Source organism: Monopterus albus, unplaced genomic scaffold (assembly GCF_001952655.1).
Source record: "Monopterus albus unplaced genomic scaffold, M_albus_1.0 scaffold62.1, whole genome shotgun sequence".
NCBI classification, from domain to species: domain Eukaryota; kingdom Metazoa; phylum Chordata; class Actinopteri; order Synbranchiformes; family Synbranchidae; genus Monopterus; species Monopterus albus.
In genome coordinates, this window is record NW_018127942.1 from 1939836 (window position 1) to 1990655 (window position 50820).

At 39.6% G+C, this 50820-nt stretch overlaps 4 protein-coding genes, 1 long non-coding RNA gene and 1 pseudogene across 10 annotated transcripts in view; 4 read left to right on the forward strand and 2 right to left on the reverse strand.

The window, feature by feature from the left end:
• Positions 1-1109: 1109 nt before the first annotated feature.
• Positions 1110-6057, reverse strand: LOC109962144 (uncharacterized). Its single transcript, XR_002275216.1, has 4 exons — positions 5989-6057; positions 4839-4893; positions 3663-3704; positions 1110-1308 (listed from the first exon to the last, which is right to left on the reverse strand). It is a non-coding gene; the product is annotated as an uncharacterized LOC109962144 (long non-coding RNA).
• fermt1 (FERM domain containing kindlin 1) lies at positions 5872-16683 on the forward strand. 3 transcript variants are annotated; one of them, XM_020603591.1, is made up of 17 exons: positions 6146-6163; positions 7670-7751; positions 7851-8005; positions 8807-8904; positions 9926-10061; positions 10203-10340; positions 10962-11145; positions 11253-11355; positions 11473-11580; positions 12834-12965; positions 14079-14128; positions 14590-14714; positions 15109-15215; positions 15343-15567; positions 15680-15804; positions 15901-16042; positions 16167-16683. In XM_020603591.1, the coding sequence occupies exons 3-17, from the start codon at positions 7855-7857 to the stop codon at positions 16338-16340; spliced, it is 1998 nt and encodes a 665-aa protein (XP_020459247.1). In that variant the 5' UTR covers positions 6146-6163; positions 7670-7751; positions 7851-7854; the 3' UTR covers positions 16341-16683. The 3 variants fall into 3 exon arrangements, with proteins under 3 accessions (XP_020459245.1, XP_020459247.1, XP_020459246.1); XM_020603589.1 differs by lacking the exon at positions 7670-7751 and having other exon boundaries at positions 5872-6163; XM_020603590.1 differs by lacking the exons at positions 6146-6163; positions 7670-7751 and adding an exon at positions 6248-6329.
• Positions 16684-17967: 1284 nt separating this feature from the next.
• On the forward strand, positions 17968-24528 carry trmt6 (tRNA methyltransferase 6 non-catalytic subunit). Its single transcript, XM_020603765.1, has 12 exons — positions 17968-18231; positions 18545-18675; positions 18866-18975; positions 20874-20965; positions 21070-21153; positions 21241-21365; positions 21513-21683; positions 21886-22040; positions 22249-22334; positions 23017-23119; positions 23428-23514; positions 24065-24528. Exons 1-12 carry the CDS (start codon positions 18113-18115, stop codon positions 24224-24226), a joined length of 1425 nt encoding a protein of 474 aa, XP_020459421.1. The 5' UTR covers positions 17968-18112; the 3' UTR covers positions 24227-24528.
• Positions 24529-24753: 225 nt separating this feature from the next.
• chgb (chromogranin B) lies at positions 24754-29172 on the reverse strand. Its single transcript, XM_020603764.1, has 7 exons — positions 29014-29172; positions 28802-28848; positions 28617-28707; positions 26762-28241; positions 26437-26536; positions 26153-26263; positions 24754-25132 (listed from the first exon to the last, which is right to left on the reverse strand). Exons 1-7 carry the CDS (start codon positions 29051-29053, stop codon positions 25052-25054), a joined length of 1950 nt encoding a protein of 649 aa, XP_020459420.1. The 5' UTR covers positions 29054-29172; the 3' UTR covers positions 24754-25051.
• Positions 29173-39517: 10345 nt separating this feature from the next.
• Positions 39518-43332, forward strand: LOC109962184 (solute carrier family 23 member 1-like; annotated as a pseudogene).
• Positions 43333-48447: 5115 nt separating this feature from the next.
• gpcpd1 (glycerophosphocholine phosphodiesterase 1) overlaps positions 48448-50820 on the forward strand; it is a 15821-nt gene continuing 13448 nt past the window's right edge. Inside the window, exons 1-4 of one of the 4 annotated variants that reach the window (XM_020603730.1) lie at positions 48448-48468; positions 49994-50082; positions 50239-50329; positions 50460-50544. In XM_020603730.1, the coding sequence (XP_020459386.1) occupies positions 50019-50082; positions 50239-50329; positions 50460-50544 (240 nt within the window). In that variant the 5' untranslated portion in view covers positions 48448-48468; positions 49994-50018. Of the gene's footprint in view, positions 48469-49019; positions 49116-49335; positions 49727-49993; positions 50083-50238; positions 50330-50459; positions 50545-50820 lie in introns of those variants that run through there. The other 3 variants (XM_020603728.1, XM_020603727.1, XM_020603731.1) reach the window with 3 other exon arrangements.

Consider the following 50820-nt stretch of genomic DNA (forward strand, 5'->3'; position numbering starts at 1 on the left):
GAGGTGTCTGTGCCAGAAGAAATGGGTTGCATATTTATGGATCCAAGCTGCAAGGTTTACCAAAGCATATTTTTATCAGGAAAAGCCAACATGGAATGGGACGGCCATGCGCAGCTGCTGGTCTAATTTGCACTAAGCATGTACAAATAGGACGGCCCACACAGACCATAAAAGTGGAGTGGAGGTTTTGCTCTATGCGGCACTTTTGTCTGACCAGAGGCACAGGGATGTCTTCCAAAGAACAAACGGATCACAAAAGAAAAGAGAAGAAAAACACAACCACACTTAAATGAGTTTAAAATCCAGTACAATAACTCTGAGGAAGATGTACTGCTGATGTTTCACTGTTACTCCACAAGTAAACTGTTTTTCAAGTTGTGTCTAATAAGACTATGTCCATACTGAATAACTAAAATTATGTAATATAACCTTTGTTCGTTTTTCAGGCAGAGTTCCTCCTTAAAACTATAATAATGTAATACAAATGTACTTTGGTTAACATTTCTAGCTTCCCATGCTAGTGAGTGTCTTTGCTATTTTTTTATTTACAGAATCAAGGTCAGTGTCCATCAGAAAATGTATATGTCTGCTTTAGAGCTGTACCAATGTCCCTCCTGTTCATTTACCATACATTTTATTGCACCATGGAAATTTTTATTTGCCCTTGAAAATTCTTCTCTGGAAACCCCCTGTAGATCCTATGAGTACTGTATGTTTGTACAAGTACACATTACACACCCACGCACGGATACACACGCATGCACACACACTTACATATGTCTGAACGGGGTTTCCCTTTAGACACCGGATAAATAACTAACTTCAAACAGTAAACTAGGTGCTAATGAACTGGATCCTGACAGGGTTTGCTTTCCGAGAGCTGAGACCCACCCCACAATGGATCCATTCACAGGATCTCAGCCATGGAAAGTGTTAGTAAAGTTATCCTGTTAGAGTTTATGTGACCTTTTCTAACTCTCAGTACGTCTTTCTCCCTTCAGGCCTTTAAGGCCTAGCCAAAAACAACAGCGACCTGCATCAGCTGATACAGGCAGAGGCTACCTACATTTACATGTTTCAAAATGGCACCCATTCACAACCTGCTGGCAAATTGATGTAGGGAGGAAAGGAACACAACGCCCAGCTTCCTCTTACGCTTTACCTGTGAGATCAGTCATGGCAACTTCAAGGCCAGTGTCAAGGGTTGTTTCTTCCATGCCACTCTGCAGCACAGGACATGGCTGGATGGCATCTAAATGCTCATGTGCTCATGTGGCCAGGTCACCCCTCCTCCTCTGTATACATGACCTGCAAGGAAAGGTGTTATTTTATCTTTAAAAGAATACTGGCAGTCCCCTGCAGTGTTTCTGTTTGCTCTGACAAACCTAATAAAAGTCACATGGCTTTTTTCAACACCTTTGATATTCACACAGGAACAGAAACAACAGCTGCTTCAAACTTTTATGCCCATTTGCTGAAACTTACAATGACAGAGTGAGACAACTAGATGTGAGTGACAGCATTTCATCATAAATTCTAGAAACAAAAAGGGCCTGAACTCTCAAGGCTTAATATCTGAAAAAGGCCATCTATCTGTCTGTCTTTCATCAAGTTCTAGACTAACAGACTATCTGCCTGAGGTGAATGATTACCGTCCACCCATACGGCTGTGCTCATCAATATCTTTTATGTTTCTGGGCAAGAAGGGATGAAATACTGCCAGTGACAGGTAAAGTGATACTCTGCAAGTTGTTTTACAGAAGCCACTTTTCAGAAAGAAGCGCAATATTTAAACATGCAATATCCTGTTCCAAACAATGGTGTAGAACAGCCTGTCCTCAGATGTGAGGGTCACACTGGGCTGACAACCTGTGTTTATGGCTACCTGACCTGACACCATGAAAAGTTTTATTTGGATCAGATGTTACCACACAAGAAACGGCGAAGAGAAAAAGGGAATATCAGTCTTGGCTGTGTCATAGGTTCAAATGCAACTGAAAATGCAAGAACGTCTTCACTTTTTAAAAACTCTTCTTGTATGTAAAATTTGTATAGCTTTGGCCCTGGCTCAGTGACATTTTTATTAGCTTCAGTGGAAACGTCCACAAGCAAGGACGCAAGATGCCATTTACTGAAGCATCTATGGTTCCACCAATCTAAATAAACAATTAATTTTAGAAATAGAAGCGCCTTTATACTGAACCTTGACAAATATAGGCACTTTTATCAACACATCAACACACAGTCTATATTTAGTCAATCATTCTGCTCTAAGACAGATCCTCTCTTTACCATCACACCTGAGTCTGCTGGACTCTCATGATGACAGAATTTCACATTATACTGACATTTCTAAAACAAACAGCTTTCCAGGTGCAATTTCTCCCTTCTAGAGTTTTATTATTTTATTGGAATGGGTACTCAAATGGAATTTTATGACAGCTACAGAGATCAGTGGCTTAAGAATAAACCTATTGACATTAAAAAAGAAAGTGAGAAACAAAACAAAGACATGATTTTGACAGCCTGAGGTGAGAAAATTAATAAGAACTGTAACACTTTGCAGGCCATAAGGCAGCGAATAGCCTTTATTCCCCAGGGCCCCATGCTGTAGAGAGACACTCCTCCAGTGTTGCCTCTCAGGACTCCTGAAACCATCAAGCCCAGTCCCACAGGATAAGACCCGTGGTTGTGCTGGGTTGTAAAGCTGGGACAGTCCAAGAGGATGTAGGAGCTGGGGCGAAGGGGATGTGGAAGGCAGAGTTGAGCAGTAGTCGGTAACTTTATGAAAACAACACCTTCAACCACTGTTTACCTCCAAGCCTGTATTAAGTCATGAATAAGACCTCCATCAACACGTTAAAGAAGGTGGTGAGGCCAGTTAGTTCCTTGGTGCATTCATCTCTCACCCTAGAAGAACAAACCCCCCACCTCACCCCAAAAGCAATGGGGCTCGGCAGCATGAATGGGGCATTGTGATGCGCCTCCGTCACAGCAGTGAATGTTTTCACTTCCATTTGATCCGTCGGCAAGGCTGCTAATTGGGTAAGCGTGTTCCCAGGTCACCGGGAGGTTTCTCTTTCCATAAATACAGAAAGCCGGCGAAAGCTTCTACAGATGTCGTTTCCCACCCGCTTCCAAGTAGGTTCAGACCAGCTTCAGGCAGTAGATGTAATTTATTGTGTCTAAAACCACAGTCCAAAATTTTTCCTTCTCTCTCTCTCCTCATCACTCTAAAGATTGCATTTCATCATTCTCACAGGCACTGTAGTAAAGTTGACATTTGTACTTTCCTTTAGCTTGGACTGTGTGTACTATGCTGCTATTAGGACCACAGGTGTCATTATGACATGACATGGTGTTACTTTGTATGTGCTACATCCAGGCCTGACAGGCCCATGTTATTTTCCACGCATGTATCCACAAGTGGCACAGTTTATGAGACTCAGGGTTTATTGGTTTGTTTTTGTCATGGAATTTACATTTCCTGTCTTGCACATGGGCTCAAGCTAGAACAGAAAGCTTAGACAGACCCACAGACACATTTGCTACACTTAACCTATAGGGTGTGGTCAAAGAAACTGTCCTGCAAGTGGAGCACCAAGGTCTAAGGCCTTGTGTTGGCAAGCACCCTCCATGCTGAAGTGTCTTTGAATACTTACCAGTTCTTCTGCAGCTGCAGCTGACTCTGACATCTGCCTCCCCTAGATGGAGAAAATAAGGTCGAAGTATAACATCATCCTGTCAAAAAAGAGACACCACTCTTCCTCTAAGATGGTTTATGATGCTTTCACTGGAGAGCTGTTATAATAATGAATGAGATATCTAGTTTAGCTACATGTACTACACTAATTGAGAGTAGCTCTAAAATATTCCATATTTGTAATAATAATTGTAAAGTCATGCTCATTTCATATAATGTATTTCATTATCATCATTTTGAAGTTTTTAATTGCAGTATTTTCTGTGTATTTGTGTTTATTGACTTCTGTCTACAAGCCAAATTGCCCACTTTGAGAACATTAAAGCTCTACTCTACTCTAATGTGTTTCACTATTGTGATGTGACTTGTACAATATAAAATGGAGATTTGATATTGTGATATAAGTAACAGCTGTCAGCATCCAGATCCTAGAAGATCCAGCTGTTTTCCAGTCATAAAACTACTATGACACGAAGGGGACGACAAGTGTCTGCAGGGTTAATACAGAATGGAATTTGTCAAAGTTTCATCCTCTACGGTTTGGTCCATACCAAAAAACACACACTCAGTTGTAGCAAACAGTGGTCCATTACTGAGCTGAACACACACCTTTCTCTCAAAACTGATTTACAAACTCTTTTAGATCCTTCTCTCCTCCAACTCTGCTATGGTCTGATGGCGCCACTGTGTGGGAGAAACTGGAAATCTCAATCCACTAATGTCCAAAGGACCTCTTCCACTAACCTAATTATTTGATTCATACAAAGGAATACATAAAATATTACAACAAGCCATGTGAATGTTACTGGGATAAATGCCTAATGCACACCTGGTAGACAGGTGAAACTAATTTGTGTAATTTAGGCATCAGTACTGTTGCATTTTCAATAAATTCAGTGCTAACAATGTGCAGAAATTAATTACATTCTTTTAAAATTTGAAGATTGTCATTTATTCAAAACACAAACATTCATCTTAAAATATAACTCCACCTTCAGCTTCAGCCTAGGCACAAATTGCCTGATTACCTCAAGGTGCATACTCTCTTTTTTCCATTTGAAAATGCAACATGAGTTAAATATCCCTGTTGAGCTGTAGTGTGCATTTTGCTCAAGGCAAAAAGATGTGATCTTACCAACAGAAACCAGTGAGTGGCAGGCTTCACACATGGGATCACCTCATGACCATGTCTGTAACAGAAAGGGAGTCCACAACATGAACAAGCTGCTAAAAAAAAATACCCTACATAAAAGCTACATAATTAAAGCTACATATCTGGCTGTAACTCAGTGTAGTTGGCTGGTTATAAGTAACACACCATTTGTGACAAATGACTAAAATGTTAGCCATCAATTTTACTGATATGCTGGTATTATGTGGAAAAGACACACTTGTGATTCATCTTGATTAACACATTGGGCAGGATGTGGGCATCTAGGAAGGGAGGCTGATTCATCTGAGGTAAAGCATTATTCATCATGTTGTGGGCCCATCTCTAAAGTTTAATCCAGTTTAACCTTCCAGGAGCAACAACCCTGATTTTTATAGTTTAACCATGCCTACTTTGAAAGTATCCAAGCTCGGTCCCTTCAGATTTAATTTTTGCTTATAGTTTGTGTAAACAGGTCAACATTAGATGGAAAAACTTTTTTGAAAAACCTTCTTAAAGTGTTAATAGTTACACACTGTATTGACATACAGGACAACCATTTGTTAATATAAAACAGTTGTTTGCTTAATGTATAATTAAATACAGTTCATTTCTACATTAGCAGTCCTATCCAGTCTGCCTAACCACACTAAATAGATTATTTCTCATTTTCCTAAGTGGAGCTACTAGCTAATTATTGCTCCTGTATCCAACAATAAAAGAGCCAAGTTATAATTCTTCTTTATAAAAATATAAAAGCTAACGTGGGCTGCTGTGTATGTTCCTCCCTTTGCTTAAAATTCTGGTTAATTTATAGCTAATGTTTACAAACGCCAAACTTTAACGTTAGCTATGGTCAACACTAATGTTTTCCCTGGTTTATTATTATTATTTGGCTGTATGTTTATTATCACGACAAACGGTAATTAGTAGCAATTAGCATTAACGTGGATTATATTCATACTAGTCCATTTGGGGACACTTCTGTGACTGCTGGCTACGGACATGCTCTATGTAATATAGCTACGTAGTAGTTTGCATTGCTAAATAATTTACACTTTCTAGCCTGAACTTAGGTAACTTACACCCCTAAAAACTAGAAGTCGTATTTTTCCAGTGCTGCTGCCAAACTCACCTTTGGCACCGTACGTCACGAGCCCACTTCCTCTCACGATGCCCCCTGCCCGTACCTGCCTGAACGGGGCGTGTCCTCTACTCGCAGAGGACACCTCTTCCTTGGTCCAGTCCACTGCACGAGAAAGTTGTTGGAATAGATTTCCTGAAAAAAATAGAACAAATACTGAATTAAGGTAAGAAGAGGTTTAGATTATTGGTTTCCACGTGACCGCAGTAAAAACAAATGTTACCGTTTGTTATATGTATCATTAATGTTGATTAAAGCAGCCCTGATAAAATAAGAACCATTATGATTAGGAATGGTCCAGTGGGGTCTGTTGTCGACATAGACAGAAGAAAGTAAGAAAGTTAATGGTGATTTTACAGAATTTCTCTCTATAGTTGAACTATTATAGATAAGGCCTGGCTGACAGTTTATTCTGTAGCTAGAATTTAATAGTGATGTTACTTATGGCTCAAAACAAAACAAACTAAACAGTAAGAAAATATGTATGGTATTATGTTTGCAGTTCTGCTGTAAAGAAGAGGTTGTTAGTGTTCATGTCTTTCCATTGATGTGTCTTTGTTGATATCCTTTAGCTGTTCCAATATGAAGACCACTTTCAATGCAGTTTTGGTTGGAAATGAAACACTAAGTGTTTACCTTTAAATCATAAATAGTAGATTACAACATGGGATAAAACATTCTTAATACAGCAACACTGGCTCTTTTCAGGTTATAGAATATGTCAACACTTTAAAATATTTTGTGTGAAAAATACATTTGAGTTCCTGTCGTTTGCCTTTTGATGAGCCCCAGCTTACGTCATTGTACCTTTCATCACTTTTTTGTCTGTTGTGCAGTTTAGTGTAATATTTTGGGAGTCAATTCATCACACTCGAACACATCTCAGCAAGTCTTCCCTCAGCCAACATACAAGCTCAAACGTTTAACTGTACCCTGCAGCTGCACAGGGAGGGAGCAGCACAAAGAAAGCAGAGCATGTTCATTAAACCTAGCCTCCCGGCAACACAGTTTCACACAGTATACACTACCCAGGACTAATGAAACAGGTATTTCTGTTGATAGCCCCCGTGTAAATGAGCGTGTGTGTTTGCATCATTTTATTCGCTAGATTCTCAGAATTCAGATATGAGATGAAGGGAGATTGGCGCAGTGTGTGGAAACTGCTGTTTTGAATGGTCTCTCCTAATTTTCCAGATTCGTGTCTGTGCTCGTCACACATTCCACAGCTGTACCCTCCCTGCTCCTCCTCCTCACTTGCCTGAGGTCTTTCATCCACTTACTCATTCTCAAAATTAAAATAAAACAATCATCCAGCATATTTGTGCCTTTATGTGCAAAGCTGTTCAGTCAGGGTGAGTCTGCTGTGTGCTGTGTTTTGTAGTCTCAGCTTTCTTTTTTCCTTGTTGGCACCAGCCAGTACATCTATCATTCTGTGTGCTCACTGATATTTAAAAATGTATCAGCTGACAGGAGTTCTTCAGGGGTTGCAGCAAGCTTGCAGAGATACTGCAGGAGAAGCAGAGACAAAAACTCTGTTCCAAATCTGTCCCACTGTTGGCCACTTCAAACAGAAGAACTGGGAGATCTGTGTTAACTGCTGCCCAAGTTAATTTGGACATTCCAGCTGGATGTTGAGAAAGACTGAGTGCTCTGACTCGTGTTTTCATCCCAGATGTTTCCTAATCTTCAAAACAGAAGAGATCAAGAAAAGAATCAGCCCAATTCCCCCACTATGTATCCAATTAGAGATGGCGGTAGGCTGTTCCTTCCAATATCCCCTGTTGTGATGTCTAAACCTAGGAGTATCCTGTCTATAATCTATGCACTATCTCATCTCTGTCTTTCCAAAACAGGGCCATGATCAAAGCGGCAGGGATTGGAGAAACATCATGGGAGCTGTCCATTCAGGTGGATCAAAGAGAAGGAGCAGAGTCCATGAAAGTTAAGCTGAGGGTGAAGGGAGACTTGCACATTGGAGGCCTAATGCTTAAGTTGGTGGAAAAAATCAGTAAGTTTCTTTGAAGGGTAAAAAAAAATCCACCACAGTGCATTCTTTTGTTTCCTCAGTCACATTGTATTTACAATATGCATCATTTCATTTAAATATTCTTGAGGAAGGCACTGAATGTTGCTCTACAAACACTGGAAAAGACATTTCAGTTGCTTCTGCACATTGGGAATGAGATTGTCTTCTTGTGATTCCTTGCATTTAAAGTAGACATTGTTGGTTACCTGGTGAAAAGCCTAACTCAAATCTACCTTGTTTTAAGCGCAGTGCTCCAGTCTCCCCCCTGCTGCCACAGTAGGTCTGTTTAGTTAAGCCACACCCTTGTTTGCCCTGAATTTTTCTACACTGCAGTGCTGTTGTTTTGCCACAATACATTGGCTTGTGTAGCCTTAAAGGGCAAAGTTCAGCCAGGATATAACATCTCTGTTCATGAGTTCTCATAAACACTGCTGAGTTCATATACATTGTAGTATGATGGCGACTTTAATAAGGTGGTTTATTGGGCATGAGATATAAAAGATGACTAAGTAGCTTGTCATCAGCGGATGGATTTCAGCCCAAGCACCATAACATGATATCAGGTAGACTCATAAAACCACACTTGAATCATGCCTAACCACCTACACAGCAGTGTGCTCAGAAAGCAGAAGTGCTTGGTGAAAGATTTTAGCACTGAAGCCCAGTGCTCCACGTCATTTAAATGTGTGCAATAACTTTATGTGTGAATCCCCTTTTAAATAAGACAGCAATATGGTAATAATAATGGCAGAACTATGGTTTGCTGAATCTGTCTGTGTGTAGATGCTCCTCAGGACTGGTCTGACTATGCCCTGTGGTGGGAACAAAGGACATGCTGGCTGCTGAAGACCCACTGGACCTTGGACAAATATGGAATTCAGGTAATATCTAGAGTCATAATTTTACCAATTTTATTTCAAAACCAAGTCAGAGTTTCCTTATAAAGGCAGCTCTATAAAGGTCAAAACCTATTTAAATGTCCGTTCAGAGCCCCATAATAAGCAGCACCATTTTCCAGAGCTAACTTACCCTTAACACAAAGGATCCCTGAACCCCATCCTCACCCAGGCAATGAGCAGATATGTGGCTTGACACACAGCACCTGCATCGTAATTGCTGAAGTCATAATAAGCAAGAAACACACTGATTATTTTTTAATTACCAAAGAACCTTTACCATGTCTATTACCTGCACATTGTGCAAATATCATTTTATACCACATGTACTCTTATTGCTGAGGTCATAATAAGCAAGAAACACACTGATTATTTTTTAATTACCAAAGAACCTTTACCATGTCTATTACCTGCACATTGTGCAAATATCATTTTATACCACATGTACTCTTTTTGTACATACATTCCAGAGAAAAGCATTCTTATATAAGACATAAAGAGACAGGGGAAGTTCCCTTTAGTACAGCAAAGGAATGGATTGTTGTTATTAATTATTTTGTACATGACATGTAATGTTGCAGCTGGTTATTATGTACAAAATGTAATGTTGCAGCTGGTAAAGGTGGAGTTAATGTTAACTATCTTATATGTTTATAATGTGATTTATTGGTGGGTACTTTTTGACTTTCTCAATAAAGCCTTATGATTGTACAGTATTTAGTTTTATTTATCTGATTCTGAAAAGTGACTAACTTATGTAGTTGAGTAAAACTATAATATCTGCCTCTAAAATGTGGTGAAGTTGAAGTATGAAGTAGCAGAAAGTGAAAATACTCAAGCGTAGTACATATAGCTCAGAATTGTACATAAGTACAGTACTTGAGTTAATGTACTCGGTTACTTTCTCCATCTGGTTACAAGGTCCCCAAAAGCAGAGTGAGGAGGAAGAGAGCATGAATACTGATTGTCTATAGGTAACTTGATTTAAAATAATTTTGCACCACAGGCTGATGCTGAACTGCGCTACACACCCCAGCACAAACCTCTGTTGCTTCAGCTTCCCAATATGAAAACCATCAAAATACCTGTCAGCTTCTCCAGCGTGGTCTTCAAGACAGTGGCAGAGATCTGTCAAATGCTCAGTGAGTTTCCGTGTCTTTCATGATTTCTCCTTGCTGCCTTTGTTATAATTTAGTGCATCTAAAATTTTGATCTAAAATTAAGACACATTTCTTTCTTATTCCTTTTGATCCCTAAAACCTTCTGCTTTTGCTCCTCCTCAGGCATCAGGAGATCAGAGGAACTGTCCCTGCTGAAGCCTCCAGATGATCCATCCAAGAAGAAGAAGAAGAAGGACAAGAGCTCGCCACAAGATGACATCTGGGACATCGATTTACTTAGCGGGGGACCAGGGGGCACAGGTACTGTAAAACACAGGGCTGTTTCTTAACAAGGCTTAAAAGGTTCCACAGCACAGAACCACATAATCTTGTTTCAAAATCAGTATTAAAAAATTGATGTAAGAAATACCAACATACTGCCAAGGGCTGTATAGTTAATTATGATTAAGATCATATTTTCTGCACAGTAATTGAAACATTTTGTGTGTAGATTTGTCATTTTATGTGTAGAGGCTGCTCTGGTTTACCAGTTTACCAATATAAGGTGGATTTGTCTAATTGCAGTTTTAAGTTTTTATCAGTGAGATCTGTAAGAATTGTTCAATGCGCTGCAATGTTCGTCAGGATTTTCCTAATGACTCTTTACCTGGAGATACCCACTTCAGGTTCCACAGCAACCTAATATTCATTCTAACTAGGAACTTAGATCTATGGCTCCTTTCATCTCATTATTACTTTTTGTGTTTTGTCATGCTTTATTTTATTTTTCTCAACCTTTCATTCTAACTGTTGCGTGTTCTTTGGAACACTTCTTTTGGTTTCATATGTTCTTCTTCTCACCACCTATGCTATCTGACAATCTTGGCGCTTTTTAGTAAACCTTGGTTATAATTATTAATCTTTTGTTCATCTTTCCTAAAGGCCCTATGTACAGTAAGACCATGACAGCAATCTATGACCCAGAGAATGGGATGCCGGTGACTGCCACCAGCCTTTGGTTTGGAGAAAATCCACTGGCTGACTCGCAGCCAAACTTGCCGCCTGATGAGCTGGCTAAGATGTACCAGCCACTCTCGCTAGTGGATAAGGCAATCAACAACGCAGGGTAAGAACCAAAACATTTCAGTATAGTGCTGATTTGGAAGTTGTCATATAAAGTGGATGATATTTCTATAGACACCTCATGTGATTGGTATTTGCTATGATTGACAGGTGGTTGGACTCATCTCGTTCTCTTATGGAACAAGACGTTCAAGAAGAAGACAAGCTATTGCTTCGTTTCAAATACAACGTCTTCTTTGACCTCAATCCTAAAGTAAGAGTAACAAAATGTATCCTTTGGGGAAAAAAATTCTCCACTTGAACCACCCTTGAATAACAGCAGGGCAGTCTTGGTTTGAAGTTGCTGACCTGGAGTGTGTGTTTGTTTTAGTATGATGCTGTGAGGATAACCCAGCTGTATGAACAGGCTCGCTGGGCCATCCTGCTAGAGGAGATAGATTGCACTGAGGAGGAAATGCTGATGTTCGCTTCACTACAGGTGAACAATATACCATCACATTTATGAATGTTGCTGTATGTTTAATACTCAAAGCCAGTAAAATGAGGACAGCGGTTTAGATAGTGAATACAATGGGGTTTTCCTATCCTGGCATCGAAAAGAAGACAGGTTGCTTCAAAGGTCTGTTCCATTTACTGAGAACTCCTTGCTTTGCAGTTTCAGAGCTGAGCATTAAGCCCCGGCATCACTCAATAGGTACAGATATATTTTATTTATATTTATAGATTTAGCTGGTTTCGCCAGAGAAGTGCTAGAATATGGATCTTCAGTATTATAAAACCAACGACAGATATATAAATCAAATACCTATGGCTGTAATGTGTGATGAAAGCTTTAACACTTGCACAGGCGTTTTTATATCCATCCATCCATTCATTATTTATTTATACCGCTTAACCTGAACAGGCTCGCTGGGGGGCTGGAGTTAATCCCAGCGGACACTGGCCGAGAGGCAGGGTACACCCTGGACAGGTCAGCAGTCTATCACAGGACTGACGCCTAGAGGCAGACAACCACACACACCTAAAATCACTCCTACGAGCAATTTAGAGTCACCAGTCTGCATTTTTATGTCTTAGAAGTAAATTTCCTAATTGTACTCACAGTAAATAATACAAATTTTGATTCATATGGGCGTGTAACTATGAGCCGCAATTTCCCGAGGGCACAACAATGTCGATTTTAGTTTTAAGTATATATAGTGTGTGTCTTGGAATTTGGATTATTATCTATCCAGAAGAGGGAGTTTAGTGTCAAAATCCATGGACATGTCATGACATGAGGAAAATCTTACTGGAGAGAGAAGAATGGCAATGAGAAGCAAAGAAACAGGTAAAGGAAGAGAGATTGAGAAACAAGAAATGTAGCATGGTAACAGTAATAGTGCCCTGTCAGACAAATTTGCCCTAAGAAAATATGATGGCTTTGATTATTTTAAACCTTTAGCTATGCCATTTTCTGTGCTTTAAATATCAGCCCATCTCTGATTCGTTCAGGTCTTATTTTGCAACTGTTACGATGGTGATTCAGAAATCACAGTGATTCAAATGGAGATCACCTACACACTGATGCAGATGCTGTCACACAGGGCTGTGTTCAAACCTTCCTCTGGCTCACACCAGCATTGCGCAGCCTCTTAAGTCATGTCAGAGCGTTTCCATAATAACTTACAGTACACTCGTTACTTGCAAAACTGTTATCAGTTGATGTTTTCGAAAACTTTTTCTTTTCAGTATCACATTTGTAAACTGACCATGTCAAGTGAGCCACGGGACCACTCCAATGAACCAGAAGTAGATGAAGTTGAGGCTGCCTTGTCCAACTTGGAGGTGACACTTGAAGGTGGACACAGAGACAGAATTCTGGTAAAGAAAATTTTTAGATGCACTAAACTGGTTGTCAGGTCTGTTACATTAGAACACCTGCTGTTAAGCTGAGGTTGAAAGGTTGGCCCATGATGATGGCATGTTTTAACATGTTGAAAAGCTACATTTCAAGCTCCACTGACTCTTCTTTGGGTACCTCAGGTGTATATACTGTATATGTTATGGCATTCGCCACAGGCCAGTAAATATCATAGACCATTGGCATGTATTGGGTTTGGATATTCCCAGAGCAGTATATAAATGGGCCCAGAATATAACAGACATTAAAAAAAGTACACACTAGATCATCCTATTAGTGGAAAAATGATCAAGTGGATTGGCTTGTGTGGGAAAGACAAATGGAGCTTTAAAAACATGTACTTCAGAACACCAAAGGTGATTTGAAAAATCCTGTGTTTTGTTGAAGCAAAGCATTCTGTGGCTTTACTCAGATACTTGGGTATAGAACATATCCTTCCACACAGGCTAAAAGGCAACACTGAGAAACGTCTCCTCCAAAGGAAACTACTGGATTTATCACCTTCAAATCAAAGCACCTTTAGGACTGAATAAAGAGTTAGAAGTAGGGTTTTATTTGATAAATATTTTGATGATAGATACTGTATATGCTTTGTTCTCAGATAATCATTATTATTTTCCCCGGGGAATTGTTATGTATAACTGGATTTGTTGGGTAGTATGTACACTATGTTGCTTCTTTGGGATATTTTCATGTTTTTGTCATACTTACAGTGATGTTTCGTAATAGTATGGTGAATTTACATGGAGTATGGGGGTCATTCTGACAAATGAGTTTAGGACTGGCTGTGGGTTGGTGGTATGAAACCATGCTCACAACAAAGACCTGTCTATTTAATCAGTATCACACAGTTTGGTGCCTCTGTACCTGAAGAAGAGCCAGTTGACTGTAATAAAGAATTGATTTTCTGAAGGAGCAGTCAATACACTCTCAAGTATTTGTGGAACCTAAAGATTGTATTAACTTTTCTGACTCAGCACCTGGAGAAGCAAAATGTGTGTGTATGTCTTAACATGGCTACATCACAAGAAAACACAAAATCTCTGACTGTTGTTTGTCACGCCCCCCCCCAGGAAGACATTACAGACGTTCCAGAGCTGGCAGATTACCTCCGACTGTTTCGGTAAACCACCTTTATTTACATTATACTGTTTCTTATGAAGATGCTATTGGTAATAACTGGAGTAAAATATTTGTCTCTGAAACTGATCTGTAAATGACTTTTACATCATCATCCGTCAGTGCTTTTAAATTAAAATAAATTAATGGTACATAAGATCATTTAGGATGGATCCTAAGACAGTTTGTGGGACCAGAATAAAATACATACATTTCTTTTGTCTATTCATGTGTCTGATTTTTGATTTTGTTTTGTTTATGATGGTCTGAAAATGAATCAAAGGAGGAGGCCTGAAAAGGAGAAACATTCTTATGTTGAGCTGCTCAAAATAGCCTGAGCTTTTAATTTTGTTGTTGTTTATCTCATAAACCTTCAAAATATGTATGTTATTTCATAAACAGTCTTCAGTCTTAGATAATCAAAAACAATTATTACATTTTTTTCCCCCTCCTGTCTTAAATCAGGCCTAAAAGACTGACACTGCGGTCATACAAAGAGTACTGGTTTGTATTTAAGGACACCACCATCTCCTACTACAAGAACAAGGAGGCTGCCAGTGGAGAACCAATAGAGCAGTTGCACCTCCGAGGTTGGTGAGGAAAAAAATAGAAGAAAAACACTTGTATTGTGTCTTGTTGGGGTTTAAAACTCATTAATTTAAGTATTCTTATCCTTATGAACATGAGTGGTTATGTACAGACAATAGAAAACAGAGATCCAAGATATTATGATTAACTTAAAATGCATGTAGTGTTATATAATAAGTGTACAATTTGGATAAGCAGGTGCATTTACATAGATGTCACATTTTGTCCTGCTAATGTTCATGGGATAAAGCAGTAAATGTTGATTATTTTAATTCAAACCAGTGTATAAAATTCATTAGTATTCTCTGTTAAGCTACCTCAGTAACTGCAGTTTTATTCCGATCTCTGCATTTTTGTAGCTAAAATTAGTGCAGCATAGTTCTCCTCATTTGACAGGCTGTGAGGTAGTTCCTGATGTCAGTGTAACCGAAAAGAAGTTTGGCATCAAGCTCCTGCTCCCAGTTGCAGATGGGATGAATGAAGTGTACATCCGGTGTGACAATGTAAGGCCCGTCTCCTGATTCACAGTCCCCTGTGATAACCAGCATTTCTTTCTTTCCAAGTGTAGATGTTTCAGAAATTCTGGGCTGGTTTTATAACTGTTGTTCTGTTATTTTTCCTCTGCTGCAGGAAACCCAGTACGCCAAGTGGAAAGCTGCATGCAACCTCGCCTCCAAAGGCAAGACGATGGCCTATAGCTCATACAAGTCAGAAGTGAAAAACATCCAGTCCTTTCTGAAAATGAAGAGCTTGGCACCCCCTCTTGGTCAGGCAGCTCCTGACCTTGATGCAATGGAGATGAATGCTGAATGTTTTGTTTCCCCACGCTATGCCAAGAAGACCAAGACCAAACAGGTCTGTGTAAGGGCTGTGTGCAAGATACTTGATTTTGCCAACAGCCATCGGTGTTACATTACTGTTATGATTGTATATATTTGCTAAACCTGCCTGTATTGATTGATTCAAGCTGACGGTACGAATCCTGGAGGCCCATCACAACATATCACGGCTGTCCCTAATGGAGGCCAAGATGCGCTTTATCCAGGCCTGGCAGTCACTTCCAGAGTTTGGTATCAAATACTACATTGTGAGGTACACTGCCCATTTTTAGGGATGAGACATATGCATACATCTACATATAATTTCTTATTGATCATTTGAGAAACTATTTTTATACTTGTGTTTCAGATTCAAAGGCAGTAAGAAAGATGAGCTTCTGGGGATCTCCTACAACCGTCTGATTCGAATCGACATGTCCTCTGGTCTGCCTGTCACCACGTGGAGGTTCGCCAACATGAAGCAGTGGAACGTCAACTGGGAGATTAAACAGGTGGGGGATCATTGTGCCATATATTATGATTTCACCTTTCTCTTCATTTGAGGAAGCAGTTTTCTTTTTTTGGGGGAGGGGTGGTCTACAAACAGCATTATCTAAATCTAACATGTAATTCCAGGTGACCATAGAGTTTGACCAAAATGTGACAATAGCCTTCTGCTGTTTGAGCTGTGACTGCAAGGTGGTACACGAGTTCATTGGCGGTTACATCTTCCTGTCCACACGAGCTAAAGACCAGAACGAGAAACTGGATGAAGAACTGTTCCATAAACTTACTGGTGGCCAAGAATGAGATAAAAGTACAGTAGAGCCGTGCTTCTCCAAGTACACCTGTTTTTGATTTACATGTTACAATGTGAAAGTTCTATGTTGCCGTGATATCCCTGAACACTGAACAAGTCACTGCAAAAGAAAATGTAATCAGAGAAACTACACCATAATTTGTTGTCCTTCTACTGTATATCCTGCTGTGAACAGTTATAGCAATGTACCCTGCACTAAAAAATGCTGTTGATGTAAATATGTAGTGAACATTTGTCTTTCTCTCAAAATTTAGATGGACTTATCTTTGTAAGATTTAAGCATTTTTTAAGGTGAAGTGATGTTTTTGTTTCAGACAGACCTGATGTTTGTAAAAAAAATATTAAAGGGTGTTTTTATAGTTCATATATTGTTTCACATTTGTTAATTTGTTGACATTGAAGGTTTAATTAATCTTTATTCATCAACTGTAAGAAGCTTTGGTGCTTACAGTGATGCAGTGTACATTAAGAATTCAATATTCTGTGCTTGAAGGAAAAAGAATTCATGGTAGACAAGGAAATGACATTCTTTATTAAGTAATTTTAAAATTACTTAAGATGTGAAGTCACATCATATATTTTAATTGGAACAAATCATTGTTTTTTCTTGTTTAGTGTAGGATGCTCTCTTTTGCTCTTGTAATGGTCTCACTGCTACACAGCTGTAGGTGGAGCTGGCACACCATTAAAAAGCAGTTATATAATACCAGATCTTGGTCCCATGATGGGCCATGAAACACACCCACCACCCAGACTGAGTGATAATGTAATCACACATCTGCCATGTGTGCACCCAAAAAACTCAGCTGAAATGCCATCCAGCAGTATCAGCTCCCACACCAATAGATGGGCTAGTAGGTGTAACAGTTTACCATATATGAATTTCAGCATGAAGTCATAGTGTTCAGGAATTTGTACTTTTGTTGTAAATATTCTCAACTTAAAAAACATCCTGGCTAGAATTAATTTTCATCATTCATACTGCAAATATTCACAAATTTATGATAAATTTATGTGGAAATATGATATACAATTTACATGCTTTTGTAAATACATTTCAATAGAAATCCTTGATTGTCCTTTCTTTTTCTTTCTTTTTTTATTGCAACATAAAACAGCACAGTAACAAGACAAAATGTGGAACATGGATACAGGATTTTTACAGAAGAATATATGGGAGTTTTACATATGGTTTGTGTGTGAAGGTGTGTTGTGTGAGTATGTTCAACTCTAGAGTCTGGTTTTAGTTAAAAATAAAAAATGGTTATTTTTTTTCTTACAGTAGTTTCCATAGTAGTGTTATAGTGGCTGGAGTTCATGAATAAGGCATTGATTTGGAATCACTGTATCACATTACATGGAACTCAGTGAAAACACTGCCATTATTTTCTATTATTAAAACGTTGGATCCGTAGTGAATCCAACGTTTAAAGTTCACTACGATGGCTAAATTCTCAGTTTTCAGAGCCCTGACATACTGTAGGTAGCCCTGTTTATACCATTGATGTATAGGCTAAGCGATTATTCTGAAATCTACATTGTCGCCCTGGGCCTAACACAATTCAGCCAATCACGTTAAAGCATGTCATTTTATACAATCTGCAATCGTTTAGTCATCCTGAGTAGCTAAGGAAATAAGGGCTAACACGTGGAAGCAGTAATTTGGCGTGTTTTGCTTTTCCTTCAGGGTACTGTAATGCCAACGGGGATTCTATATCATTAGCTGAAGTCGACGTTTACCTCGCAGCCTGCCAGCAGGTTTATGTGCTTTATCATGGCGGACTGCGGTGACGATGACTCTCAGTACAGAATTAAGGAAGGTGACTGCATTGTGATGAAACGAGGAGATATATTCAAAGCTGCGCAAATTCAACCGAAAAAGTAAGTCAAACACCGTAAAATATACGCATTGCAGTGACGTTAGTTAACCAAACATCAACGCCAGTGTATCCTTCCATTTGATTTATTAAGAGGCCCAGACCAGGGTTAACGTTAGTTAAACTATGACAACTCACTAGTGATAGACAATCTGAAATTGTTTGTTAATTTCACAAAGTTTCTCAAATATTAACCAAACTCATTTTAAAGGTAAGTATATCTATTTTAAAGTTAAGTATATATTGCGACATATATGTATTGAGGGCCGTTAAAATGTCATTCCATAGTTTCGATTTTGTGCATGGTCTACCTCCAGGAAGGTGGTTTTTGAGAAACAGTGGTTCTTCCTGGACAATGCAGTGGGTCACCTGTACGGCACCGTGTTCGAGACTGTGTCTGGAGGGACGCTGCAGCCACAGAAGCCCAAGGACACGGAGAGCTCTTGTGGTGTGTAGCCTGTTTTTAAATGCTCCACTGCAGTCACATTCATCTGAATTATACGGTTGTCTTACTTTTTACGGCTCCAGCGGGATTTTCATTTGTGATGAATTCATGTTCATCCGTACCTTATGGATAAACATGTAAAGGACTGTTGATAGCCTGATTGTCTTTAACCTTCTTTATGTATGCTCCCCAGATGCTAAGGAGGCAGGCACAGACAACAGAAACATCGTAGACGATGGAAAATCACAGAAACTGACCAGAGATCACATTGAGATGTTCAAAAAGCAAGGTCTGAAGGGTCAGGTACATCAGCAGTTGCTTTAATAATTGGGAAAGTATCACCGCTCACCAGGTGTTGGGTCTATTTTATTAAAGGACAAGCTATATTGTTTTTATCATTAAATTTCATGAAAAAGCCCACACAAGTTATTAGCAGTGTGTGTGTGTGTGTATACAGTGCGGCAAATAAGTATGATACACCGCTGATGTTTCAGGTTTTCCCCACTTAAAAAGAATGGGCAGTTCTGTAATTTTCATCGTAGGTACACCTCAACTGTGAGAGACAGAATCTACAAAGAAATTCCAGAAAATCACATTGTTAGATTTTTAAATAATTTATTTCCATTTTATTGTATGAAATAAATATTTGATACAATAGGAAAAATAGAACTTAAATTTTGGTACCGAAACCTTTGTTTACAATTAGAGGTCAGACGTTTCCTGTAGTTCTTGAACAGGTTTGCACACACTGCAGCAGGGATTTTGGCCCACTCCTCCATACAGGTCTTCTCCAGATCTTTCAGGTTTTGGGGCTGTCGCTGGGCAACACAGAGTTTCAGCTCCCTCCATCCTTCTATTGGGTTCTGGTCTTTACCCCATTTTTAATACCCCAAAACAAGACAGTACAAGCATTTCAAAACAGAAAACACCACAAGGATCTCTTAAAAACAAATTAAGAATCTTAAAAAACAATTCGAGAATACCCAAGTAGCAAGACAGTACAAGTTTATCAGTGGAAGTCAGGAACAGATATCGCTCTCACTCAAATCACAGACAGGGCAGTCTGTGGTCAGAGGGGGAGGGGCGGAAGTGTATGTATTCCTAGCATTAGCATACAGTATGGGCCAGAGTTTTATTGTTCTTTGTGTAGGAGGGTGACAGAGAGCGGGAGGGAGACATGGCATGGTCGAGGTCCCTGAAATAAGGATTAGGGCCTGCATAGGTTTGTTTGTGTTCAATGGGGCTGTGTTGTGTAGACCAAAATGGTTACTGTGTTCAGCTTGTGCTGTGCACAGTTTGAAATGTCCTGAATGTTTGAAATTACTGAGGTTCCAATAAAAATTGGCAGTTGTGAAAAATCTTGCTTCATTTGTAAATTTGTCTTTTTTTTCAATCGTCTAACAAAAAATTAGCATAATACAGTTGTGTAATGTAATCTAACAAAGGTAAAGGGCAAATGTAAACATCTGTTGATTATTAGAGTTGGTTATTGCATTGTTTTAGATTAGAATTCTTTGATTATGTTGAGTTATGTTAGGTAGGTATTTTTAGTTAGATAGACATTGGTTAGATACTTTATGTATTAGAAATGTTTAGTGTAGATAAGATGTCTAGCTCAGGCTGTAAAATGCTTAGTCATTTTCATGGGGTACTAACAGGTCTGTGAGAGCCAGAATTTTTGCTGGTAGGTGATCAAATACTTATTTCATGCAATAGAATGGAAATAAATTATTTAAAAATCTAACAATGGGATTTACTGGAATTTTTTTGTAGATTCTGTCTCTCACAGTTGAGGTGTACCTACGATGAAAATTAAAGAACTGTTCATTTTCTGTAAGTGGGAAAACCTGAAAAATCAGCGGTGTATCAAATACTTATTTGCCCCACTGTATGTGTGTGTAGCAAAGGCTTTATCAAACAAAAAACTATTAAAATATATAAATGAGCCATTGCTACACTGGATGACAGGTTTCTTTATTGAGCACTGTAGTTTAAGTGGAGTCAGCCCTGGTCATGTTCACCAAATGTGTATTAATGTGTAGATGAAAATAGTCCCCAACATATACAATGATTAATCCAGTAGGGAATTAGAAAAATCCTGAAAGATGGGCACATGCCTTGTTGTGATAATTTTAAATTATCAGATAAAATGTAGTATAGCAGAAGACAGACTAGAGACGGTATGTGTATGTGCTCCACAGCAAATCATCCAAGAGCTGATAGAGAACAGCTCCACATTCAGAGATAAGACTGAGTACGCCCAGGACAAGTACATCAAAAAGAAAAAGAAGAAGTGAGTCACTTTCAGTTATACAAGCACAATCTGTCGCAGACTTAAAATAATGGAGCATGAAGTAATTAATGTTAATCGTTTGTTCCCATCTTGTGCTTTTCCAGGTATGAAAACACTGTGACAATTCTGAAACCATCTTGTCGCATCCTGGCTATGATGTACCATGGCCGGGAACCGGGGAAGATCTGGTAAGTCAGCAACCGTAAGCGTGAAAGTCATCTTTCCTAGTACAGAAAGAAATGATTGTACGATGCGTTTGTTTCTGCGCGATGCAGCCACCTGCGGTATGAAACCCTCGCCCAGATGTTGACTCTGGCAAACGTCCATGCTGGCAGCAAAGTTTTGGTGTTTGAGACTTGTGCCGGTCTCGTGCTGGGAGCTGTCATGGAAAGAATGGGGGGTACGTTAATTACAGTGAATTCTTCGCTAGTGTTTATCTGCCACAGTATTTTAGCTTTATCTATAAAGATGCTTCTTCCTGTGCTTTCCAAACAGAAGCTTTACATCTTCCCTTTGCATAATTACCTTCTCTTTCCTCCTCATCCAGGCTATGGCTCTGTGATCCAAATGTACCCAGGAGGTGGGCCTGTTCGGGCGGGTGTGGAGAGCTTTGGCTTTCCTGCACATTTTCATGATACGCTGCATGAATTTCCCATCTGCCATGTCAATGCTTTGTTGTCAGGCACTCTTCACACCACTGGCAGGGACTCCAGTGCTGGTACTGCAAACCAAACATTTCCTAGCTAAATCTACACAAATGCAAAAAGGTCCTCTGATAACCACGACATAGACAATAAGGATCAGCTAATTCCAAAATTAAAACAATAGGTTATAATATCCAAAAATGTGAAACAGAATCGTACTTGGATTTGTATTTATTTTGTGACACAATTCTGAAGTAATGTCCTCCAATATTTCAGATGAAAAGCAGTCCAGCATGGTGGAGGAGGAGAAAAGCCAGCCTGATGCAACGCAGCAGGGCAGTCCAGAGGAACAGAGCATGGAGACCAGCGCTGGTGATGACACTGGCCAGGACCAGGAGAAAACACAGGAGGAGAAACGCAAAGAAGCCAAAGTATGCCAGCTATTTATAAATCCCACTTAGGACATCTTTAGTTTCTGTTTTACTTCAGTACTACTGTATGTTCATAAGATAAACCATAGAAGCTGGTTTACCTTTTGGAGCATTTGGGTGTTACTCATGTTCTTGCTTGAAGATAGAAATAGAAAAATCAAAACTGTATCTAGAACATCAACACCTCTCTCTCTCTCTCTCTTCCTAGGCTCAGGAAAAGAAAGTGAAGCTTGAGGAGAAGCGAAAGAAGCTGGCAGCTGCTGCTGCCCTGTTGGAAGGCAGAAATGCTGACGGGTCGGTGTCAAAATGTGTTGTTCTAATATGTTTGTTTTTTTAATGCCTGTTCTCCTGCACTGTTCTGCTTTTTTTTTTCTTCAACATCAGCCTCATGTCTCTTTCATTTCTGCTTTGTTACTTCTGAACTGTGCTATGAGGTGAACAGCAGTAATGAAAATAGAACTACTGGGATAAAAACGATGACTGAAGTATCATGACGTATGTCCAACTTGATAAATCGTTCTCATTCTCTTGAGCTCACACACACACAGCGATTAGCACAAGGTGAACAAAGTGACTGATTTGCATTTTCCTGTCATGCAAAATGAAGAACTTGCTTTCTAGATTCTTTATGATTGATGGGTGAAGTGTTGCCAGGGTGATGTTCGAGCCATAAGTACAAGTATTGGTCTATTGAGTTTCCTCTGGGTCTCCTACATCAGAGCAGTATGTCATAAATACTACCACAGAGCACAGTTTCCCAGGCTGTTCTAAATCAGCCTCTTATCAGCTAAATAAAGTATGGAATGAATGTCTGCAGTTGGAAGGTACTAAATCCTTGCACCTTTCCATAGTAAGTCACATGCACTGATAGGTTAAATTGTGATGTGCCTACCTACACATTTCCAAAAACATAGTGTACTGTAGACAGTGTAGCTCATATTTCACCAGTTTGCTTGATCATCTGTTTCTCTTCCAGGTTGGTTATAGCCAGTCGGTTTCACCCCTGGCCAGTCCTAATGGGTCTGCTCAAATTCCTCTCCCCCTCCAGGCCTTTTGTAGTCTACTCCCAGTACAAGGAGGTAAAATTATCTCGACTAGTGACATTTACTAGCAACACAGCAACACTGTCGATGTTGCCATGTGATGATAATGTGTTATCTTAGAAGGACCTCTCATTTTCTGCCTCCACACATTTTATTGCTTGGAGTTCCAGCGGGAAATGTCCTTACGACATTACTGCTGTGACTTCCCTGTCATTGCAGAAGACTAACAATGCCTATTACCTTGGTTGTGCTTATGTTGCTACAATGATCACTTTCTTTGTGTTATATCTGGCTCTGCTGCCTTAATGCTTCATTTTTTATCTCTTCCCCCTTGATCTCTGCAGCCTCTTATTGAGTGCTACACAAAGCTTAAGGAACAAGGTGGTACGGTCAACCTCAGACTAACAGACACCTGGCTCAGACATTATCAGGTACAGTTGTGGGGGTCTTTTTGTTTTTGTACCGCTAAAGCTTCTCCAGTCAATTTTCTTTTATTGACGAGAATCAAATGGTTATGTCTGTTGTCAAAAGGGTTGTTAATAGGGAATAGAGAATTTCCCCTTGACTCAGCACCATGGAGCATTTTACTGTCTTTGAGCTCATTGTTTTGCTTTTACTGTTCTGACTCAGTCTCAGCAGCATTATTTTTAGACAGATTACGAAGATTAAACGTGTAAAAATGTTTGCGCTAACATCTTGACCAGGACTCCGTGAAGAAGATATCTTATATCTCAGTGGGACCTTCCTGGTTAAATAAAGGATAAATAATTAAATAGAGACAAATGACAGTTTCCCACAGTTTCTGGTGACATTATCAAATCAGTTGCTACTTCCAATCAAAAATCTTCAACTTGCTATGATCTAAAATCATGACGTGTTTGCTTGCTGGGAGTTCTTCCCTCTCGGCACCCCTCATTATTTAGCCCTGGCCTTCCTGTAGAATTAATGTCTCCTGACTGTGTTTTTGTGTCGTGTCCCTAGGTGTTGCCTAACAGGACGCATCCTCTGCTACTGATGAGTGGGGGCGGGGGCTACCTCCTCTCAGGGACCTCTGTCGTTATGGACCGCTCCAAACCCACATGTTCCCAACAAGCTGAGGAACCAGCACCAAAGAGACTGAAACTGACAGACACTGAAGGATAAACCAATAAAGAAACATCGGGTCTTCAAAGGGCACGTACCTAGCAGCCTGTCGGGATTTTCCTCCAGCGTTCACTTCCTTTTCTGCTGAACTGATTTGACACATCTGTAATAAGGGGGACAGTGTCTGGTTTGCATTCATCAACACTGGTTTTTGTGTATTCAGATCAGTGCAGATGGAGTAATGCTGAGGAGTAAATTAAGCCCATTCACGCTGTCTGAGCTCAGTCTGTGTTATGTAAGGAACTGCTGAAATATTGGTTTTGTGTTGAGAGTAAATGACAGGTTTGTGATTCACACCTTGAGACCAGGTGTAAAACTTTTTCTTTTTCCCCTAGTTAATGATCTTCAGTTTTTAAGTTTATAACTTTTTATGTTATCGCTACAGGAAGTGCCATTTGTTCTGTGATCCAGCCGCTAACGTGGCTTTGCTGTGGGCTACATCTGTATCTGCACAGAAATAAAGTGATACTAAAAGGCCCAATGTGTTAACACATTTTCATTGAGGAATAATTTGACAAGGCATTTGCTTGGTCCCGAAATAATTTTGTTTATTGAGTGCAGACTGAACAAACTCTTCAGAACACAATTTGTTGAACAATTAGACTCATTATTTTCTCACATGTATAAACATCAAAATCATTCCCATGCTGAACAAATTTCATAACATCAGAAATCACAAACAGTGATGCAATAAGTCGAGTGAAGAGTTTTCTTCTGTTTTTGTTTTTGTTACATTGTAAGCACATTACTTGGCAGACATACAGTAAGACTGAAGCTTTTATCTGCTGATAGCCGATAGTGCCTTGGAGTGACGTCCATCCTGGCTTATGCGCTGTTGTCATGCAGCTTGGTGGCGATTTTTTGCAGCTCCAAGTCCATTGCTGCTAGGTTTTCCAGCTCTTTCTCCTGCAAAGCAAAGTACAAGTAAATGCCATCAGATTTTTTTGTCACAGCACCTGTTTTTAACCATGTTTAGAATAGAAATAGGTATTAAATAGTCATTGTTTCCCCATGGCTGCTTCAAAATGTGCATATTATGCTGTATTGGTCATTTAGGTTAAACATTCCTTTATTATACCTTAAGTTGTAATGCCATGGAACCAATATATCACCATGCCTTCTCCTCCCTATTTTGTTTTTCTGCTTATGATATGATAGGGAGGACTAGTCTGTCTCTAACTCCTAATTGGCATTTTATGATTTTGATTTCTCTGGAAGGATATAATTCATTAAGGGCTTTGTTGTGATTACTGGTACAGTCATAAAAGGCTGGTGTGGAGTGCAAATAAAAATGAGGCAAACAAGCTAAAAGGACAAGTGATGTGAAGAAGAACTAATCTGTAGGCAGTAGATCCCAAGTCTACAGGAGCTGAAGAGCAAGTCTCTGCCCATGAATATGCTAGTTAGCTTTCCGTCACGCACTCGGGCCACGCTCGTGTGGGACCGTTCTTAATGTGCCTTTGCACAGATGCATATTAACGGATGCTCTGTTGTGCTGAAGACTCAAGCCTCACATCTCCATGTAGACATTTCCATAATGAGCATGGCGGCTTTTTCCCCCAGTGCAACAGTGTGGTGGAGGTTTGTCATGTGCTTCATCACTTTGCTATGTCAGGTGGTGCAAACTGTTTATGGAAATGGCCTCAGAGTAAAGTGTTTTACATTATGGGCCAAACAGAGAATAATGACATACAAATGTATGTATTCACTGTTGTCTCTTGGGAGATTCTCTGATTTGAATTGTTTTAATGTAGTTTTAAATTTCTAGTTTTCTGGCTGGTTGGTGTTCTGTCAGTCAGATATGTGAGGTTTTATGTTGCATGGTAAATATATTTTCGAGACTTTAGTCGTGTAGTTGGCAAAAAATACAGTATGTCCTCACATCAGTGAAATGGATCATTTTTTGCAAGTAAGTGCAGTTTTTACCTCCTGTGGGGTGAGTGCTCTTGGGTGTATGCTCCTGTCTGCTTCCCCTTGATTAGAAAGGTTGGCCAGCTGGGTTATTTTATCGCTCAGCAGCTTGGCCAGTTCATCCATCTGAACACGTTAAAAGCAGAACCACAATATGTCTGAACTGTACAATGCAATGCAAACACTATGTGCCGGGTCACATTTTTTGTCTTGAATCTAAAGGTACAAAGAATTAGCAACTATATCGTTTCTGTTTCATACATACAGATGAAAAGATGAATTGATCCCATTATGTTTACCTTACTCGAGGTTGCAGAGTGTCCATTTGAATCCCTTTTATACCAGGCGGGATGGTAGTAGCCTCTGTAGATCCAGGGATTGCGCTTCTCTGCCAGATACCTGAAAAATGGCCTCAGTTACATTCTGTGCTACCAGTAGTTATCATGTGAGCACATGATTCCTGCTTAAAGGGTTTGTTAATTTTGACGTGCAAAACGTTGTGTTGATCCCTGTTGGTCTGACTGGTAATCGTGAACTCTGCAGTGTTTTGTGCTCCAGGCTGTAAAATACAACTTTGCAGAATTAACAGTAGAAATTGTTAGGTTTGATGCAAGATAGAAGTACCTCAGAGCTTCATCCCTGTCCTTCGCAGCCTCCTCGTATTTCTCTGAATTGTCCCTTTGTCCTTCTTCTTCTTCAGATGAGTCTCCAACACGCTTGTGAATTTTCTTTTTATAGTGGTAGCGGTGTGTTGGTTTCCATGCATGTTTTTCTATTTCTCCCTCTTTTCCATGCCTCTTTTCAAGCCCCCAGTACTCCTGACTGCGCTCCCCATCCGATTCTTCTCTCTTTTCCTCTGAGAGCTCTTCATCACGTTTGTGTCTCCTTGGGTTGTATCTGCCAGGCCTCCACTTTCTCTTTTCTCTTCCAGTGTCAAAGTCCCAGTACTCCTGGCTGCGTTCTTCATCTGGTTCTTCCCTGACTTCCTCTGAGAGCTCTTCATCACGTTTGTGTCTCCTTGGGTTGTATCTGCCGGGTCTCCACTTTCTTTTTTCTCTTCCAGTGTCAAAGTCCCAGTACTCCTGGCTGCGTTCTTCATCTGGTTCTTCCCTGACTTCTTCTGAGAGCTCTTCATCACGTTTGTGTCTCCTTGGGTTGTATCTGCCGGGTCTCCACTTTCTTTTTTCTCTTCCAGTGTCAAAGTCCCAGTACTCCTGGCTGCGTTCTTCATCTGGTTCTTCCCTGACTTCTTCTGAGAGCTCTTCATCACGTTTGTGTCTCCTTGGGTTGTATCTGCCGGGTCTCCACTTTCTCTTTTCTCTTCCAGTGTCAAAGTCCCAGTACTCTTGGCTGCGTTCTTCATCTGGTTCTCCCCTGGCTTCTTCTGAGGGCTCTTCATCAGGCTTATGTTTGCTCTGGTGGTATCTTCCAGGTCTAGGGTCCCTCTTGTCTCTCTCATCGTCTAGACCCCAAGATTCCTGGCTGCGATCATCCTCCTCTTCCTCCTCCTCTGATGGTTCATCACCACGTTTGTTTAGGTTTAATTTGTGGTGGTAACGATGTTTAGGTTTCCATATGCGCTTGTATCTCTCCTCCTCATCCTCATTCCCATGCCTTTTGTCTACATCCCAGGACTCTTGGCTACGATCTTCATCTGGCTCCTCCCTGTCTTCTCCCAAAGGTTCTTCATCTCGTTTATGTTTTTTTTGGTGGTATCTTCCAGGTCTCCAGTTCCTCTTCTCTTTCTCTTCGCCTTCTTCCTCTGATCTCTTTTCTTCACCCAAATTCTCTTGACTGCACTCGTTATCCTCTTCTTCTTCACCTCGTTTGTGTTTCATTTGGTGGTATTTTACACACCTCGAGCTGCTCCTCTTCTCCCGCTCTTCTCCCTCTTCGTTCTCGTGTCTCTTCTCCTTCTCATCACCCAGATTCCAAGACTCCTGGCTGCGCTCGTCTTCTGGATTTTCTTTTTTCTCCTCCACTGCTTTTAGGAGTGCCTCAATGTCTTTGACATCTGCTCCTGTTGCCATGGGCTCTTTGACCACTTCTCCATGAGTTACTATCCCCTCTCCACTCTTCTTGTCCATTGGGTCGCGTTTAACAGCTGAGACAAAAGATGAGAGAGATTTTATTTTTTAAAGGCGTAATTATTAATTATTAAGTTAGGAACACATTATGAGGGATTTGTCATTTAAATTCATATTAGATCATACTGGTGAGGATTTGGTGAACCACTAGTTTCATAATTTACTAGTTCAATTCAAGGGCTGCACTTCAAAGACCAGGAAAATTCTAATTTTCTGACTGAAGTGGCAAGAAAACTGTGGACATGCTAAATCTTAACTACTGTTTATGGCAACAGCTGGTAGCCAAGATATTAGTGCCACTCTTCATTATCTCCACACATATTGGATTATTTGAACAATTTAGGCATGAAAAGTAACCAGCTGTGAAAAAAAATCTTCTTGGTGCAACAAACCTGCTTGGAAAATGCCTTTGCATTCCTGATCCAGTTGGGAGTCCGTTTTGGAGAGAGCTTTGGACAGGACTTCAACCAAACACCGGGTAACCTGCAAAAAAGCCAATACATTAAATGTGTTGCTCTCTGCTGTTTGTCTGCACAGCTACTATTTTACACGTAATAATCAAATTAGAAACTCATACCGCATCTCCCCTCTGCCCTTCTTTTCCCACTGGAAGCGCTAGATTGTCTGCATTAGAACAAAGTATTTATGTTAAAATGTGTGAGTTGCTGTAAATGTGGAAACGGGTTGCATGCGTTAAAGTGAAGGAGTCATCGGTGTCTCTCTCTATGGTCCTGAAACTCATCTTTCTAACTTCAGTGTTAAAAGAAACCCCATCTCTGGGTCACCTACCTTTCAACAGAGCCACAATAACAACAAAAATAAGTCTCATCTTGGCGAGGGTAAATCCACCAAATTGCGAAAAGGCACCGACTCCCGTCTCTCCGTAGCGTCAGGAGAGGGCTGCGCTGACTGGGCGCCCGCTGCTCTGACGGCTGGAGCAGAGGAGCGCCTCAGATATAGAGAGGAGTGGGCTGAAGAAGCGTGGGAGGAAGGCTTTGGGCTCTGTTAATGTCATGACTCATTAAACCTGCAAAGAGAGTGACTTGAGTGAAATTTGATGCGCGCACAATGTCGACATTTTGCGTAAAGCGAATTAGTAATCTAGTTACTGTCACAGTTCATTCAGGTGATAGTTTAAACAGGTTTTAGGAGACGTTCATGGAGCGTGGTTATGTTTAATGCCACGAGATGCCCGAGGACAGACATGCACAGGGGTGGACACAACATCACGAAGACTCCTATACTGATGCAACCTGGGACCACGACCCTGCAACACCACGTTGTAAAGATTTATAATGTTCATTATATTTAGAGCACAGAATTTCGCCCAGCTCAGCCTGTGCATATGTTGCCGTTGTTATTCTTCTACTGAAGTGCATTATGTTTGAAGGTATTAATTTTATACCACCTCCTTTCTCTTTCTGTTTATTGCATGTATAAAGTACTAGATTACATTGGATTGCAGATATCTTCATGATACTGTAGACCAGTACAGACAACCCTGAGTCAGAAGCCTGGCCAACTGACTCCTCAATAATTCATTTGGCCTTCAGCACATTCCATCCAGTCTCCTGTGGAAACTGGTGAGCTTCAGCACCAGTAGAAGAAAGCCATACAGTGGCGACTTGGATCAATATTTGTTGTGGTTAACAGGGAAGTGACATGTACAAGGTACAACTTTTTGCTTTTGTTGTATAACTTCATTCATTATGCCTTTGACATTACTTGTTACAGATTAGCAGTGTTGCTCTGATCAGGAGTATTATGTGACTGCCAATTCAGTACAGCTGCAGAGAAACACTAAAAATGTACATATGGTACTAACAACTGCAAACACTTGTGTGTATGTGAAAGGACAGTAAGCTGATCTTCATTTCAAACTTCTTTCAGTTCCCAACTTTCCATAAATCTAGGCTGTCTTAATCAGTGGCTGCTGCTGTCTCATAACAAACCCTGGACTGGGATGAGCTGACGTGCAGCGCCGGAACACAAACGTCGTCAGCTCAGCTCAGCACAGCTCAGGACATCTAAACTGACAACTGCTGCCATCTTCTTTTTGGCGCTTAGCATGATTTGTTTTCCTGCTTCCATGTACAGCAGTTTGTCTTTTCTTGGTGAAATGAGAAAAACAAGTCAAAAGGTGAAAGAAGATACCATTATTTTAAAATTATTCACAGTATAGTCTATTATAAATTCATTTGGCAGTTTAACAGGTAAAAAGAAATGTAGTCTGTTACAACAGGGCTGTATTATATCCTCTCTTCATGAAGGTGTTGATTCAGCTGTATGATCATTTTGGACAATGTAGTTTGCTGTGCTTTTGAACTGTACTGCAGGTGTTTGTTAGTTTGTCCACAGCATCTGAGACTAAGCTAAATAACAGAATTAAACACACTGTTGTATCAGACCATATAAGTGTACTTAATGAACTGACAAGAGAATGTTAATCTGCCTTTATAATTTCGTTAAACAGCTTGAGAACAATGGGAATGTTTACCCCACAGCACTGACCTCTATGTATGGCACTTTCAAATTCATGTCTTGAAAACCATAAGCCCAGAAACTGCCACAGCTGCAAGCAAAAATACTGTGGAAATACTGTGCTCGATAAATTTGCTCTCTCGCCTGTGCATCTTGTGCCTACTGGTCATTGACATCTATCTCTGTTATCGCTTCAGTGCTTCCAATAATTAGTGGTCGGAGCATAAAACTGGAGCATCAGATAGTGTATTGTACATCTAAGCAATACGCAAAGTGAACATAATCTCTGTGAGTGTGTGAATAATAGCAGGACACTTGTCAATGTAACATTTTGCAGCAGTTTTGAGGAGCTCTGCAGTTTCCTATATGTTACATAGGCAGGAAGTCATGTCTATGACTGAGGGTCAGTACTCCAGCGTGAGCCATCCAGCCACCGGACTTCAAAATCATTAATTCATAAAAGTCCCACGAGCTGAATAACACATGTGGTGCTGTGGATAGGTTGTTGTCGCCTTTATTGCTATTGCCCCAGGCCTGATTAATATTTTAGTGAGCCGTGAAGAGACAGTAGCTTACAGGCGGCGACAGAGGGATTTCAGAGGAAAGGCTCAATGCATACAGACAGCCTGTGAGAGCACGACTCATCGGCCCTTGTCTGCAACAACACCACCCCTCTCGTCATGACCATTTACACGTATGAACAAAGGGCAAGTAACTCACAATGAGCACAATGCAATACACTGGATAAAAGCCTCAGCTTGGCTTTGATCTTTGGTGGGGACAAGCTTCATATTTGGCTCAAAACTACTGAGAGGCTTTGATGAAATTCCAAGAATAATGGGGGAATCTCTGTATGATCATCTGTGATCAAATGCACTTCCTTTTGCTTCTATCTGCCTGGTTAATATATTATTATTGTCTGATATTTTGTAAAGAAGAATTTTATTTTCCTTTTGAAGAGCCACTTATTATTGTTTTGTTTTTTTTAGCACAATCAGATGAATATCTAAAGCAAAGTTCTCACTATCGCCATTAAAAAAAGGGGGTGGGGGTGACTGTGGTTCAGTGGGTAGAGTGGACATGTCCCATCCGGAAGGTTGGAGGTTTGGATCACAGTGCCTGCAGTCAAAGTGTCCTTGGGCAAGACACTCAACCCCATGTTGCCCCTGATGGTTAGAGCCATTGGTGTGAGTTGGCGCCACAGATTGCTGCCTCTGTTCTGTACTGGAAACATATTCCTGGTGTGTGTAACATACTTGGCCAAATAAAGTGATTATCCTTATATTCTCTTGATAATTACTAAAAAAGTTATCTAATGTAACTGTCTGACAGCACACTTATCTGAAAGTATTAACTGCTGCTTATTTCCTCTCTTTTTTTTTGTTCTGTTTCAGCATCTTCCTCTGTATGTGACTCTGGTCCAGCTATTTGATGGATTGCGATTAAATTTTTACATGCATTCACGGTCCCTAGAGGATGAACCCTAATTATGTCAGTGATCCTCAGATGTTTCATTTATGCCATTTTAAATTCTCTAAAATGTTGTTTTGTCACCAAATGCCTTCAGAACTGAGCAGCTGTACTTTCTGCTAATTAGCAAACGTTAGCATGTTAACCAACTAACAATCAAAAGATGCTGAACACGGTAAGCATTACACTGTCTAAACAACAGCATGTTAGCATTGTCACTGTTAACATTTGCACTCTGACATTAGCATTTAGCCTAAATCACTGTTGTACTGCCCCAGAGCTGCTATCATGCTGTATACATTGTTTATTGTTGACACTGAAACCTTTTTTAAGACAAGATATGAAATTAGGTTATCAAGAAGGACTCAGTCCAACTCAGACTCAGAATTAGCAAAGAAAAAAAAAAGTCAACGCCCGCCTGGTTATACAGTTGTGCTCATTCAAAGCTTTTTTAATAGACTACACAATAAAAAGTGCAGACAATCAGGAGTCAGTTTCAAAAAGGCATGCTAGAGTAGTCTATAATGTTAGACTTAAAATCAGGTCTAAAATGCATTTTTAGACTAGTGCATGTTAGACAATTTCTCCTTGACATTTGACAACCAAAATCTAATCAGTTCTTGATTAGACATTTATGCCAAATTTAAAGAAATTCCCTCAAGGCATTCCAGAGATATCACATTCACAAGAATGGGACCGATTCGAGCTGACAGTGACCTTTGACTGCCAAAATCTAATCAGTTCATCCTTGAATCCGAGTGGACACTTGTGTCAGGTTTGAAGAAGTTCCTTGAAGGCATTTCTGACATATTGCATTCACAAGAATGGGCTGAATGTACAGACAGATGTATGGATGAACAGACAAACTAAAAACATGATGCCTCTGGTCATGGCTACTGCCTGCATGGAGGCATAGTAAAACACTTAAAATGGTAAAATAACTAAATAGCCTTGTGCCACAGATAAATTGAGACAGTTGTCTAATATCTAGTCTGAAGATCTAATTCATATTAAAAGTGTGTCGTTATGAAATCGGCCTCAGGTGACTGTTGGACAATAAAGGAAGATAGGCAGCAAAGAATATAATGTGTGGCCACAGACAAAGCATGTCAGTGTTTTTGGGTGCGCTCCAAAACCTGTAACAGTAACTGTAAAGTAACACATGGAGTCCAACAGAAAGGTGAACAGCAGCAAATTTGTGGCCATAAAATGTGGGCACCAAATCCTCCCTGTAGCCCACAAATATCATGCTGAGCTTGATCATTCATTCCTTGACCTAGATGGTGTAAAATAATGATGGAATGAAATTAAAACCCATAAAAACACACTTGCTATTAAGATGGTAACTTTGTATCCGGGCTCTTTGGGGCAATATCCAGTCAAAGATGTAGGCTATTAACTTTGGTTCAAAAATAAAGACTTGTTGCTTAATATGAATGGATAACTTATTTTTTGGAATTACCATTATCAACGCATGGCGCTCTGCATCATATTGTTGCCTCGTGTGCTACTTGCTCTCCATTTAAGACCTTGACCCTATGTATCAAGTGGCATACCTACACGGCCAAATGGAGCCATTATGAAGCTGTTTTGTTGTTTATGCATTTATCAGACAGGATGATAAAGGGCTGTTAGTTATTCACCAGACTGTTACCAGAATCTACAGCCCAAACTGTAACATTGCTGCCATTAGCATCACTGTTGTAGCAGCAGGGTGCGTTCTCAGTACAGCACTCAAAAGGACCCAAAGGCCAGATTGAAATGGACCTTAAAAAAGATTCTGCTCTGATTTACTGTGCAATACGGGATTTTAACTATCCTCCTTATCTGACAAGCAACTGAAGACTAATTATAGGTAATAGCATGCCAGTTTTTATGAGTACTGTGACATCTCTAACATTATATTGTCCTCAGAGGAATAATTAAACTACAGTAGGTACTCTATACTACCTGTTGAGGGAACTGTGTGTGGTACTTGTTGCAATGTTGCTACAAAACAGCTCCTCTTAGGGTTGTGGCAACAGTTGAATTGAAATGCATGAAATGTTTACAGTACAAGATGATATAGAGCATAACATGAAAAGTGTTTGTGGTACAACTTGAACAAAATAGCATTTGATTATATTAAACGAACAAGGGTCATTCTTTCTATGATTACATAATCATATATAGCTGCATAATCAAAACTGAGAAATGTCTATGTTTCTTGAAAGCCCTTGTGCACTTATTTAAATGTTTTGCTTTGGTATCAGTATTCTTGCTTTGTATGTGACTTATATAAAATAAGCTGAATGAAGAGTTCAGTGCAAAAAAACTGATGTGCATTCATGAGAAATGAACCAAACAATTGTTGTCACAAGTGTTGCTAGTCCCACCCACTTCACACCAGTGAGAGAAATGACAAAAATATTTATACACAAATCTCTCATATGTGTGTTCCTGTAGGATCTAGTTGCTCATATTAGGAATTTGGTTATTTGAGAAAATAACTTCTAAGGGCTTTAAGTGTCCCTTTAAGTTAATTTGGAAGAAAGGGGCATAGTTTTACTATTAAAAATAGTTATAGAGTAGTATTAAACTCATTTTCATATTGTTTTCCAGACATTAAGTTGCTCTTACTTGTATTTAATTTCCCTAAGCTTAACAAAAGACTGGCTGCCATACGTTTGAAGATGAGTACCAACCTTTTGTACCAGACCTCTGCAGTGAATTAAAAATTAATGGGCCAGTACTGCTGCATGTGCTTTCTTCTCTTGGGTTTTCATCATGAGTATTGATTTTGATGCAAACTAGTTCAATTACACAACTCTGTCAGCTGGGCAGATGCTCAGCTGTAAAGAAGTGATCAATAGAAACTTTCCACAAGGGCCATCAAACTGTTTATTACAGTAATGTACGAGGCCAGGCTGACAAGTGAATTGTAGAGCTATAATTATTTCTTATTGAACTGTTTTGTGTGATCTGTATGAGCTTGTTGTTTTGCATATTGATGGCAGACTGCAAATAGACTTATTTCCAACTAAATAAATCTTCACAAAGCATAAAGCCAGGAACGCAGCAATTTTTTTTAAATATGAGACATTAAAAAAACAATTCAAGGGTTTGTCATTTTTCCCTTGCTTCCTTTCTTTCAGAAGGCTTTTTGTTGCTGACTTACTGCACTTGTCTTAGCAGCACTAGGACAATATGACTTCAATATGTCACTTGAAAGAGCTCGAGAGGAGACATCTTCAGTTCCTTAGCCTGTTCTTCACAGTCACTATAAACAAAGGCAGAAATTTATTCAAGTACATTTAAATCAACTTAATTGGAAATCTATTTAGCTTCCCAATTAATCTCAACGCACAGGTGATTAACTGAGTTTGATTTAAACAGATCCCTTAAATCAAAGATTACCACAGCCTTTCCATGCCATTGATTTTTCCCTACTAACTGCTGCTCAGGAAAGTCACCCAAGACCCATTGTGCAGGAAAACTATAATTTACAGGTCATCATGCTCTGTTTCTACACTGGGGATTATTTTGTATTGCAAAATTAAGACTTCAATTCCAGATTATGTTCTTGAAAATCACTCAAAATACCTTTAGGAACAATGTCTTCTCCTTAGGCTGACTAGTAAGTCTCTAAAACAATGCAGTACTTTAGTGTATGCTGTCAATGATGCTTTATTTCTACGCAGAAAAGCATTACAGGAAGCTGTTTTTGAACAAAACATGCAAAAACTACAAAGGAAGAATGATTTATAGCCTTGTTACTGTGACCTAGCATACAACGGAGAACATGATGTAATGTAAATAGTGTAATGTAGGTCTCTCGTACTGACAGGATACTAAAGATGACTGATGCTGCCTTGAAGCAGCTCTCCTGTTGTGACCTTAAGTTCTTTGCTTAAATTGACGCTGATGTTAAGCATTATTCACAGGGGTGATAACATCAAGTGGTATGGAGTCAAGTCTGAGACCGGAGCAAGAGAGAAATTTGATTTGTCTGAATTCTCCCTCAGTTTCAAAGGTTCAGCGGTTGTGACGCACCTTCAGTAAATTGACCAAAGACCATGACACAAGGGTGACTCACAGTGACAGTCAGTGAGGCCTTTTTGTTATCCTATTGTTATATCATGCCAATTGTATGTCTCTCTCTCGTTATGTTTTATACTCTTCCATATCCAAATATCACAGTGTTTTCAAGTCACTGTCTGAGGATGTTATGTGCTGAGTCTGACCACTAAAACTGGATCAACTCCAGATGGGTATCTGTCACACGTCTTCTGCTTACTGAGCAAAGGAGCCAACAGGCTTGCAGTGTCTGTGGTGCAAATTGATAGTTAAATTCAAGGCACATAAGTGATGCTACTTCAATTTATGATCCTGTTTAGTTGCTGCTGGATTTCCATTTGTGTTCAGAAAAAAAGTGAAAAAAGATCAAGTAAATGTGTTTGTGTGTGCTTTGGACATTTTAGTGCTCATAGATTTTTTTAATGACGGTCAAAACTTATTTGTACTTTAACTGGCACATTTTACAAAAAAAGAATCACTTGGAAATATAAAAACATATGACAAAGAAAGATGTAACATTTATAAACTAAAGATGGTGCAAGAATTGATGTAAAACAGACTAAGTTTAACTTCTAATTTTCTTAACACGAAGTGTGCTGTTCTTCACAGTGAGGGTCTAGGGAAGAAACTATGTAAGAGAACACCCACACTGGTGTCAAGATCAGTGGCAGACAGGGAACAAAGTTGTGTTTTTTTCTTACCCTGACTTCACTTTTGAAAGAATTGGTGCTGACATTTGTTTGCTTTGAAAAGGTCTGGGCTTTCTCTTCGAGACATGTATTGGTCATTCAGCCATTAATCTGATTTTAGGCTGGAGGTGTTTGGGCAAGAAGCATGTATGGTTGATGCACAGCGTGTATCCTCAGGCTGAGTCAGTCTCTTCCGGTCTGTCTGAAGGAGGACATGAATGTCTCACAGCTCACTATGGCTCCTACAGGGATATATGAAAGATGATAGCATGTCATTGAAATAACATGACGTCTGACAGCACAGCAACCCACCACTTTAGCTAAAAGTAGATACAGCCTTTTACCTGCTATTTCACCCATGCAAGCCGACATTTTAATATTTCAGCTAACGTGCGAATATTAACCCTTTCACGCATGGTGGTCACTACAGTGGACAGTTACAGGTTTCAGTGGTGTAACTACATATCAGCCAGGCATTACTGTATGCCTGGTTGCACTGTACCAAATATGTTCCAATGTTGGTGGTCACCAAAATTGCAAAAAAAAAAAAAAAATTGGACACACTCACGTGCACCTTCAGCCTGGAGTTTAGACATGCCTTCTGAGACCTGTTTCAGAAGAATAGAACCAGTGGAGTCTTTTACTGCTCGTTCCTCAGACTCTACTGAGGATGGCTTATTGCAGCATGAGCAAATACTTTATGTGCTGTGACATCTCACACTGAATGCTCTTTGCTGCTGTTTACATCTCGGCATCCTACCTTTTCCTGTCAGAATCAGTCTGCACTATTTATTTGCAGATTTACAACATGAACCTTAGTCATACTACTGTTAATTTACATGCTAATGTAAAGTGGCTGCATCATTACAGCTGTCATAATTTAAATACTGAAATATCAAACAGCACACGGTGATTTGTGCTTGTTTGGTACAGTGCTGCTGAAGAGACTGGTACACAATAAGATTTATAAGCACTGTGTGGCAGTATTTTTTATGTACAGTTTCCATGAGCAGGAGCAGGAGCAATGATGATTCCCCCACTAAAAATGTGCTTGCCTTTGTTGCTGCTGATTGTCCCACCATTCCCTGTTTTAAATACATCCTCCTTACTTTGCAACAGATAAGTTGTGTACTACTTTAACTTGAATTTATCCTATGTTACTGTGCCCAGTAGTGTCATTAATTTAACTTGGCGAGACTAAGGGAGAGATGTGCATAATGCTCTTGATGGATTTTTCTGACAATGAGCCTGAGGAGAGCGAGTGAGTCTGGGTTAGTATGACCTGAAACCAGTCTCCTACCCAAAGACAAAGACAAGCAGAAGCACTACAAAAGATTGTCCTGTAATTGTTAGGATCCTTTCTATTCAAACATAAGACTGGACTGTGATTTTAAAGGATAATTTTCCAAAATGCCCTGTATCTGCCATGTCATGTGTGTCAGCATCACAGAGAGAGATCATATCAACTCTTCACACGTTCCTCCCCTCTAAGTGAAAGAAGCATCCTCTTTCAGCTTAAACCTGTTTTGTCCTGTCAAGTGATTGTGACATTTTGAGGTAAGTGCTCACCATGATCAAACAAACTACTAAGCCGAAACAGTCAGGGTTCTCTCTGTGCAGTTGTTTTACCCTTTCCCCCTTTTATAACATTTCTTTCCTCAACATGAATCCAGTAGATGAATGAAGCCTGTTCTTTTTCATCTCTAGACCATAACGCAAAATATCCATCCAGCTGCTCGTGTAATAATTCCTTTATCTATTGATCCATTCATCCATTTATTCTTGCATCAGTTTCTATTGCTTGACCATGAATTTCTTTGACATATACCGTAAACTCTTTATTATGTTTTAGGAGTGTTAAATGAATCCCTTTCCCAATGGCAACTTATCAGTCACCATAAAATAATAACTAGACAGCACTCAGAGAGTGCATACCTCTGTTTCCCCATAATGCGATAAAGGAAATATTCCCATGATAGTTTGACCCTCGTAATGTGATTGCTTGACCATGAAAACCTACTGTTGGCATTTGGAGTAGAGATGGGATCGTGTAAATGGAGAGCACAAACACACCTTGGCCATATCATCTGGGCAACAGCCCACTCAGCCTTAAAAATAAAGCCTCAGTTCCAGGGCTCATATAAAGTGGCGTCAGCAAGATTATATTTTATAATGCGCACAGGAACCTGCCACCATAAGAACACTTCTTATTATGACATACTGTATTATCTCCGTGTAAGGACATACGCTACTGTATTTTCTCGTAACAATGTGACCCCTGCACAGCTTGGAGTGAGTGTAGCGCACACATTCACTTTGAGCAGTAGCCTATCTTCAGTTCAGCAGCCTCTCTCTCATCAACACTCTCCCATACCAACTTTTCACACAGCGACCAGCGTTGCACTCAGGGAGGTGCGCGCCCAGACTCATTTAAATCCATGCACAATAATTAGAGCATAAAATAACACATGAATATAGCTCATGAGCTGCACATGTCCTGATGATGTTACAGGCATTATTGACAGCAGGAGATGTAAGTACAAAGACTTATTCATGTAAAACACACATAACGCAGGCCTATTTTAGTTTCTTTCTAAATGTACTCAGCATCACCAGCTCTCATTCTCTCAGAGGGGTTGTGTCTTCAACATGACAGCTTGACTCAGACCCACCTTATTAACACCATTTTCTTCGTCTCTGGTCTGTGCACCCTGCTGCAGGTCACCTTCGGTGTCAGGTCAGAAAGATGCTGCCAAGTTCATTCCATCATTCACCATCCTGTACGGAAAAACTGTTGGGTACACTTGCTACAGCTTTTTTATTTACATCACTTTATGGAAGACAGCCTTAAAGCTCCATTCATCAATAGCATACAACCATCCATCCATTATCTATACCACTTATAGGTCGTCAGTCTTTCACAGGGCTGACATGTAGATAAACTGCCACACACATACTCCTATGGAGCAGTTTAAAGTTGCCAATCAACCTATGCTGCATGTCTTTGGCCTGTGGGAGGAAGCCAGAGCATCCAGAAAGAACATCTAAAGTCCACACAGAAAGGTCCCAGGTCAGTCTGGGCTCGAACCCAGAACTTTCTTATTGTGAGGTGACAACCATACAAGTATAGCTGCTAAACATCAGCATATTAACATGCAGACATGAGCATATAACTCAAAGCATTCTTTAATTGCTTTGCATTGAATGAACTGATTTCTCATGAAATGATCTGTCTAACATACTTTGTAGGCTTCCCATCCTACAGGGGGGTACATTTGCTCTAGTGACACCTGCGTTGGCCCTGTTGTCCACGTCAGAATGGAGGTGCCCAGTTTGGACACAGAATGCCAGTCTGGTCAACAACTCCTCACCTGTCTTCATAAAAGTGTGGCAGACGTGTATGAGAACAGTAAGCCAACACACCAAACACTGCATTCACAACTTTGAAAAGCAAAGTAGCATCACTTCTGTTGATCTCATAATTCATTCAGTGAACTCATGTGGCTTCTGCTCCAGGAAGTGACCAATCATGTTTGTTGTTACAGCCAGAGACAGAGTTTTAACACCAGTACTAATGACCTCCATTATTTTGTTCCCGTCCTCAGCTGCAGGGCTCTATTATGGTTGCCTCTGTCCTCCAGATCCTGGTCGGTTTCTCTGGCCTCATTGGTTACCTCATGCATTTCATTGGCCCCTTAACCATCGCACCCACTGTGTCTCTCATAGGCCTGTCACTGTATGACACAGCTGGAGAGAAGGCTGGTAGCCACTGAGGAATCTCGGCTATGTATGTATCTACTCACTGTCATGGTGAACGCCGCTTTGACCAGTTGGAAGGGAAATGTTTTTAATGCATGAAAATATGTTATTTGGCTGCAGATTTAACAATAGACTACTAAAATTACATGAGATATGACAGTCCAGAGTTTTCGCCAGTGGACAGGTCATCACCGACCTGTTTCATATATCAGTCTATAATTTTCATGTGACCATGCTAATAACCATTCTTCTCTATATGCAGGACCACAGTGTTGATCATCTTGTTCTCCCAGTACCTCTGTCATATACCAATCCCTGTTCCTACATACAGCAAAGCCAAGAAACTGCACACCTCAAAGTTTTTTATCTTCCAGAACATGCCCGTATGTCTTCTGTAAAGTCATTACACCTTGATACTCCAGATACTTTACATTCAGATACTGTGAGATTCAGTGAGAGCATGTGGCTTGGCAAAAAAAAATCTGCTTCAGAGTTCATTACACTGTAATTTGCAATCTATATTTTGTTGCCCATGCAGCACACTGACACTGATATGATATTGATAATGATATTGATTAGATTTTGTTGGGCATTGCGGCCTCATGGTTAGTCTGATACCTCCGCACCATCTATGATGTCCTGCCATCTGATCCAGCTCAGTATGGCCACCTGGCCTGTACTGATGTGAAGGGAAATGTGGTGAATGAGGCATCCTGCTTTACATTTCCTTATCCGGGTAAGTTGACATGAAAACAAAACAATGCTGAATGATGTTTTACAGTTTATGTTGAATAATCCCCAGTTTGACTCTCCACCCAGGTCAGTGGGGGATGCCAGCTGTGAGCCTGGCAGGTGTGTTGGGCATTATGGCTGGAATAATATGCTCCATGGCAGAGTCTGTGGGTGACTACCATGCATGTGCCAGGCTGTCGGGTGCGCCTCCTTGTCCCAGGCATGCCATTAACCGGGGAATTGGAATAGAAGGGCTAGGTTGTTTACTGGCTGGGGCCTTTGGCTCAGGCAATGGCACCACCTCATTTAGTGAAAATGTGGCAGCCCTTGGTATTACCAAGGTGAGGGTCATAAAAACATACTGACTGCAAAATACAAAAATGAACCACATCATTCAATTATTTACTTTAACTGATGTTTTAAATTGCCTGTACAGTCTATAGCGTGGCTTTTGTGTGGCAACAGGTCGGTAGTCGAACAGTGATTCTTCTAAGTGGAGTTTTCATGATTTTGATGGGGACACTGGGAAAAATTGGAGCCATTCTCACAACCATTCCCACCCCTGTGATTGGAGGACTGTTCTTGATAATGTTTGGAGTCATAACTGCTGCTGGAATTTCTAACTTACAGGTAATGATAAACACTCATTTCCAAATACTGTTTTACTCATGTTACTAGGGTTTTCCTGCCTGACACATCTCATTTTTCAGTCCACAGACATGAATTCCTCCAGGAATATCTTTGTTTTTGGTTTTTCCATATTTTCTGTACTTGTCATTCCAAACTGGATCATGAAGAATCCTGATATCCTAGAAACAGGTGTGGATGCCAGCATAGCAGATGCTGGTATGTCATTATGTTTAAGGTCACTTCACTCTGAATTTAATATATGTTCAAAGATTTAAAGGATCACTTCACACTAAGATTGATGTTTTGATTTTTTTTTAAACACCCACAATGTGTAACTCATAAATGTATGGTCTCAGGACCTGTAATTATTTTGTGCACTACTTATCAGCTAGCTTTAATGAGTCGTGAGCAAGCTTATCAGTTCAGCTTGCATAGCTTGCAGAAGTTACTTCCAGCACTCATAAATGTGTCTTGTGTGAGAAGGAAAAGGGAGTGCGGCACCCAGGCACCTGGCGGCCCCACTCAGTATCAAGGTCTTGCTGTCCTTTTGCTGTAGCAAGGCAGCTGGGGAAGTCGTTATAATGTAAGATAACAGTATGAGTTTCAATGGATGTGTATTGTACTACTTGGGTATAAAGGAACTGCCCCTTTTGCCAGAGACTCAGAGAACTCAGAGCACTCTGTTATTTCTGTCAAGTTGTGTATGATTTCTCTCCATGCATGAAATAAAGAATCATTTGAAGCTACTCTTCAGTCTCCAGACATCTTCTTTGGGTCCTGCCTTAAGTCCCCTACCACACAGGTATATTCAACCAGATCATTTTATTAGTTTTTAACAGCTTTTACTTCAACTACTACAAACTGGCATGAAGCTATTCTTTTTCTTTTTGACACAAACTAAAGAGACCTTGCATTCAGTCTGAAGATGTTTCAACTATAAGCATTGATACTTTTCCATCTTTCCCTTGTGTACGACTCAGGTGTGAAATAGATGGATCAAGTGTTACGCACATTGTTGACCACCCATATGTTGGTAGGAGGGTTCCTTGGCTTCTTCCTTGATAACACAATTCCTGGTAAGCTGAAATGGAAGATTGTTATGGAATAAAATATATATTGAAAAACATACAGTAGTTTTATTCTGTGAATGTAAATTATGTGTGTTTTAATAAAGAAAAGTGTGTGTTTGTGATACCATTCAGGTACTTGTCAAGAGCGTGGCATCTTAGCTTGGGACAAAGAACAACTTGAAGGCTCTAGCCAACCACTGGGAATTGAAGATTTGATTTGATTTGATTTATTCTTTCAAGCATGTAAAGACAGTTGATATGTCAACACACATAATTTTACACATATCCAACAAATGCTAATCCAATATCAATTTGCTTATACCTAGTACATGCTTGAATGGAGTAGGAAGAAGTCAGACTTATCCAGTCCTACCCCATGACATCATCTTACATCATTGGTTTGCAAGCAGTATCTCTACATAGATAATTCTCTTCTACACCACACAAGTATTATACTAAAAAAATTATAACAGTGTTAACATTCTTACATAATTACATTCTTAAATAATTATCTTCTACACCACACAAGTAATATACTAAAGAATTATTACAAAGTGTTAACATTCGTACGACCTCCCCTTTGGCATAACCTCTTCTCTCTCGTCCCAGTCTTGGGTTCATTACATCCCTTTCTGCCCATGGAAGGGCAACAGATGTCAGTACAAATCTGAGGTCCGAGATCTGTCACAGAGCCAGGCGAATGAGCACAGCACTGGGGTCACTGATCAGTGTGCTCTTTAAGGTCTGAACTAGAGGTGGTGTAATAATATAATAAATTTTACATCTGTTTTGAGTCACACTAATGTTTCTTTTTATTCTAGGGTCTCAGAAATACACTTCACTGGCTCTGATCTTTACACTGGATGCATTTTCTTTGTGGCACTTTTTATAAGATCTTGTGAATATCAGCATAAGCCAAATTTAAAAAAAAAAGCTAAATTACATATAACTATCTATTATCTCTATTTAAAATTACAGTAAGTAAAATATTGGAGTTTCATGTTCACCAGTGCCTATTTAAAGAGAAATACTAAAGGATCAAAGTCTTACTTCACCATAGTCAGAAGTCTTAACCTACAGCAGGTCACGCACAAGAGACAGAAAGCTAGAATACATGCTCATCATTCTCCTGTTTCAAAGGAAATTAAATTTTGCCAGTGGATAAACTTGTTATCACACAGCCTTATCTCTACACTGATCCAGACAGCTGCTTTAAAAACCCACAGCAACAACAACCCTCTAGCTCTTATTGTGTTTCATTTTGCAAACGCAAACAGCGATAACGCAGTTCCTCAGCCTTTCTTTTTGCCTTCCATGCTTTCATATCTTTCTGTATTCATTTCCTCTGTCTAACCACCTTTGACAAGCAGGTGGGATATGATGGAATCAGTAGAGCCATCAGGTCTGTTTTGACCACTGGTTACTAGTTGGCCATACACTGTTTTTTTAGGACGGCACAACAGCACAGGCTGCAGAATTGTCATTTGCATTTTAAAAATCTCAACCTTTCTGTGGCTGTCTGTTTTCATTCATCACAGAGAACACATTAGAGTATATTTCATTTTGTAAGGGGTATTATGGAAGGGGGTTTTGCAAAGTAATACACTGGAGTTTTATTCAATATTGTGCCAGCAATCCACATTTCAATAGAAAATGATAAGGATAACTCAGCAATTCACTTCTCATCAGGGATGGCTTAAAATTTACCACCGTATTTTCTTCCGCCTCTGGCCATGAGAAATTGCTTTTATTTTCTCTCTTTGAAATCTACATTATATTATCTGTCCTCTCACTTTCGGGCACTTTAGGAGATGTATTGTAAGCTCTTGAAAGCTTTCAAATACCAACTTTATCTTTCTGACATAAATATTACTGCAAATGGAGTTTGGAGAAGAAGGCGAGAGACAAACAGAAACAGAGAGAATGACACTATGTATTCATGACCAGTAGATAAAATCACACTGCAGGCAAATGTGAGGGGCTGCTTTACACACTGCTGCAGATTTATTTATTCAAACACAACCAGGGTAAATACTTGTAAAAAGAAATCCAATAACTGCACACAGAAGTAAATGTATTCAAACTAATATCATGCACCGTACCCACATTCATGCCTTATAGGCTAGAATTCTAACTGACATATGACGTTCCATAGACTCTAACAAAGGGAAACTTGAGAGCTCTACATATTTTTTACACACACAAAGGCTCTGGCAATATACAGTTGGAAATGCACGGTAGTGTACTGACACAGCAACAACATAATTTGTCAGTGACGAGAGGTACTAAAGAGGTAGTAGACTTCTAGTCCAGAGTAAAGTCCACCTTATTTATAGAATGTACCATTTGAAATGGAATTAATCAGAATTGATGTGTTTTATCAAAATACAAAATAATTATAAAAGCTAAATTGTGATATTAAGCATCAGATCAGAACCACTGAGAATAATTTAGAATGGCATTATTGTGGTTGTGTTTGTCCACAAGTGCAATTCCTATTGATGATCAACCTATTACACTACACAACTGTAGAAGTACATGGGTTTAGAAGGCAATTTCTAAAGAGAGCACTGCGGTGCTGAGAAAAACCTGAAATATTCATAATCCTACAATCTCTCGTCACTCATGATTTCTCTCTGTTCTTTTCATATGCCTCTCTCTCCCTCTCTTTTTCATCATTTCAAAACAACAACTTTTCAGCAGGGCCCACACATGCTTCTAGTAGCAAGTCAGCACTGCAAAATTCCCATGTTTCACACACCCAGAGCAGAGTTTTTCTGCATTTTTTTCAGGCCAAATAGATAATTCTTTCCCACCCTGAGACACTGGGATCCCATTGGTGTTCATTAACAAGGTCAGACAAGTAATGAAGATAGCCTACTATAGAGAACATCCCATCCTAATATGAAAATCCTCATCATTTTCATTGCTCTCATTATATACTCTCCAGTGTCTCCCTTTATCCAAAACAAAAGGGATTCATTAATCCCTGATTAAAGTCCTATTGCATGCCAAAAATGAGGAATTGCACTTGCAAAGGTGTGCTAGCCCTGACAGCACATTTTCTAGGATAAGCGTGATATGCTTAACCCTCCTGTTATGTTGACCTGAACAGTATCTTTGTAATATAAACATGCAGGGGGATGTTGCAAATATGTGAATTGAACCATTTTCATTTTATATGTTGATCACACCTATTACGCCAAGCAGACGAAGTTTCATACCATTCCCTTCTTTCCATTCAATTCAATTCAATTCAATTTATTTGAATAGCGCCAATTCACAACAACAGTTATCTCAGGGCACTTTACATAATCAGGTCTAGACCTTACCCTATTATAAGGAAAACCCAACTAATCCCCCTTGAACAGCACTTAGCGTCACTGGAGAGGAAAAACTCCCTTTAATGGAACAAACCTCCCAGCTCTTGGGTGGCCAGACTTCCACCTCAACTGGTTGGGGTGAGTGGACAGAAGAGAAAGAAAAGAAAAGAAAAGCAACAGGACACAAGAGGTTGTTATGATGCCATGAAATATCAGAAAACATAACATGCTATGTACCTTTATACCCTCCATCACTGTCTTACTAGGATTATAATATTTTACAACACTATCCAATATCCACAATATACATATGCACAGCACACATACCTATACAGCATACAAACATATACAGTACATACCTATGCACAGACATATAGTAATTGTACAGTATATATGTGTATATGATACATGCACACCATTTACATACAGAACTCTGTACAGTAATCAAATACTATTTCATATATTCAGTCAATAATATGCAATTAAATGTGCCTAAGAATGGGAAAGCATTCATATAGAAGTTCAGTATACATGTTAAATGATGTTTACTCATTATTTGGCTACAAAGAGGGGGGTCTCAGGCCATGCCATCATAAATCTTTAGAGCCTCACAATAAGAAACACCATTTTCCAAACCTAACCCACCCTTAAAACAAAGCTTCCCTGAATCCAACTCTCACCCAAAGCATAGTGTAGTATTTTTATTTGAACAATAGAGGGGGCTATAGATTAAACTATGATTTTAAGTCTGGCAGCTTAATGCCAAAGTTAATAAAGTAGATTATTCTTTCATGGTATTATGACTACCAGTTATCTCATAAAACCTAATTTTTGAACCAAAACTGATAAATCATTTGTTTTTATTATTTATTTATTATTTACATTGTTTAACAACTTACGTGTTTAAAGGAATAATAATGAAACTAAGAAAAAACTATCACATTTCCACTAATGCATTACAATGCTCTTATGATTCTGAAAAAAGTATTATTTTGAAAAGTGTTTCTACATTTTAACGGTGTAAGGATTTTGCTTGTCTACAGCATGAGAACCAAGAAGTTACTGTCACAGTTATAAAGCTGTGTATCTTACTACAGGCCAGCACGATGCCTTGGTTTGGTCAGACTGTATAAGGTCAAGTAATACTGAAGTCACACAAAAATGATAGGTTGTCTGATTGACAATTGATTTACCCTTCATCAAGTAAAGAAACTACTGAAAAACTAGGAGGAGTAAAGTCTTCATATACTGTAGTCCTATGGGATGCAGTGGTTTCTGCCAGCAGAATGAACTGACCCCAGACCTAGTTGACACCAGAAAGCCAGTAGAGTACAGTTACACCCAGTGCTTACGTAAATGTATTTGAGCACAACATGTAATATTCTAATGTTAATCTATACAGTGCAAATACTTGCAGAGGAGCAGTATGATGACCACGACAGTGGTTTTGGACATCTAGGCAGTTGACATCATCCTGTTGCATAAGTTATCACATGCACCGGTCCCTGTCCTTAAATTAACCATCTGAATATGGAGTGGTATACTAAAAGACTTTAGAAATGCTGTTAAATGCTCTTTGTTATTGGTCATGGGTATAAAACCTGAGCACTCCAAGTGTCATTTTAAAATGGATCAGGAGTGTTCCTAGAAGTGTTGTTGGTAGGCTATTTAAACTGTTTAGCACATGTCAGCATGAGAGGATATAAAAGGCAGCGTGAAATAGTGTATATATTTCATTCGTTCCTGACTATTGACTGTATGTTCTTGGCTGGCAGGGTCAAACTGCAAATGTATCATATTTCAGTCATGCCACTGGTCGTTTTCCATGAAGGGTCCTTCTAATAATTCTATTTTTGGGTGTTATCAAAATCTTTGTCATGTTGTGAAGGAGATGTTTTAAATCGACAGTCTAGGATGGGGTGATCATGACGTCAGTGCCTAAAACAACCCCTCTTTTCGGAGCACGCCTGCTACATCTATAAAACAGGTCATAGACTATTTAAAAATGTGCAGGTTTATCAATTTCTGATTACGGTAGGCTATATTCATATTTGTTCTTATTGCCATGCACTGTCGTTTTCTAAGTTCGGCCTTGTAGCCTACTGTCGGGACCAATAATAAACAGTCGGCTGATGTGTAACATTGTAAACTCCTACACTGTACTGTATGGAACACCATTAAATTCAGCTTGTTATTTGGTTATCATTTAGCAATTATCGTATTATTACAATCCGATTTGGTCTTAAACTATAGCAAAATGGACCCAGAAGTAGCCTGTTTTATATTATAGGCTAACCTCTATTTTACCTCAGAAATTCACATTTCTGTAATAGCCTATAGGCCAAACATATTGGAAAATAGGAATCATATTTGTTGTTTGTAGCTAACAAATTTGCTGGAAGTTATTAATTGTGTCGACTTTATGTCAACCGTTCCTATAACATGACCCAATGATATTTTAAAAACGTGAGATTTTTTTCCTATTTGTTAACCACATTTGGGGTCGAACACATGCGATCAATTAGTCATAGCTTTTCCGAAAGTACTTTAATGCAACATATCTGACAGACAGAAATCCGGAGCAGGCCGGTATGAACCAGCCATATATCCGCGGAACCAGCTCCGTCTAGTAGCCAGCGGGACACAACACGAAGTACGGAAATTGCACCTAATAAATAAAGGTGATACATATCTGTGACAGGAGAATAAATATTTAGACTCCATCTGTCAGTGTTATGACTGAGAGGCATTAAGGATTTAAAAAATACTGAGACCATCTTCCTAGCACAATACCTATAACCATATCACTTATTACTACATCCAAGCATGTCTACCAGTAAATATTTTATTTTGAAATCACATGCCGGCAGTCACTTTATTTTATTTTGGCTAACTTAACACCCCAGTAGCACAATGTTTGTTATAACGCTAGTCAGCAGTCAACACTCGTCATTCCGGGCTAGCTTAATTAAACACTCGTCATTTCGGGCTAGGTTAATTATCGCTATATACTCTTGACACGACTATATATTTCCGTAAGAAGTTTTAGCCGCCTTGTAATTATTGTGTCGTTTTTATTTTCGTAACACTAGCATTGGTTTGCGTTGAGGTTACGCTAATATCGATCGACGTTTGATTAACGGTAGTGATGATTACGGTTGGACCAGCTGGACAGGCTCGCTCTCTGTCAGGAGGATAGACAGATCACTGTGACATTCACTGTGAATTCTTCCTTCGGGCTACCAAGAGTCGTGCCATAGCTGCCAAGAGTCGTGTCATAGCTGCCAAGGCGGTAAGATTAGTTGTAACGTTACTTTGTTTAGTTTACGGTTTTCTTCGCTTCACTTGTGAAACTGTTTTGTTCCCGTATTCACAGAACCTTGACGTTAGCTCTCGGTACAGTAAGTCAGGCAGCTTACCGGTAACTTAAGTAAAGCTAACTAGTTACAGTAGTTAGCTAACGTTACCACAACGTCACTAGAGTAGGCAGTGCTGTATATTGCCTACATTGTGTTATTGGTTATCAGGTAATTAAATGTCACATTTTAATGTCTTTCAGTTTGTTTACGCTGCCAATTTTGTCTATGCGGGTGTCAACTATGGAGACCACTCAGGTGACCCTGACTGTCAGAGGAGAAACGTCCCCAGGTATGGCTCACTGTGCATTTGTATTGCTTGCTTTCTTCATAGATTTCGGTTTGGTACTGTCAAAAGATAGATGCTATAGATTGTACTACCTTTCCCATTTACTGAACATGTTTGTTGAATTTACAGGAGTTAACAGGCCTGTCTCAAACTTTTTAGGTGAGGTGATTGCAGTTGTTGGTAGCTGTGAAGCCCTGGGAAGCTGGAGCCATCAAAGAGCTGTGACCTTGCATCCTGATAGTAATAATGAGTATGTTAAACCTTGTGTGTAATGCCTTATTTATTAAACAATAGTATGTGGTTACATGCAAAGGATGGTCTGCTTTTCTTGCTGTTGTTTTACTTCTAAAATATTGATGTGTATGTTGATTCCTTGACAGAAATACATGGACTGCAGCAATCACTGTGCCTAAAGGAGCTGTTTCCAAGTACCGCTATTTCAAAGCCTTCATTCTGGAGTCAAAGGTGAGCAGAATCATCGGCCTATAGAGTAATATGGCCTTAAAAATGACAGAATAATTACCTGACCATTGTCAAAGATCATGTTATAAGAGTTGACATGACAATGACAATTACTTGCTAAAAAGATAGATATTGTTAAGTGCAAGGTTAAAGTAAATTGAAAGTCCATATCAAAGTATTGTTGCATGTTTTGTGGTGTGATGACCTCTTTCTTTCATCTGATACATTCTCTTTTTACCTTTTACAGAAGGAGACACTGGTGTTTTTGTTGCTCTGACT

Bases quoted from the DNA above. Each gene is read 5' to 3' on its own strand.
- trmt6 (XM_020603765.1), top strand. From the start codon at position 18,113: ATGTGCTTTATCATGGCGGACTGCGGTGACGATGACTCTCAGTACAGA. The intron at 18,676-18,865 runs GTGTGTAGCCTG...TATGCTCCCCAG, and splicing joins GGACACGGAGAGCTCTTGTG to ATGCTAAGGAGGCAGGCACA. The intron at 20,966-21,069 runs GTGAGTCACTTT...GTGCTTTTCCAG, and splicing joins ATCAAAAAGAAAAAGAAGAA to GTATGAAAACACTGTGACAA.
- fermt1 (XM_020603589.1), top strand. From the start codon at position 6,027: ATGCCCCCTGCCCGTACCTGCCTGAACGGGGCGTGTCCTCTACTCGCA. The intron at 15,216-15,342 runs GTAAGGCCCGTC...CCTCTGCTGCAG, and splicing joins TGTACATCCGGTGTGACAAT to GAAACCCAGTACGCCAAGTG. The intron at 16,043-16,166 runs GTGGGGGATCAT...ATGTAATTCCAG, and splicing joins TCAACTGGGAGATTAAACAG to GTGACCATAGAGTTTGACCA.
- chgb (XM_020603764.1), bottom strand. From the start codon at position 29,053: ATGAGACTTATTTTTGTTGTTATTGTGGCTCTGTTGAAAG. The intron at 26,264-26,436 runs GTAAACATAATG...TAACGTGTTCAG, and splicing joins ACTCTGCAACCTCGAGTAAG to ATGGATGAACTGGCCAAGCT. The intron at 25,133-26,152 runs GTAAAAACTGCA...TTTGCTTTGCAG, and splicing joins GAGCACTCACCCCACAGGAG to GAGAAAGAGCTGGAAAACCT.